This window comes from Sminthopsis crassicaudata, chromosome 2, assembly GCF_048593235.1.
Source record: "Sminthopsis crassicaudata isolate SCR6 chromosome 2, ASM4859323v1, whole genome shotgun sequence".
Taxonomy (NCBI): Eukaryota; Metazoa; Chordata; class Mammalia; order Dasyuromorphia; family Dasyuridae; genus Sminthopsis; species Sminthopsis crassicaudata.
Window position 1 is genome coordinate 241,904,518 of NC_133618.1, and position 72,089 is coordinate 241,976,606.

Consider the following 72,089-nt stretch of genomic DNA (forward strand, 5'->3'; position numbering starts at 1 on the left):
CAAATCCACCCTCAAAACACTAGCTGGATGACCCTGGGCAAGAACTTAATCTTGTTTGCCTCAGTTTCCTCATCTGTAAAATAAAATGAAGAAGGAAATGGCAAATCACTCTAATATTTTTACCAAGAAAGCCCCCAGTGGTTCAGGCATTATTGAATAACAACAAAGGGTGGAAGAAGACTTTATGGGCTTTTTGGGAGGTTTTTTACAGACTTACTTACCCATAAATTCTGAATGAAATTAGCTCACTAAGTCAATGCAAGAGTGGAAAATGCTGGATTCTGTGGGCAGATAAAAAGAATGAAAAGTGTCCTACCCTTCTATCAGAAGAGGTGAGGGATATAATGAAGGAAAATACAGCCTGAGTAAAACCAGACTCTTTTTGGTAGTGCTAGACTTCATAAGTGGCTTTTATTTTGTCTTATAAATGAGGAAATTTTGGCTCTGAAAGCTTGAGCCATTTGCCCTAGGATATGGAGAAGTTGAATTGCAGAAACTAGAAATTTTAATCCTACTTTCTTTGGACTGGTTTGTAGCATCTCTTCTATATCTGAAGGGGGACTGGGAAAAGTTGTTTATAAGTTATTGGGTGGAAATAGTGCTTGCTGGAATATTGGTTTGGACACATTGTAACAGCCTCTCTTTTGAAAATTTGCTTTGCTAACCTAATCTAAGATACATTTATTCAATTTCAAAGTATTCAAAATCTTATTCTCCCTCAAAATTGGAAACAAAGTTTAGTAGTATATTTAGCTGAATTTGGATGGAAATTAGCAGCAAATTTGACTTAAACATTATTGCAAGGACAAATGACACAAAGACAGAAAAAGAAAATAGTGTCTGCTTTCAAAGAGTTTATAGAAGACAAGTCAAAGTGATGATGGGACAAAGAAGTAGTGGGAGTGAGAATAGCTGATATCTTTTTAAACCTTGTCATATAAAAGTGCCTGACATTCTGAGTGATGGGCTCTCCTAGTTACTGTCAGTCTCCTGTGGGTATCTGGAGATCTTCAAAGGGACAAGAAGTTGAAGTACTTTCCTAATGCAATTCCTGTTGATTTGTTTTGCTTATAAATTCTATAGTAACTTTAGGTCTTTGGTTCTGGAAAAGAAGGAAAAAGATGAGTGAGCCAAAAAGAAAATAAAACAGCCTACATTTGTGTTTTACATGTCACAATTATGATGTCATCAACATTTTCCAAATGTGAGGAAGCTTACAGAGGTTAAGCAATTAATCATCTAGAAATCACATAGCTAATAAGTATCTGAAACAGAATTTGAACACAGGTTTTCCTAAGGCCAATTCCAAAACTCTGTTCTTAATACCTGCCAGCCTCTCACATTTTAAAAGAAACTTTTCCACAATGTATTTAAGAGTTTGAGATTGAACAGAGTTGGGGGGTGGTAATTGCCTGTACATGAATGACCTCAATTTATTAAAATAAAACTAAGATGAAAGGAAATGGCCACAGCTTTAAACACAGGTAGGAAGGTAGCAGGAGAGCTGGGATATATGCTTTTGAAAATCTAGACCCAATATTAAATTAGTTGGGGGTTATTCTCCAATTCAAATAACACCATGTACATTTCAGTAACAAACCAAACCTGCTTCCACCACTCTCTGCAAAGGAGGCTAGAGAGTTCTTCACCTTCTGGTAATTACTTAAGAGTCTGTGTGAGTAACAGCATTAATCATTTTAGTTGTAATACTGTCAAAACGGGTTTTGATAAAGATCTGCCTTCTCTAGCCTGGTAGACACAATGAGTAGAGAAAAATATTCCCTGTGAAGTTTAAACTCCCATGGAAGGTTCTTGGTACTCCACACAGACACTGTTGTTTGCAAAGGCATTGCAAAGTCCAGAGCGCATTTTTTTTCTTGGTTAATAGGGGGTTTGCCTGACTCACAACAGAGTTAGAGGATCACCTTAAATGGTGAATTAGAATCAGAATTAGAATTGGAATCTGAATCAGAGGGCTTCATGCAGACTTTATACCCAAAGAGCATTGAAATTCCACTGAATTTGGAAATTCATTGAACTCCCATTAATTCATCCTTGATACTTCATTTTATCTCCACCTGGCCCCCATCCTCCCCTGACTCCTCCCCTCCCCAACACTGAGTGTATTTTTGAAGTCTGTTGATTTGTCTTATTAACATCTTTCAAATTGCTTTTTCATTCCTGATACTGCTACCATCCTGGTACAGACTTTCATAATCTCAGACCTGAACTATTTCAGCAGTCACCTAGACAGTCTCTATGCCACAAGTCTCTCCCCACTAAAGTTCATATTCCAATTGGTTCCCAGTTAAAGTGAAGATCTGATCACCTTACCTTTCCTCAGTAAACTTTAGAGGCTCCTTATCACTTCAAAGATGAAATATAAAATCCTCTATTTGGCATTCAAAATCCTTCATAACCTACCACCCCCACCCTTTCCAGTATTCTTACTCCTCATAACTCTGATTCAGTGGCCCAGGTCTTGAGCCTCATTCACTGCACAAGATAATCCATCACTTCTGCCCCAAAGAACCTGTGGCAAATGCAAAAGATGGAGCTGAACAGGAGAGACAAAAGTCTTCTGATATCCTAGTGAACAAGATGTGAGCTAAATGAAAATCATGTTAGGGTTACTTAGATACTTCAATTCAAAGAAAAATTATTAACTGATAATAGACACTTTCTCTGGCTTTCTCCCATACCTAGAATGCTCTCTCTCTCTCCTCTTCTCTGCCCCTATTCCTTCTAGTTCCAAATAAAATTCCACCTGCTACAAGAAGTCTTTCCTGGTCCCTCTTAATTCTAATTCATCCGCTCTGTTGACTATGTCCAATTTGTGTGTGGTGTGTGTGTGTAATTTGTTTGTAATAGTTGTATGTTCATATGTGTGCATGTGTGGTTTGTAACTGCTGTCTCATTAGATCTTTGAACACTTTCAGAGAAGAGAATTAGCTCTTCCCATTTTGGGGGGGGGTATCCCAGTGTTTTGCTTAGCTTACCTGACATACAATAGATGTTAAATAAATGCTTACTAACTGACTTTTTATCTGGATTTGGCGTTGAGAACAGGTGGACTTGGGACTCAGAAGTGACCCTCCTCAACCCCCTTATTTACTATGTTACCTTAGGCAAGTTGAGTCATCTAAGTTTAATTTCCTTAATTAGGGGAAAAACAAAAACAAAAAACTTCTATATCTGAAGCAGCCTGATGTAGTGGCTAATGGACAGAATTTTGTATCAGAAAGGCTTAGATTCAAATTCAATCTCAAACACTGGACCCTAAGCCATTCAATCTCCGAACTTAATTTTCCTAGTCTATAAAATGCAAGCAGTAATAATTGTAATAATAACATCTATCTTATCCAATAGTAAGGACCAAATAATGTAATGTAAGTTGTAAGATAATATGGGTAAAGATTTTTGCAAAAGTAAAATGCCAGCTATAAGTAATGGTTACATAATAATGGTTTGAGAAGAAAAGTACTTTGTAAAAAGTTATAGAACATCCTTTTTTTCCTGTTATTTATATGTAGAAATATTCATTTGAATTGGTATTTTAAGTACAGAATAACAAAGAAGTTAAATTGTAAAAAGTGCTCTAAAGTAGAAGTTGTCATCATTATCTAAACTTGATAAAGATAAAATAGAATTATTTTTAAAATATATGTACTGAGCTTCTGATGCTTCAGTCTCCTTTTAAGGGTAATCAATTTCATTTACCCTTGGAAAGTTTTAAAGAGACTTCTCTTGCTCTGTGTCTCAACTAGGAAACTATCTCCTCCGCCAGAAAAGGAAAATTCTATTATGATGCACAGGCTGGGGTGTGTGTATATGAATTAAATGGGTTTTACTAGAAGACCTTAACATCTGCATTTTCTAACTGCTTGGGGGAGAAGAGTTGGGTTGCAGGTGTAACCTTTAATGCTGCATAATTGTTTACTTTTGTCTTTCTTTTAAAAGAAAAGCTATTTTAGTAAGTCCTGGGGCACACTTTCTCAATGGGGTCACCAGTTTCCGTCCCAGTAAAAAGATTTCTTGTGATCATCTTTAAAGTTCCTTACTGTAATAATCTAATATTTTAAATTTGGAGAGATCAAGATCTTTTGGCTTCCCAGGGTATGGAGGAAAGGAAATTATAACAGTAAGCCATTATCCGCCAGAAATTATTAAAGATTTATCCTAAAGGATCCTGGACCCATATCAGTGTAGAGTATGCAAAGAAATGAAAAAAATATATAAAAAGCTAACAAAATAAATAAATGAATAAAAGCTAACCAAGAAAAAAATTACTGCAGATTGAAAAAATTTAGTACCTACTGTAAATCTAGCAAGATGTCCCCTAGTAGTGATACTTCCCCAATACCTTTTTCTAGGAGCAGCTATAAACTCTGTTGGACTTAAAGCCTTTCACAACATGGTCCTTTTCTTGCCTTTCCAGTCTTCTTACACTGTATTCCTGTTAATGTGTTCTGATGTTCTTCACATGACATTTCATCTTTGGATTCCATATAATTGTACTGCCTATACCCCATTTCTGGAGTGCTCTTCCCTCCTCCCCTCTGACTCCTATCTTTCTTGGTTTCCTCAAGACATTCCTCGAATACTGTATACAGTAACAGCAACATTTTGCAATGATCATCTTTGATAGACTTAGCTCTTCTCAGCAATATAGTCATCTTAAGACCATTCCAAAACATTGACTATGGAAAATACTACACTTATCTAGAGACTAGTCAGATTGTTTGCTATCTTAGAAAGAGGGGAGAAGGAGAAAAATTAAAATCAAAAACTTGTAAAATTTGAAAGCATATATATAATTGGAAAAAAATAAAATACTATTAATTGAGGAAAAAAGACTAAACTCACATCCAATCCTCTCCAGAACTCTCCCCTCCTTCTCTCTATAATTACCTTTCATTCATACTGTATGTATATTGTATATTCTAGACTTTAGCTTGTAGTTTCCTCCATTAAAGAGCATTTTGTACTTTGCATACCTAATACTTAGCCTAGTACTTGGAAAATAGAAAATGCTTTAATAAATGTTTGCTGATTGAGGTTGCAGACACCAAGTTTAAATGCCTATTCAACACTGAATAAGAATTAAAAAATAATAATGCCCTATATTGATAGATGCTTGATATTTTCCAAAGCACTTTCAAGCTTATTATACCTCATTTGGTATCTCACAATAAATACCTCACTACAACCTCTGTTGTGATAGGTAGGATAGATATAATTATCCAAGACTGACAGATGAGAAAACTAAACTGAAGCAACTTTAAGAATCACATAGTGAATTGGGCTTATATCCCAAAGAAATACTAAAAAAGGGAAAGGGACCTGTATATGCCAAAATGTTTGTGGCAGCACTTTTTGTAGTAGCCAGAAACTGGAAAATGAATGGATGTCCATCAATTGGATAATGGTTGGGTAAATTATGGTATATGAATGTTATGGAATATTATTCTTCTGTAAGAAATGACCAGCAGGAGGAATACAGAGAGGTTTGGAGAGACTTACATGAACTGATGCTGAGTGAAATGAGCAGGACCAGGAGATCATTATATACTTCAACAATATGTGTATATATATATTCAATAATATATGTATACTTTATGAAGATGTATTCTGATTGAAGTGGATATCTTCAACATAGGGAAAATCTAATTCAGTTCCAATTAATCAATGATGGACAGAATCAACTACACCCAGAGAAGGAACACTGGGAATTGAGTGTAAACTGTTTGCACTATTGTCTTTCTACCCAGGTTACTTTTACCTTCTGAATCCAATTCTTACTGTGCAACAAGAAATTCGGTTTTACACACATATATATATATATATACTGTCTAGGATATACTGTAACACATTTAACATGTATGGGATTGCCTGTCATCTAGGGCAGGGGGTAGAGGGAGGGAGAGGAAATTTTGGAAATGAAGTGAGTACAAGGGATAATGTTGTAAAAAAATTACCCATGCATATGTACTGTCAAAAAAATTATAATTATAAAATTAATAATTAAAGAATCACATAGTGAGTTAGAAAGAAAACTAGGCAGATAAATCGTCCCAATCTAGTGTTCTCTTTTTGCCATATCATGATCCCTCAGTGGCTCTCTTCATGTTCTATAGATATTGGCTAGATAGAGGCAAGCAAATCAGTAAAACCTGAGCTCCCTCAAGACAATTCAAATCTGTTACCTGTGACATATGCTGGCTGAGTTACTCTGGGCAAGTCACAATCTCAATGCCACAGGCAAATGTCTATGACTCTAAATTAATTGAAGAGCATGTATGGACCTGCATTGGAATTTCCTTTGGGTATTCCCTAATGCCACCAAAATCATCTGTTCAATGGATAAATTCACAAAAACAATATTGTTACCTAAGCACACATAGGAGAGATGGAATGATGAGAAGATTGTCTATCATGAGTGGGAAGGAGCCATAGAACATCATGTACTCTAATTTAGAGAGGATTTGTTTTCTATAGAAGAAGATATATGGAGAGTAATTTGAGTTCACACAGACTAAATAATAATAGTAATTACTACTTATTATTATTAAAGATTTGAACTCAGGATCTCTGATTCCAAATCCTGCCTTTTTTTTTTTTTTCCTTCCATTGCACCATTACGTAGAGATGGAGTGATATGTTTCAAAAAGGGCATTATTCTTTGTTCTCTATATATTGCCGAAGTTAAAAGATTAGGGATTTAGTATAGTTGGGTAAAGGCTTGGTTTTAATACTCACCTCTGATTTCTATTACCTCTATGTTTAGCAGAGAAAAGGAAAATAGATGAAGAGTAGAAACTGCCACAGATGGTAGGGTTCAAATGAAGGTTTTTGATTTTAGAGATTTTTTTTTTTTTTTTTTTTTTTAGTTTTTTTTTAAGTATGAAAGAGTCATGAGCATTGAAGAAGGAAGTAGCCTATCTTATGAATTGAACTCTAGATAAATTTTGTATATCACCATTTACCCAAGGAGATGAAGATGCTAAGTAATATTGGTATATGGAAAAATCTGGATGCATTCACAAAGCCTGACTGGATCAGAGAATCTCTAGTTTTCTTACATGCTTCTAGTATGATCACTAACTGGATTTAGGACTAATCCATGTCTATGGTACCCATGGGAAAGGATTTGTTCCTTTTAAAAATTTTCCATTTAGAAGTCTTGTTTGAAGTGACTTTGGTGTCTAGAGGGGTCCTCTCAAGGCTTTTTGGCCCTTCTGTCCTCCTGGTCTCCATTTGCCAAGGATACATTATTTCCCCATTTTGTCCCATTTCCCCTGGTAGGCAGATTCTGCATCTAAGGCTGCTGAGTCTTCAGAATGATATTCAGAATTTGAAAGGAACATGGCAGATCAGGGGAAGTTCACTTTCTTTAGTTATCATCTGGTAAACTAATTATTTTTGGTTTCCTGTGCAGGTCATCACAGTATTGTGTAGCTCTCATTTCTCTAAAGCTTCATGACTTACTTAGTGGTTTTCTTACCAAAAAATGAGAGTTATGGGGGACAACCAAATGGAAACAAAGACCTTTGGCTGTATATTCAACTAAGTTTTTAAAAAAAATTCCTAAGGGCAAGTTGAACCCCCAAGGGATAGAACTAGATGAGCTGATCTATTATAATCAATATATGCTCTGAACCTCACTTTAGCCATTTAGAAATAGGCAGTGGCAGCTTGCTGTTGTATAGTGCAGGGCTTTACTTTTGATCCATAGACTACTTTTATATTTCAAGGGGTCCATAAAATGGATGAGAAAAAAAAAAATCATCTTTCTTTTTACTAACTTCTAATTGAAATTTAGCATTTCTTCTAGTTATAAATTTAAAAAATATATTTTTACTATAGACTGTTACCAGCTAAAGGGATTCTTGACCCACAAACTCCTAGTAGGGCAGAATGAGAGGTGTGATGTCCTGAGTTCAGATCTTGGCTCTGATACTTACTGGTTGTGACTTTAGGTAAGTCAGAATCTCTTAGGCCTTCATCTCATCACAGGTGAAGAAATTTTGCACTTTACCAACAGTAAGTTGCCACTGCCTATTTCTAAATGGCTAACAGGGCATAGATTGATTATGATAGATCAAGCCCTTGGGTAGGATAGATAGGGACAGGAATGACAGTTTGCCCTTAGCAAATTTTTTTTCTTCTCTAAAGTATAAATTAAATACAATATATGTATACATGTCCAAACAGTTATTTTGCTATACAAAAAGAATTGGATTTTGAAATAGTGCACAATTAGCCAGTGAAGGAATTTTTAAAAATTCAGGTGGACTAAAATAGAGGGATTGGGAATTCTATGTAGTGGTTGATAGTCATCTCCCAGAGTTCTTTCGCTGGGTGTGGCTGGTTCAGTTCATTACTACTCTATTGGAACTGATTTGGTTCGTTTCATTGTTGAAGAGGGCCACGTCCATCAAAATTGATCATCTTATAGTATTGTTATTGATCATTGTTAATGATCTCCTGGTCCTGTTCATTTTACTCAGCTTCAGTTCATGTAAGTCTCTCCAGGCCTTTCTGAAATCATTCTGCTGGTCATTCTTACAGAACAATAATATTCCATAATATTCATATACCACAGTTTATTCAGCTATTCTCCAGTTGATGGGCATCCACTCAGTTTCCAGTTTCTGGCCACTACAAAGAGGGCTGCCACAAAACATTCTTCCACATTCAGGTCCATTTCCCTTTAAAATCTCTTTGGTTTATAAGCCCAGTGGTAACAATCTTTGCAAATTTTTTGTAACTTAATTGAAAAAGTATGAGAGCTGCACAATATTGTGATAACATGAATGGAATAGCCTTTTTTCTGACCTTCAAGAACAGAGATACACAGGGTTGTATCTATGTCTAGTTGTATTGTAATGCCAGAGAAACTGAGGCAAGATACAGATTAGAGAGTATTTAATAATTTATTTTAAAGGGAGAGATTTATTGGGACCATATGGATCCATGATCCCAGGGCTGAATGAGACTCCAAGAATCCAGTAGACAACATGAGTTCTCAATGACATATATACCTGTGACTCAAACTTGGGGTAGGGGTGGAGTCAGGGTGCTGAGTGCAGGACCGGGACTCTGACAGGGTGGAGTAAGCCACCGGAGATGGGGGGAAGGCATCTTGATAAGACAGAATTTGACATTCCGATAGCTTGGGATGGGGAGAGGCATTCTGATATTCTAAAACATAAGATCTTTTATCCTTATCAAATATTCTGACTAAGAGGAAAAGGAGTTTTTGCAGGACTGAGCTTTGAGCTGATAATTACAAGCTGAAGCAGAACAATTAGAGAAACTTAAGTCCGGACTGGGTCAAGATAATTTAGGGAAATTGAGTCAGGACAATAAAAGAGAACTGTGACATAACAGTATTTGGCTTCCTTCCTAACTTTGAAGGAAAATGTTCCCAAATGTTCAAACAGAGCCCTGGATGACTTACAGATGAAGAAAATGTTCTTGAAATCCTAACAGCAAGAACTACACTTGGATGGTACTAATGTGGACTTTCAAATGAAAGAATATATACATACATGTAATATTTAATTACATGTGCATGGATGAAAGGGTAATGACAGATATATTACAAATCTTTAGACAACTTGGGAAAAGCTTGTGCTAGCAACTTTGTGCTATTGAAAATCCAACTGACCTGAAGGTCATCTTATCCAGGAATATTGCCCAGCATGATGTTTTTGAAAGTTGCTGTTGTCATCATCCAGTAACTGTATTTAGTTAAATGCACGCAGCTTTGGGGGATGTTGGCCCCCTGGTGGTTGCTTGTCTTAGGTTTGATCAGAAACCTTTGACAAAACCAGAACCTGCCAGCCATTGCATTGAGTAATAATAACATGGGCTCTCCACTTTGACATGTAGATATTGCCATTCCATAGGACAAATTAGGCAGTTTGTGCACTAGGTCCAATGTGGGCGAATGTTAGTCCATTGGGTCTTATCTTACATGAACAGCAGTGGTAAATCACAACTTAATCGTAAATTCTGCAGAGATTTAGAGGAGATGGACTAGAAATAAAAGTAATCAGCTGAAAAGACAAAAAGAGTAATTTCAGAGTTTATAGACTATCCCAGCTCCAGAATTCATTGCTATTCAACCTGAGATTTTTTTTTTCCCTCCCTGAGGCCAGGGTTAAGTGACTTGCCCAGGGTCACACAGCTAGGAAGTGTTAAGTGTCTGAGACCAGATTTGTACTCGGGTCCTCCTGAATTCAAGACTGGTGCTCTATCCACTGCGCCACCTAGCTGCCCCCCAACCTGAGATTTTAGATGTTCTGAAAAAGTTCTGTGCCATCTGTGCCCATTCAGCAATTTCCTACCAAAGAGTGGAGCCTTCAGCTTGCTACCGAAAACTGGTCTGTAGCTTCTGCTCAAGCTTCTAGATAAGGTAGGAATTCTTACAAAGTGGATCTTTTAAGTTTTTAGCCCCAGATGATTTTACTAGAGATAGAATACAGTGAAGGAAAATAAACACCAGTTTTTTAGAGAAAATAAAAATGAAGTGGGTTGTGCTAATAATCTCCCAAACTTTAAAGTTTTGTTTCAGAGATCCTATGTTCCCTTTCTTGGGCTAGGGAGGGGTTGAAAGAAGAGATATTTACAATCTTGTGAAAGTTTTACCTTATACAATTCCCTATGCAACAAACCCTCCGTAAATTGGGAGAATAGATTAAAAGACCTATTTGATTTAGCTAAAATTATGCAATGGGAACCCCACCCCCATTTCTTTATTTTCCTGTGCTCTCTATTTGATTTATCAATATATAAGTGGTTAAATCACATGTATTTATAAGTAAAATGAGAAAAGTTTTGAAAAAATAATCCTATCTTTTAATAGGCCTGAATTGCATAATAACATTTAAGAAATAGTCACCATCTCTCAATGATAAGGAAGAAAGGCTGTTTTTGGAGAAAGCTTGAGCCTTTGGCATGAAAATGTAACTTGTTTTAGCCAAGCTTGCATTTATAAAACCTAGACATTCTGAAGAGGAAAAAAAAAAAAGATATTAGCTAATTTCTTATGGGATTTAGGGCTGAAAAGGATTTAAGAGATTACTTTGCCCAATCCCCATTTTATGTATCAGGAAACTGAGGCTTAGAGAACTGAATTGAAGTGGCCTTCCTCAAACTGTGGATTAATAGCAGAGCCAAGACAACCCTCCCTCCCCCACCTCAATTTTCTGGCTTCCAAATCCATTGTTTTACTCCATTTCAGCTGCCTCCCTCATTATGCTTCATAGGTGTTAGCTTAGTTTAGGAAATTACTATTCTTCTTTAGACTATTGTAAAATCTCTTAAAATATCTCTTTCTTTCTGGTTTTCACAGTTGCCAAAATTCTACAATAAATTACTAGATTATATTTGTATCAGTGCATTTCCTTGGACTTCTTTTTGTTTGTTTTGTTTTTCACAAAGGATTCATTTAATGGATGCTTTTTAGTTGGAAATTTAATTCAATAAACCTAAATTAAGCATTGTCTATTCTGGAAGGCACGGGGTTAGGGATACAAAGAAAAAATGCTTAAAATAATGACCCTTGCCTAGCTGTGTGACCCTGAGCAAGTCACTTAACCCCAATTGCCTCAGCAAAAAAAAAAAAAAAAAAAAAATATATATATATATATATATATATATATATATATATATATAATATAATATATATATATATAATTTTTCCAAATATGTGTAAAAATAATTTTCAACATATTTTCACATTGTTAAGTTGTACAAGAAAAATCGGACTAAAAGGGAGAAAACTACGTAAAAGAAAAAGCAAACAAACAAAAAATAGCGTCTTTAATCCATACTCAGTCTGCCTGCAGGTAGCATTTTCCATTCCAAGTCTATTGGAATTGTCTAGAATCACCATATTACTGAGAAGAGCTAAATCCATCACAGCTGATCATCACATAATTTTGCCGATCCTCTATACAATGTTCTGCTCACTTCACTCAGTACCAGTTCATATAAGTGAAAGGAGAGATTATTAACAATTGGGGGGATGGAGTGAAGTTTATTAGTTAGAAACAATTTGTGGAAAAAACATAGAGGTAGAATAGAATGTTGAATTCTGAGAGTAGCTGATAGGTTTGTTTGGTTAGAATTTAGTATAATATGAAATAAAGTTGGAGAGGTAGATTAAAGACAGATTGCAGAGAGCTTTAAATACCAGATTTGAGGAGTGTATATTTTATCCCAGAGAATATCTGGGAGCTTCTGAAGATTTTGGAGCAGAAAAGTGACCTAATCACAAAGTCTTGGGGAGATTATTTTGACAGCTGCGTGGAAGATGAATTAGAGAGGGGAGAGCATATTGGAAGTAAGATCATTTCAGAGTATTATAATAGTCCAGGCAAGAATTGTTGTTGAAAATCGTAAGAGATTTAGATGTACTGTAAGATAAGAGTTGGCACCTGATTTTTATGTAAGGGTGAAGGGGGAGGGAAAATGTATTAAGAATGAGAGGAAGGTTATAGATGTGGGTGATTGAATGGATAATTGTATCCTTCACAGAAAGAGGGACATTTGAAGGAGGGGCACTTTTGGGGAGGAAAAGAAATTTAACTTTAAACATGTTGAGTTTGTGATACGGAAGAGATAGAATAGGTATGTGCTCATCACATTATGATCTTACCAAATTCCATACATTTGACAAAGTCCTAAAGAAAAGAAATTCTTTTGGGAACTTATGTACAAGTATTTATATATGTATTACATATCCCACATTTCCTAAAATACTCTCTGTTCTAGAGTTATATCATACAACAAAATTTTAAAGACAAAAAGGAGCTAAAGCCTAGAATATGACTACTCTTTATAGTCCACCTCTACAAAAAATGGAGAAAAAACAGATCTCTTTTAGGATCTAGCCTGTTAAGACTTCTTAGCATTAATTTATTGTATTTTGTTATTTTTGTTTACATTTTTAAAAAATGTTTGTGTTTTTGCATCTTCTACATTTCTCAATATATCTTTCCTTCACTCCCTCCCAGTACACTATTTCTTATTATAGTGAATTAGAAGAGAAAGAAATGTTCAGCAAAATGAGCCAAGAATTTGGAAAAAGTTTGCTGTTATGTGCAGTGTTCCATGCTTAGTTCATCCATAGTCAAAATCTTCTCTTCAGAGAAGTAAAGGGGAGGGGGAGATGTCTTCCCATAACTCTTATCTGGGACCTAGCTTGGTTATTTTAATTTCAAAGCATTCGGTTTAATTGTTTGGTTCTTTTGGTGTTTACATTATTGTAGTCTTTGTGTATATTTTTTTCAAAAGAAGGAAACTTTGCTGAATATGAAGTTATGCTTAATGAAGGCCTTTGTTGCTCATTCATTCATTCATTTGTTAAAACAAGTAGCCTCAAGGTTTTTTCTCTTTTAATAAGAGCCTTTAATTTGCTTGGGCAAAAAAACTAACCTTTCCTTTTTTTTTTTTTTTTTTTTTTTCATTTTTGACCATCATTTTCATTTTATTAGTTTCAATGTAAGTGAAGCTTAGGCCAATAAGATTTTGGATAGGGCTGAAGCTTCTATTCAAATTTTTTTTTTTAATGAAGATAATCACATTGTTCACTCTTCTGTGTGTAAAAAGTCTTTAGTTAGGACTGGCCTTGGAGGAGGTTTGGTCTTTACCTCTTTAGTGTGCTCTTCTGAGCTGAAGAATGAGCTCTTTGCTTTCTGAGTTGTTCCCTCCTGTCTAATTTGGTGGTGATTGCTGCTTGCCTGTGTTCCTCCTAGTGTTCGGCCGTTGCCATGTGAACCCCTTTCTTGTCCAGGCCAGGAAACTCCACTGAACTGAGTTCTTACATGCAGGGTGCAGGCATTTGGCACTGAGCTCAGGAAAGCTCAGACTGGTATGGGATGAGAAGGAAATGCCAGGATAAGGAAAGAAGGAAGAGGAATGTTCTTAGGAGGGCAAAGAAATAGGAAGAACAGTCCAAATAAAAGTTAGGTCTTCTGGGGATCCCTGTGATGTCTTCAAAAGCTTTAAGTTGCTGAAAACCATGTGAGCATAAATTTTCATGCTAAGGGTAGTTGGCACCCTCATTTACTAGAAAGAACACTGCATTTTCAAACAAAAGGGTCTGGGCCTCAGGTCTGGCATCCCTTTGTTCACCTTACAGGTGCAAATTAGAATTCACCTTTAGAAAACTCCCACTTGTCTACATCACTCTCAGAAGATTCTAAGAATCCCTAGACTATGAGGTCCCTTCCAGCTCTTAGGATCCATGATTCTATGACCTCCAGAAGCCCTTCCAAATCTAAATGGACATCTTATGATCAGTGTTTGAGTACTCTGGGGCCCATTCCATTTTGTTCCTCAGGCAGCAGGGCTAAATGATTATAGCTATTTCAATTGATGGGAGAGGTGATGGTATCATTTCTCTCCCTGTCTGCAGCCTTTCTAAGAGGAGTCTGGTGCCTTCTCAGTACCGTTTCCACTGATATTCTCAAAGTAAATACATGTGATTGCCCAGTAGGCTCACACTCTGCCCAACCCTTTTCAAAACTCTTTCCAGGGGCTCTGTGCAGCCTTTCAAATTTAGTAGGGCCTGGAGACATGTTAGGTGTCGGAATCCAGATCAAAGGGAGATAAAAGAAGACTGTGAATTCGCTGAAAAGTTACAGAACTGGCTCTGAAAAATAAATAAATAAAATAAAAGCCACTTCTGAAAGAGTGGGTGTTAATAGAAAGGCTAGAAATGACCATAACTAAACTTAATTACATTTTTGGAGGAAGTCTTAAAGTGAAAAAAAATGTATATATTGCATTATGATGCACTATATAGTACACACATACATACATAAAGCACACAATCAAAAAAATTTGTGCAAGTCTATTTTTGACCAAGTGGGTTGGGTTTGGAGGTAGAATGTCCTATAAAAATAAAAAAACTAAAAACAGACTGAAAGCAGCTGCATTCACTAGATGAATAGGGTGGAGAATCCCGTTTCCTAGTTTTCCCAGCCCCTCTGGGGTAGGAAGTTGGTAGAAGAGTGGGAAAAGGTCAGGATTTCCTCTCCTGGGCCTTGGGGCAGGGAGAGCTGTGAGAGAGGTGTGCCGTGTGGGCACCATCTCCTATTTGAAGCTTCCTTCTGGTTTCTTTTCCCTCCAGGAACACCTGAAGGTACTTTTGAGGCTAGTTTGTACGTAGGTGCTGGCTGTGTTGCTCATCTACCTCTACTGTAGGTATTTCTGCCTGCCTACCCACCCAACCTGGTTCATCTCAACTAGCAATCATTTTCCAGACAGTCTTCCTGCCTGAGAAAAGAATAAAAGAAGAAGTTGGGCCCCCATTTGCCTTGGACTCGCTGAGGAGGTCAGAGTTTTCAGATAAATGCTTAGGTCATTCTCCAATGGTGCATTCTGATCAAAGATATCTAGATCTTAGAGGGAAGATCTCCTTGGAGGGCTGTGACAGATAGGAAGTTCCTTGGGGGCTGCCAAAAAAAGTAGTTTAAACGAGGCTTCACCTTGGATGGTTTAAGCTGTGTGCATAATAGTATCTGTGAGAATGTATGTATATGTGTGTCTGTGTGCTTGTATGAAAAATTCACCCCCTTAAAGGCATCTAAGTAGTACAGTGGAAAAAGCAATTGGCCTGAGGTTAGGAAAAAATGAGTTTAAATTCTGCTTTAGACACTTACCAGCTGTGTCACTCTGAACAAGTCTCTTAACCTCTGACTTAGTTTCTTTAGATGTAAGAAAAACATACTAGCACCTATCTTTCAGGATGGTTGAGATAAAAATGAAATATTTTTAAGCACAGTGCCTGTGTTATATAAATGCAATTATTATTAAGTATATTTTTGTTGTTTTGCGTGGATACATAAACACACAAACTATAGGAAGATAAGTGTGAGATGTTTTATATATGTATATATGCAGAGATTCTCTGAAGAATATGCATATGAATAAACGAATGCCTATGAGTAGTGCTTGCTTTTCCACAGCACTGTAGTTTGTTCCAGGTGTTTGCTTACCTAAATGTATCTGACAATGTTTTTATTCACTTATGTGAATGTATATAGGGATAAAGAAATAGGGACTTGACGTATTATTTCATTTGTACAGAAAAATCTCTCAAAGTTGCAAAGGATCTTAGAAATCAACTAGTTGAACCTCTTTATTTTGCAAATAAGCAGACAGGCTGAAATAAGTTGTGACTTGTCCAAGGTCACATAGCTCGTTTTGAATAAAGAGTCCATTAATGTACTTAGCTGCTGGGCACACAATCATCCTGTAACACAAGAATTTGGAATAAGAGTTTCCTAACTCCTCTGGGTGGTTCTTCACCCCTACATCAAACTGTCCCTTTCATGAGAGCCTATATAATTATGTATATATGAATGGGTGGATAAATATGACAACACAGACACTTGAGACAATATGCAATGGTTTTCACATATCAATGGGCATTTAAAATTTTTCAAATCGCTCTCCCTTATAATACGGAGGAAATAATCCAAGTCTTATTACTATATTCACATTTTAGTGATAAAGAAACTTGAGAACTATAGAGATAAAAAGGTCTTAACTATAGATTACTAAATCTTTTGTCTGATTAGTTCTGATTTTAACTGTGTCAACTCCAGTAAATTACATACTATACGAATATACATGTAATCATGTAATTGTTGCTGTCCGGTGGTTGCAATCCGATCTGACACTGACCTGGTTTGGGGTTTTCTTGGCAAAGATAGCATAGTGGTTTGCCATTTCCTTCTCCAGCTCATTTTGCAGATGAGGAAACTGAGGCAAACAGAGGGACTTGCCCAGGATCACACAGCTTTCGATAATTTAAGACCATGTTTGAACAGATCTTCCTGACTCCAGTCTCAGAACTTTATCTACTGTGCCATTTATGGCTGTCCCAAAATCATGCAAATACATACTTGAGCAAATGTGTTGTGCATAGATATTTTTCGTGATCTTATTGGATCTTTACATTCTCAAGTAAGATGTATGCATACTTCTGCATGTGGACAGGCCTGAATGCACTGAAGGAGCATACCCTGTCGAGGTAAAGATGAATCTAAGTTGAATATCTTAGATGAATTTGTCCTAGATGGGTGCAGGTGGGTCAGTGGGTGGGGTGTGTTGGGTGTGCATGCTGTTATTCTTGGGGATGGTGGGAGATAGCGGTTGGGGGTGGGGAAAAGGCGCTTTCACGCATGCGCACCTGGCGGGCGGCCCTGGCTCCCAGGTGTGGGGTTCTGGCAGTGGCAGGTCGACCAGTTAAAGCGGCAGCTGCTGCAGGAGTTCGACTCCCCACTGGGAGGCTGAATGGCTCTGCTGGGGAGACTCGATTGGCAAGTATGTGTCTTTAACTGCTCACAGGGAGCGGCGCCGAGCGCTCAAGCGCCGGAGGGCCTAGGCTGGGGCAGCGGCCCGGGTTTCTACCCTTATTCGTTTGGGATAGAAAGATTGGGAAGGAAAGGAGTAGTAGATAGCAAAACGATCTAGATTCTAGACCAGGATAGGCTGACTTCCCAATGGGGAGAAGAGGACTGGGGAACAAGGGTGGGCCTGGAGCCTTCTAACACCAGTTATCTTGGATGTCTCTGTCCCAAAGTTTGTCCCTGAACTATGAACACCTAGCCTGCGACGAATCGGTGGCCGATGTGATGAAAGTGGTGGGAGTCTGGGACCAGATCTTTTCACCCTTCCCTGGGGTCTCTGTGGGGTAAGGGGCGGCCGAACGAGGCAAGGAGAGGGGGGTCGTCGTTTGGCTGCACTTTTTGGCAGACAACAGCCAATTGTCTGGTGGGGAAAGGCAGACTCCCAGGAGTCTGTGGGTCCGGCTGTCCCGCCGCAGGGATAGGAGTGCTCGGGACTCAACCCGTTCGCCCCCTCGGGGCTCAGCGGGCCGGGGCTAGAACTCACACCTGTTTGAAGGAAGTTTTCCCTCGAGCGCTTTGCTGTTTTTGTCTTCCCACCTGCTTCTTGGTCCTTTTCTTCCAGACCCCTCCACCTGCCCAAATGGTGGTGAGAGAGATTTCTTGCTCCTGGAAGGAGCCGGTGGTTCTCTCTGTTCAGGGTGTTCTGCGTGTGGGTCAGGGATCTGGTTAGATAGGAAGGAAACTCTGCCCAAATCCAGGGGTGTGGCCGTTGCCTGGGCTCTCGGTGCCGCCGCCCGATTCCCCCGGAGGGGCTCCAGCCGACGCCTCGCACCGGACTGGGACCCGCGGTATTCAATCTCTCTGGTCCGTGCCCGCCTTGGGTGCGAAAACCGTAAGGCGAGGGTTGTGTCGGGATAAGAGGCGAGCGCTTTCAGGAGTTCTGCAGCCGACCGAGCCCGACTGCTGAGGCACCTCTTTGCCGATTTTATTTCGAGGAAATGAATCCTAGGACTTCTCCGAAGAAAACGTCCGTAGATCGGAGAAGCGCCATTTCATAAGTTATTAGGGCCGATAAACTGCAGAAGGTATAGATAGGCTCTTGTAAGCCTCCTACCGCCAGGGAGCAGCTGTCTCCGGCAGGGGAACGAAGCGTCGGCCAGCACTGCATCATTCCAAGCTTTGCTGTAAACCTGGCACGGAGACACTTTTTAGACTTGTAGGAAAGTATAAATCGCAAAAGTTAGGCATTTCCTAGCAAATACTAGGTATCAACGCATCAAATATTGACCAATTTATTGCTGCTTAACTAAGGAAGGGAGGAAAGCAAAGATAGTGAATCCCTTCCTTGGGAGTTATTGGAAATAACTTCGATCCAAAAAGCCCCTATTTAGCACACGCTGTGTACAGGGCACTGCTAGTCCCTCGCTAGTCTAATTCAAAATACGATTTGGAATGAGGAAAGATAGCTATAAAGTGCCTGGGACGGAGTCTAGGATATGGGTTTGAGTGAAGGATGTGTAGATATTGTGGTCCTCAATCCGACTGGGCAGTTTATTGTCCAAGCGTTTAGAACAGAGACATAGCAGTTAAAATCTCCACCTCTCCCTGTACCAAGCAAAGTGGATGCTTAGTACACAGTAGGCACACAATTGCTTTAAATGAGTTTTTAAAGGGGAAAGATCATAGCGCGCTTTCTCCTCAAATAATTGAATACCTCACAAAATGTTTCCCTTCCTTGGACCCCAAAGTGATCTCCCAAACCGCTTTATCTCTTCTCCCAGTCTAAAGGGATTTTTAAAATGAGATTTTAGTGAAATCTGTGTGCTTAATCAAGACCAGAATTTTCTGTAGGAACCATCTTCGATATTTTTGACTCCCTTTTAAAAAACTTAGTAAGTTCTCAGGGAGTGGAGAAAGGAACGACACAAGGAGCAATGTAAAAATTTGGGAATCTTCTGTTTCTACAAACTAGTCGGTTCCTAACCACTGGTCCCCGTCACCAATACCCTTCCCCCCCACGTGTCTGGAATTCTGAGTAGCATTTGCGGGAGGGGGGGGGAGAGACATTTTTCAAAGGGATTTATTTTTTAAGATAAAAATTATACTGTGAAAAAATAACTTCCTCTACGGTAGACTCTGCCAAAAGTAGAAAAAGTTAGGTAGGATTTACGGGTAGGGGTTCTCAGGGGCGTTTATGATGGAATGACTTCTAAGGTGGAGAGAAGGGCCTCTGCACCCTCCCTTTCCAGCCCCTGGTCAAGAATGGGGGTGTGTTTGTGGAGGCGGAGTAACTGCATTAAAGGGGTGGTCTTGCTACCAGGGAAAGGGGAGGGAAAGCCTACCTTTCATCATTACCAGCCCTCACTCAGATTGAGGCCTTCTACTGTTCCAAGGTTGCTCCCTACTCTTACGGCGTGTTTTGTAAGGGATTTCCCACTAAGGACCCTAGTGAGATTTTAGGGTGCATGTGTGGGGAGAAGCTGTCATTTCTAAATTGTAATCAGGAAACTCTCAGTCGTCCCAACTAAACCAGTGAATTCGAATTGATCTTATCCCACGCTGGAACCCAGCATTTGAAAGAACTTGTGATGGAGAAAGGCCAGTTATCTTGTGCTTTTCAAATTCATTGAGAGAAAAACTGTAAAAAACCAAATCTTTTAAAGTTTAGTTTCTACTCGGAAAGAACGTGATTAAATGAAAATAGAAGTGATCGAATAGAATTGCTTTTGTAATTATGTTACGGATTGATTCCATGCAATTATACCCCGCATTGTAGCCTGTAATCCCAGAATGGCTTAAAATATTCGATATATCATTCTCTTCCGGGAAGTATTTTAATAGCTTAGAAAAATCGTCTAGGACATAGTTAAATCATACCTTAAAAGTCTTCCTATTGCAATGAAAATCAATAATTAAGACATGAAATGTTGCATATTGGGGTATTCGACTTCCTCGATTGCAGTAATTTCCATCAGAATGAGTATTTTAATTAATCTATTTCCCTCCCCCAAACTACGTGGAAGAGTAGGAAAAGTTGCTAATTTGACATTTGCTAAAGTTCCCAATTCTTTCTTTATATTCTTTCCCTTTTTTCTTATTTTGTGGGGCCACATTTCAATCGATTATTCAAACTTCGTTTTTTGGCTATTCTCAGAGAGGGTAGGAGGGAAGTTTTTTCTGCAGAAGCTCTCCAATACAAGCGCTCTGTAGGGGCCGCAGAAACTAAAGCTAACATGTCACCAGCACTTTTGGGACCTGGAAAATACAAAAATAATGTGGTAATCCTTGCATTGGAGCTGAAAGAAATAATATCTTTAAAAGCTGTATAAACGTGAATTGCTATTAGTTGGCAGTGATGTGGTGTATGAAAGCATCTGCTGCCGTTACCAGGCGAGTTTGGCCCCCTTCAAAATGTCTGGGCTGTCTAACTATGCTTGTCTCGATTGTGTTTTTCGGCCACTTCACTCTTTAGCAAGCTGCCCTGCTTTTTATTCCCGAGTTTCTTCAGGAAAACGACCCCACCCAGATTATCAATAAAGCATGCTTGGGTAAAAGCTGGGAATGCTAGGAAAGGCGCGTTTTAGCGTTTGCTTCTCTCCTCACAAGGCAGTTTTGCGCACTCCGCAGCGCCGGTTCCATTCTTCCCTTCCCACCCTTCCATCCCCGTTCTGTGCGTGGGTCTTGGCTCTACGCCAGGCCCCAGCGCCGAGCGCCAGAGAAAGGGAGCGAGGGAGGAGTTCTGGGTGGGGCCCGCTCGGCCGGGCCCCTGTGACTGGCTACTTAGGCTAAGTGTCTCCCGAAAGTTGGGCCTTCAGTGCAGTCCCGGGGGAGGAGTTATGTTAATTTCCTTCCCATTAAGGCTGGCTGGGTGCGGGGGAAGTGCTGGAATAGGCAGAGATCCTTGACCATTCCAGAGAGAGAAAGATCGGTACCTCCCCGAAGCAGCTTCCGATGCAGTCCATCTGAAAGGGACGGAGAGCCCAGCCCAGTTAGTCTGGGGGGCGGGGAACCTGCGACCGTGACCCCAACTTTGGATTTACCACCCGGGGGGTGGGGGGATCCTGGATCTTGGCGATTATTTTGGGGTACTCCGGACGCCATGTTGTGGAAATTAGCCGACAATGTCAAGTACGAAGAGGACTGCGAGGTGAGAAAGGCGCAGTCAGGGCGGGGATGGGGGAACCCGGCGCCCGCGGGCGCCTTGTAAGTTAGGGAAACAAGGCTCCCGCAGTTCGAGCCCCGCACGCCAGGACGAGTGAATGGGCTACCTGAGCGGTAGGAATAGGAGCAGGAAATTAAGGGTTCCTTGAGGATGAAGAGCCACTATTCGGAGCGCTCCATGAATTGCAGGGGATGGTGCACTAATGGCAAATAATGCGTACAGGCGCTCGTGGCTTTTAACCCGTTTGTTTGAACGCGTCCCCGGGCATTCTTGGTTTTTAAACCCATCACCCTCCAGGGATCAAGGAAGAAAAGTGACAGTAAAAATTCTCTTAGATTTATATGGAGTGTGTGTGTGGGGGTGGAGAATCTTTCCTTTTTTTCGTTGCAATTCTCTACTTTAATGTAAGTCGTGGTAAGGAAAAATCGGCCCAGTGAGACCTTCCTGTCACTTCTAAGGGGTCTCCGCTCACTTTCACCCCAGAGTTCGGGAAAAATAAAAACTTGGGCTTTAAAAGGTGGGGGGGGGGGCGGGGAGGACAGATGAGGCCGTAAGCGTCCTAAAGTGAAAAAGCCTGTTTGACAGGTTGAACTAGGAGCTTCGCAGAGTGGGAGGGAGAGGGAGGGAGCCGGCGAGCGGGAAGAGGAAGACGACGCTAGCGCTAGGCGAGGTCTGCACGGCGTAGAGCTCGGGGGAGAGAGCCCTACACCGAACCGCACGTCCTGGTAGTCTGTATGGGACTGGCAGCGGGGATCGGGGACCGAGAGTTGGGACAGAGTAACTGGACTTTCTGCAGGACTTGTTTCCCTCCGCTAGGGGGAGGATGCCTTCTCTCCAGGCTCCTCCTATGATCTGCGATCCGTCCCCAAAGGTATGGGGGTGGCGGGGGAACGGGACAAGTAAGGGTCCTAGCGAGAATTAATCCGGTAACTACGTTTCGGGCTGGGAATAATGGGAGTGGATAGTGACCGTACGAAAAAGGGGCGAGATGCCGCAGCGCCATCCCCCTAAGCCCCGGCCCAAAAACTTGATGCTTACTCTTCCGCCGTCTGTGAAACCAGCCTCTTGAGGCGGCCAGAGGCTTGCCGTCCCAGGTGCTCCGGAATCCCAATTTCTCGCTTGTTTGGCCTTCGGGACACGATTCACTGGCCAAATATCGAGGCGCGAAAAGTTCACGACCTTGTCCGCGGGCTAGGTTAAGTGCCAGGAAAATTAAACATATCTCTGTATATTCGTTTGCGAAGGTTTATTCTTACTGACTTTTTCTCTTACAGCGGTCCGCAGCGCTCCATTCTGCCACAATGCGACGGTCGTGGGTGTCATCCCCCGCCCCGGCCGCGTCGGAGCGATCTGGAGCGTTTCTTTCGCATGGGTTTGAATAGGCACTTAACCTCAGCCCTTACCCTTTCTCCCACCCTAACGTCCCTACACTTAATTTCGTCACGACGGCGTGTAAGTGTCCCGGGGGGGAGGAAATGCGCCTTCCCGCCTCGGTTCGCGTCGCCGCCCGCCACCACGCGCTGCCTGCTCTCCTTGCGGTACTGAGTGAGTTACATGTGGTCGCGGAAGAACATGGAGAACCGCGTGGTGGGTCTTGCACCTTAGGAGCTTTCTGCGAGCCAGGGAAAGAGAAGTGTTTTGGGGTTCTTTTGGGGGGACTTTTTACTTGTTCGTTTAATTTGTAGCTAGGCGTCGGGACTGGCTTCGTCTCCTGCCCGGGTAAGGAAAGTTCAGAGCCGGGAGGAGAAGTCACGCGCCGCAAGTTAGGGGAGGGTTGAAAATCGGCGATTAAGAGGTTCTTACTGTTATTTAAAATTTTCCTTTTGCTAATGCTCCCCATACGGAAACTCCCGAGGTCTTTTTCTTGAACAGCCTCCAAACACTCCCTTTGCCCCCTTTTTAGGGAATGTGTTGGGCGTTCAAGTATCCAAGTGTCTCACGCGCTGGTTTTAATTGCCTTGTGAATGAGGAGGCCATATAGATTGCTGAGTGAATGGGGTGGGGCCTCTTTGCTGCGACCCCAATTGAGGACAAGAGGGGGAGGGGTAAATTAGGTAGAAGAGTTTCGAGAGGGGATGAAGATGGGGAGAGAATCGTGCTAACTTTATTTTTCGCACAAGCGGGGTCGACTTATCCTCCAATCACTCTCAATTTTCTTCCAGGACAGGCACGATGGGAACAGCAACGGGAACCCTCGCCTCCCCCACCTCCCAGCGGTCAGCCAGCACCTCTACAGTCCCGCAGCCCCACCGCTTTCACATTCTGGGGCGTCCGACTTTCAGCCTCCTTACTTCCCACCGCCCTACCAACCATTGCCCTATTCTCAATCTGCCGACCCGTACTCCCATCTGGGCGACCCGTTCTCCATCAACTCCCTGCACCAGCCCGCGCCGGCGGCCAGCCAGCAACAGGCCTGGCCCAGCCGGCAAAACCAGGAGCCAGCTGGCTTGAGCCACCACACGAGGCCGGGCCTGGTCCCCCACCTCTCCGGGCTGGATGCCGGTGGCCCAGGGACAAGGAGGGAGACCTACAGACGTTCTGAGCTGATTCTGCAGCCCCACAGCCACAGCCTAGATGCAGCACTGGTGGAAAACCTGGGCTTACATGACATGGCCCATCAAATGGAAGATGTCCAGGTGAGTCTTGTAGTCTGGGACATTGTATGAGGGAAAGTTGGAAAGCAGGTTTGGATTTTAGACAGAACCAGGATTACCATTACTGTCCTTTCTAAAGTCTCTCACGTATGTTCTATTTACTTTGCTAAATAGACTGTCTCCTCTTTCCCCTAGAATGTGGAAGACCAGCACTTGCTGCTGCATGATCAGACAGTCATCAGGAAAGGTGCGTTAATTATAATTCGTCTCCCCTACCTTTCTTTTAGCTTATCCCTTCAAACATAGGAAGGGTAAAAAAAAAGTCTTTTGAGTCTTACTGATTTCTATCTCCATTCTGATCAGGCATTCTAACATTTTGTTGAAAATAGACCAATGTGTTCAAGTGCAGAAGCCCCAAAAAGTAGAAATGATTTTTCCTTTAGACAGATTGTTGTAGTGGAATAAGGCCTATAAGTTGATGAAATGTCAACTTTTCCTACTTGATGAACAAGTGTTTTAAACCCAGAATGCAATAGCGGGGAAGACTGCTTCTTCCCCATGCTGCATCTGGAAGGAACTAGAGAGGAATGTTGATGGAACACTACTTAAGAAAATTGGCTGTGGGTGGTTTGTTACAATAATGTGGTGGAAATTCGGTTGCTTCCTAAACTCTGCCTAGGTGCTACCATTGGTCTGGTTAACCTATTGAGATAAAGCAGAGTAATATATGTACAATTGTACTGTTTCTTTGCTTCAGAAACTTAACTGTCCAGATGCTAAAAGTTGCTGCTTATTTTAGGTATACATGAATTGCCATTTCAGTTTTAAGAATGGCAGCCACTTTCATTTCACTTTGACTAAGACTTTATTTGGACTTGAAAGTAGAAATAAAATGTCATGTTACTTGCATGGTTAAAATTTTAAACCTGAAGGGTGAAAGTCTTAAAAATTTACAAGTTTCTGTGGCAATTAAATTTTTTATTTCAGTTACCTAGCATGGACACAGTACTTTTAAAAACCAATTTGAAAAGTGTTAAAATTAATTTGAAGAGAAGTAACAAGCAGTTATAAAATATTTAGTCTATTATGAAGGTGACTACCAGATCCTGGGTATTGCTGAAGAATTTGTACTAACAATAGATAAAATTGGAGTTCTCTGCTTCCATAGTTACTTAAAGCTATTCAAAGACATACTCGGTCCTTAAAAGGGAATTTTCCAGTCATCTGTCTTGCATTTTATTGTTAAATGCATTTATTAAGCACCTGCCCCAGATAATAACATTGAGCTTAGGGGTTACAATTAAGGTTCAGAATAGTGAAAATATTCTGGTTGACAAAAGTCACCTAGCAAGTTGGTAGTAGGAATTTTTGAGACATCTTGGCTTTGACTAGAACTTCCTTTCTCCTCTCCTCTCCACACATTGTTTAGTAACCCAGTAGTGACATAAATAAAATGAAGGTAATAGAATCAAATTATCTGTCATCATCATTACAATGTTCTAGGAATTAGATGTGAAGACAGTATATTTTGCTGTATTAACATCTTTTGGAATTGTTTTGGTAATTGCTGTTGCTCTTCACAGGTCCTATTTCAATGACCAAAAGCAACTCCTTGGGTCTCCCCTGTCAGAAGGATGGGATGCTAGGAGCAGTGGTTAATCATAATGAAGTATTTTGCTCTGTACCTGGAAGACTTTCTCTCCTCAGCTCCACATCAAAATATAAAGTGACTGTAGCAGAGGTCCAACGAAGACTTTCCTCTCCTGAATGCTTAAATGCCTCACTATTGGGTGGTGTGTTGAGAAGGTGAGGGGAAACCATATTTGGATAGTATTCATCCTGGACATCCAACTGTGGTAGGGTGTTGTTGTATAAAAGGTCTGGGAAAGTATTTTTAACATTTATGTAACTTTAGATCTAACACTGAATTCTAATAGACCCAGAGAGTTTTAAACATACATTTCCTTTTTGAAAAGTGTTAAATGTAGAAGAAAGTGCTAAAATGGGTCTAACAGCAAGTTATTATTTAGTTAAAATCTGACTCCCATGCTGTATAAGAACCAGCCCATAGGTGTTCTCATGGCTATTGTCTAAATAGTCGATTTCCATCAATTTTTTTCTTTCTGAATTGCCAGACTTAGCTGTGTTCCCTTCTATTTTTGTGTCCTATAATTGCTATCTTTAACAGATATCCATGTTGATTTCTGCTAAAATTTTGGTTTTATAATATATGAAAGTGACACAGCTGCAGGAACAAGGTCATCTGAAAGCAGAGCCAAATTGTTTTTAGTACTCTATAGGTCAAATAAATTTTGATTTCTCATTTTGCTTTATCACTTGAGCCCTCAATGCTGGTCATACTTATCATTCATAGAGCCAAATCCAAGAATGGGGGCCGTTCTTTGCGAGAAAAGTTGGATAAAATCGGTTTAAATCTTCCAGCTGGAAGAAGAAAAGCTGCTAATGTGACATTATTAACTTCCTTGGTAGAAGGTCAGTATTATTGCATTACTGGTTTTATTTTTCAAATGCCTGATAAGTTTTCTCATAGTGTAAGGTAAGGGTCAGGTGGAGAAAAACAGAAGCATCTTTGGGAAATGGTGTGTGTTTTAACTCCTAATTTGTAAGGTATATAAAGTTACTAGCTGGTAATCTTCCTAAAGCAATTACAATGAATATTTAAAATAGGCTACATTCTAATTACTTTGCCCTCATATATTAGTATGCCGATTATTTAAAAAGTAATGTTTGTCCGGCTGGCCATTGAAACTCCAGTGACTGTTTTCTCCTCACATGACAACTAAGTACTTCGTTGAGATGGTAGGCATAGTTTTTTAAAAAGGCATTTTGAAGGTTGTGTTTTATTTGTTCCTTACCGAGAATATTGTAGGTCCTGTATGGTCCTCTAGATTGGGGGATGAATTCAAAGGTATGGAGAAAGGGGGAAGAGGGAATTTCTAATTGTATGAGGGAAGTATCTAGGAACATTTAGATAGCATTTTTAAAAATTGTAAACCTTTCACCATGGGAGTCCTAAAAGTTCCCTTTCCAGCATTGACCCCCTTTACCTCAGATCTGAAAACCAATCCCCAGTGTTTCTGAGCCTGTAGCACTTGTTTTCTGGCATATGGAGCTGGGAACAGGGCTTGGGCCTCTCTCAGTGGAAGACCCCTGGAAAGTGTCCAAGAACACAAACAAATACAACTTTTTAAAAAGAAAAACCTCAACTCAAGCATATTATATTCAGGAGAAAATGGACTTGAACACTGAGAGGATTGTAGTATAAAGATTGAACAAACAGTCCCATCGGCCTGATCATCAGGGTAGTTCATTCAGTCTCCCCTTCTGGCCTTAGTCAGTGAAGGGGGGGGGAGTAAGGATTTAGGGAGTGAGATACATTCTATACAGGACTTTTGTCTGGTACATATAGATCTAATTGTGGTAAAGGATCATTCTGGTTACCCTCTCCAGTACTATGAGATGCTAGCAAGAATTGGTTGTGGGTTCAGTTGTTTTTAATCTAGCTTGAAGGTTTTGTCCAGGTTCTTCTGGTGGTGTGTTCCTTCTAACTACAGTTTTTAGCATATATATGATCTTTCTGATTAAAGTGAAGAGACAGATACTTTTTGGTCCTTATTTCCTGCAATTTTATTCTCCCTATTCTCTCTCCTCCTCCCCAATCAAATTTTTTCCCCCTCTTCATAAGGGGGAAAACTAAAAGACTATATATTAATGGCATAAAATAGGATTGGCTAGACTGGTCTCTAGTAATGAAAGGAGCAACATGTGTAGTTCGTATTTTAACCATCTCCAGCTGAAGTCTAATCTCTGGGATTATTAAAATTGGATCATTTTGAAAACTTTGCAGTAAAAATGCATGCTAAAGTGAGATTTGAAAAAAAAAAAGGTGTAATATGCTTGTAATCTTTTTTTCCAGCTAGATATTCTGATTTTTCTATTTTTCTTATAAAAACTTGGGATTTTTTTTCTCCTTGTCAGTATGAGAATCTACCAACCTTTTACTAATAAATATGACATGCTTGCAGCTTGTTTTGAAAGTTGTTTAGGGTCACCTTGATTATAAGTGACATGCCTTGTGCATCAATACATGTCAAAGGTGGAACTGAATCTTTTCCTAACTTCCAAAGTTTCCAAAGGCCGAATTTAATTACTTAGTTCAAAGTCATCTGACTTAAGCCAAGAATACTCTGATTAATTTAATTAATTTTATAAAGTAAAAAACTTTTATAAAATAAAAATAATTAAAATTAACTAGGTCTTGCTGACAAGTCTCATCGATTTGAGTTTAGGTTATACAACTGAACATTGTTATTCCTATGGCCCAATGTGAAGACAACGCAGGAGAAAATGCTTAATTTGTCTTTTGAATCTTTTGAGTTTTTAAATTTCTGGATATTTATTTGATGTTTATTTGTTTTTGGTTTTTTGCATTTTCTTGATGGGAATTTTTACATAAAAATTTTTTTTGGGGGGGGGTCTTTACTAGCAGTTGTTAATTTGCTTTGCATTTGGACTTGGGTTTGATTGGAATTATTCCACTATTGTAGGTGAAGCTGTGCATCTGGCCCGAGATTTTGGTTATGTCTGTGAAACTGAGTTTCCGTCTAAAGCAGTAGCTGATTATTTAACCAGACCACATTTAGGACGGAATGAAATCGGTACCAGAAAGAATATGCTGCTTGCTGCTAAGTGAGTATTGTGGCAAGTTAGTTGTAACCAGCTAAACCTTTTGAGTTTTTTAAGTATATTGAAGCAAAAAAGTTGGTTTTTAAAAGCAAAAGAAATGAGATGGTACATGTTACATGAGATGAAACATTGCCTTTTGTGATTATGAATAGAATGTTTTGAACTGGGAGACGGACTGTCATGGCTCTCCTTTCCAAAAGGCATCTTTATTACAAAATTTATTTTTGGGGAAAAAAATCCTCATATTTGTGTTTCCTCAGATTTGTTTGATATGTGACTTGACTTGCCAAATTAAAGAATTATTGTACACCTTTTGTCTGGGTAACAGATTTCAGATGTTGTAATGATTAGGCTCAATGTATATGTGACATGTGGCTAAATGAGATGCTTCCAGTTCAGCTGCTGCTTATCCATTGCAAATCAGTTACTGCAGCTGAAGAGGTTCTCACCCAAACTAGCACTAAATTGATTTTAAAATTATGGTAAATGAAGCAGAACTAGTAGGAATTCACAAGGCAGAAGAACATATTGGCAAAAAGCAAAATTGAGTAACAACCAAAACATTGATTCCATGAAAATAGCTAACCTTTGAAAGATGAAATAGCTTTGAAGTGAGGAGGGAAGCTTGGCAGAGACCCCAGGTAGTTGGTGTTTGCCATAGAGAATTTGCAAATTTATTTGAGAACATAAAACAGATCTTCTCATCTCATGCCTCCCTCCTCACTGCCCCCCCCCCCAAAAAAAAAAAAACAAACCAAAAACCTTTTTGGATGACATTGTCCATTTAAGTGTTTTTCATGGTCCCTTGACATTCACCTATTCATGAAGATTTCTGTTCTGTCTCTTAGACAAATCTGTAAGGAATTCACAGATCTTCTCACTCAGGACCGGACTCCTCTTGGAAATGCTAGACCCAGCCCAGTTCTGGATCCTGCTATTCAAGGCTGCCTGACTCATTTCAGTCTAATAACTCATGGCTTTGGGAGTGCAGCCATATGTGCAGCCATGACATCTGTCCAGAACTACCTAAATGAAGCATTAAAAATAGCAGACAAAACCTACATGAACACTGGCGACCAAAGCCCTGCTGAGTCCAACAAAACTATCGAGAAAATGGATAAGCACCGCAAATAGAAAGGGGGAGGGCGAGTACAGCGTGGGGAAAAGTTCAAAAGGACTTAAACTATTCTCCATAATATAGACTGTGGGACCGTCTTCTTGCCTAGGGGACAATGTAGAAAAATTTGTAATTTTATTAAACAACATCTTATTCAGGATCTTCATGATTTACACACCCTCCCATTCTGGAGTCTTTTATTTCTAAAGCTGCAATATCTCCAAAGTTTGTGGACAAGTTATCAGAAAGAAGACTACAAGCTTGGTACTTGTTGGGTACTTGCTCCTTAAACCTTTTTATCCCTTCTTCTTTCCCCTTTCTCTAAAAGTGGTGCTAAAAATGTTTTTGTTTTTTTTTTTTTTTTTTTTTTTTTTTTTTTTTTTTTTTGAACCTCTAAAATTCCCAATGCTAATAGCCAAGGGTATAGAGTATTTTGGATGTTATTAATTAAGAATTATTCCTTTAAGTCAAAATTTTCATTGATTCTTCTAAGCTAACAATAACCATTTGCAGTATTAGATTATGGTGTTTAAATCTATCTTCAATGTTTATTATGTAAAAGGTTATCTAGCTTCTTAGATCACAAGTCTTTTTACCCTATGAAGGAAAAAAAATCTATTTGACCTTGTTACTGGATGACATTTAACACACTTCCAAAGGAGATAATTCAGATTTTACAAAACTTTAGTCCAAGTTGGTGTTGTTAGGTGTTTTTTATGTTTTTAAAAGAATTTTGAATTAGTACTACAAACTGAAATGTCTTGAAAAAAACTTTTCTCTCAAGGTGTATCAGCTTTATTTGCATATTTATATCGTTTTTTTTTTTTTTTTTTTTTTTTTTTAAGCAAAAACTTGAAAATACTAGGCACATAACATTTTATTAACTTTTTTTCCTTTTTTTTTTCCTTTTGCCTTAAAAGGCAAAGAAAAATACTACCAGGGAGCGCTCTATGTATTAATAGAAAGAGTGTGTTGAATGTACATATTTATTTATGTGTAATTTAATGGGATTTGTAAATACTGGTGAACTTAATTTTTAAATGGGGTTCAAATTTTAATTTTGGTAACTTTTAAAAGGGAATGGGGGTGAGCTAAACACGTCTTTTAGGTTTAAGCACAACAAGTACATATGCTATACAGGGTATTTAAAATGTTTTGAACTACGGGAGAAAATTCTAATTCACAATTCTTGCCATTGAAGTTATCTAATGAAAACTTGTTTGTTCACAAGGCAATAATTGTAATAACTCCCCGATAACTTGCTCCTGCAAGTGAGTGAGGGTTCATCGTGTGCAAGTGACAGGTTTTAAATAATCACCTATTTGTAAATGTTCCCAATATAATTCTGTCGTGTATATGATAACTATAATAAAACTATTCTCAATAGAAGCAAAGCAGTGGATGTTTGGTTGAATGGAAGTTTGTTTTATTTTTTAAATTCACAACTGAAGAAATTATGGCAGTTTGTATATTCTAATTGTGAGTCTAGTTAACATGATGGACCAAAAAATATCAAGAGAATCTGTGTTTTTCATTAAGGCAATCTTCTGAGTCATCTCATTTTCAGGAGAGTCCTTAGGGACAAGGACCATAGACTTTTCCCTGGCAGGGATGGGGTTTGCATAATGCAAGCAGCCTAATATAAGATATTAATGTTTTCAATTAACTTTAATTATGTATCTCCAGTAAAAAAAAATTGATATCATATTCAAGGTATCTTAATCATCTCTGCTGGCTATGCAGACTAATGAATGGGGGGGCACTTTTATGTAGTTTTCTTCAGGGAAAAGGAAAGACTGGCAAGGAAGAGTGTTTGCAAAGATCTTGGACACATACCGCTAATATTTGATTTCAAGTTTTAAGTACCCTGGCATATCTTCCAGGAAATGATATGTTTATAGTTTGACTAGCTTGGCTTTGTTTTTGAAAGGAAACACAGAGTGTAGGCCTTTCTATATTGGATAAAACCATTGATCCATCAACTCCCTGTTCTTAAATCCTTAATTCAGTCCTTTTGTTACTGTTGCTTAAAGCTGGTTTTTACTTTTAGTCTGTTTTGTGCCTTGACAATGATTAGATTTGGGCTGCTGTATGTAGGCTGAATTCATCTGGTTGGTCTCTTCTGTAAGATGACAGTTGATTTGCTAAAGCAACCATTCTAAAGAAAAGTGAACAATTTGATAGTGGGATAGGTCAGTTTGATAGTTTTTCCTCATGTAGAGTCCTTTCTTTGGAACATGACAATTTTGGGAAAGATTCTGTTCTCAAATCTTGCTGGCTTGCAAGAGCTGTGCCTAATTGCAATTTAGGCTATGTACTGGAAATGCCCCAAAAATAATAGAGGAAAGAAAAAAATGCAGATAGGGATGACTCAACAGAGACTTAGAGAAGTTTCTTAAAGCCTGGAGTGTGCTGGTTGTTTCTCATTCAGATTGTGAGCTTCCTAGACAGTGAACCATCAAGTTTAGTGGCGTCTAGCTAGTATATTTATTTCTGGCAACAATGGATTGACTTTGTTTTCTTGAAATGCCATTGACCTAGTGTCAAGGGAAATATTAATTTTCCAGAAGAGCCATGAATATAGCTCCATAATTAAACAAAACCTAATTCTCCCACTTCATAAAATTAAAATTATCCCTCTTCCTATATGAGATACTGTTTTTGAAAGCAACTTACCTCTGCTTATTTGCTCATTTGAATCAATCCAGGCCTCCTCCAGCCTCTTATCAGACTAGTAATGTGCATTCTTTAGACAATCTTTATCTTTTGTTCAAAGCCCCTCACAAGCTCAGAAATTAAGGGGACCCTTTCTTGGACAAGCAACATGTTTAAATCAGGAACTCACATTAAGCTGTTATTGATTAGCTATTAAAATGTGAACTTTCAATGGGTATAATTGGCTTTGAAAGTAATTGCCCCCTGGGAGAGGAAATTATTTCTTTTTATTCCTTGTTACTTGGAAGCAAAACCAATCAATTGTCTGATTGTCTGGTGACATTGACTTTATGTGACAATGTTTAGGTGACCTATCCACTAGTCACTGGGCTACTTGAAGCCAGTTTAGATACTTTTTTTTTTTCTTTGAGGCTGGGGATAAGTGACTTGCCCAGGGTCACACAGCTAGGAAGTATTAAGTATCTGAGACCAGATTTGAACTCTGGTCCTCCTGAATTCAAGGCTGGTGCTCTAGCCACTGCACCACCTACCTGCTTCCCAGTTTAGATATTTAAAATCTTAGCTCTCAGAAAACAATACTTCTAACCTCCCTGGAAGATCTCTATCAGAACAAAGTGTTATATAAGAAAACACTTCATCTTTGTCTTGTATTTGGGAGAGGGGTGTGGAGCACCTGTTCCACGTGCTAAATTGGAATCCCTCACCAGGTAGATTTATCCCATGACTTGGGAAGCAGCAGGTCCTTGGTGATTGGATGTTGCTTCAGAGTGTCTAATTCTCAAGAACTGCTTTGGGTGCTTGCTTTTAGGCAGGACTTTTTTTTTTTTTTTTCCTAGTAGGTTGGCCAACTTTATGAGTAAGCACCAGTGGTTTGAGAAGGAAATGGCGCAAGGTTTTATACAAGTGATGGGGGGGAGGGGGAACAGTTTGGTCATAGATGAGGTCCTTCCAATGCCTTGAATGTGAGTATTGACCCTTATCTACTCTTTTTGTTGGCTGCCTCTGATTTTTCATTTTGATGATTGCCATGTGGAAGATAAGTGAGCTTTGTTTTCACAGTTCAGATTTTGGGATGAAAGGTTTTATCTCGATAGGAATAAATTTTTTTTCTTTGAAAAATTTACTTATATCAGTCTGTAATCCCTGTAACCAATAACTTGTAGTTTCTCTTTTTTTAGGTCCTGCCCCAATATTCCAGGTCTCTTCCAGTGAGTGGCTTCTATCTGATCTATAAGCCAGCCCCACTGGCAGGCCTGCTTTCCATGTGACATTTCCAGTGATTCAGCAGAACCGGAACCCTTCCTTATTTTGCCAATCCAAGCTTTCATTATGCCCACATTCTACAAAGCATATAAAGAAACTTGTGAGCTTTTGTCCGCAAGTAACATGGAACATGATCTTCGGCAGAAACAACTTGACCTTATAATTTTTTTTTTTTTTTAAATTTGTTATGTTAGAGCCCATATTTCCATGGAGTACTCAATTATTTTTTGGCAACATGATAAACACTTCTATTTTCCTGCTTCTAATGGATAACATCTTGATGGGGGAGATGAATGGGAGAGTGGAAATTGAGGGCAGGCAAAACACATAATAACAGCCTTTGGACAGGTTTCTAATATAGAATTGTTGAATGTTCAAATTTTAGCACAGTGTTATAATCTGAATGCTTTCATGGCAACCTACAATGTTGAATGAGACCTCTTTGCTAGGTGAGAATCCATAAAACACATTGTTCCTTCTATATAGGTATTTTATTAAAGATATTTTACCTGAACTGAAGCTAAAGTTAGCTTTGAGAACTTCCCTGGTGAATGAGTGTATTTTTTATCTTTCAGTTATGTTACCACAGTGCCAAAACTGTAGGGCCTAAGCACAGGCTAACCTTTGCCCATACCTTTGAAGATTTTTACCCTGAGAACACCAAGGGTATTCATGAAATCAATGATTCTTGTGGATTTATGAACCAAAGTTTTAATCTCAAATTTGATTGGGGCCTTAACCACCTCCTATGCCATGTTTCTCTTCCATATGATGTACCCTCCAGAATTACAGTCTGATGGCTCAATGAGAGTTCCCTGAAGACAATTCTAGTTTTGCTTTTGTAGTACTGGGTCTTCAAAATGTTTGGAGCCCAAAATGGACCATAGTGATCTCCTAGTCCAAATCTTGTAAGTGGAAAAACTTAGTTCCCTGAATAGCTTAAGTGATTTTTCTGGGGTCAGGCAAGTAATTAATAAACATTAAGTACCTACTATGTTCCAGGCTCTGTGCTGCAAAAAGAGGCAAAAGATTGCTCTCAAACTCATGGTCTGATGGGAAAGATCAAAAAGTGCATAAGTCACACGTCTAGGACAAATAAACATTAAAAGAGGAAATGCACTGAACTTCAGATGGCTTGGGAAAGACTTCCTATAGAAGATGGAATTTTAGATGGGACTAAAAGGACACCAGGGAAGAATCAAGACTGCAGAAATAAGGAAAGAGGGGAACATTTGGAGTGTAGGGAACAGCCAGGAAAATGCCCAGGGCTGAGAGATGTCATTGTTGGAACATCCAGGAGACTAGTGTCTTTGGATCAATGCTCCAGTGGGAGTTTTGTATGGAAGGGATTATGTGGGAGTACACGAAGTTCCAGAAGACTAGAAAGGTAAGAGGTTCTGGAGGTCTTTGAAGAGCAAACCAAGTTTTTGTGTTTGATCTTGGAAAGACTACAGGAAGCTAATGGAGATAATGAAGTTGGGGGGGATGGACAATGGAGTAGAGGAAGGAGAGGCTGGCAACTGTCAGATCTTTCTTTACAAACTAAGTCATTTGGCAAAGCTAAGACTAATTCAAGTTTCTTGATCTTCAGTGCAAGTTTTTCTGCTTCGCTATTGATGAATTGTTAATTGGTGAAGTGTATCTGAGGAAAAAGGGCATCTTTCAGGATAAAGGAACAATTCAGTCCACTATGGAAGGTAAAGTGTAAACTTTAAAAGGAACTGCTTCACTACTGCTGCTTAGTGGGAATTGGGGGCGGGTGGAGAGGATGGAATACCTACTCCACACAGTTGAGCATGTATTTACAGGATAAGGACTTGAAGGTGAGTCAGGGAGGTGAGGTAGGGTGGTTGGATGCTGACTCCAGAGCTATGTGTCTTCAGGGAACACCCTCCCTCTCAGTCCCAGCCCTCACTGACTAGGAGGTGTGTATTTAGAAGACCCATCCTGATTATCCTTCCCTCTTCCCCACCCTTTCCCCTTCCTTTTACTTTCCCCAAATCAGTACTTGTTCCTTACCCTTCCCTCTCCAAATTCAATCCTAGGCCTCTAGGAAATGGAGAAACAAAGGAAGATAAAGGGGTTTAAAGTTGGTTAGATAGTATTTGAAGCCCTTCATTTTTATAGCCTATTAAATTTAACTTGCAGAAATAAGATGACTCATTTAAGACCACTTAGACAAGAAGTAGCAGAAACAGGAGGAAGACTGGTGCTCAGGACCAGTTTTGTCTACTTATGTTTCTAAGTAAATTTTGTCTGCTTCCTCAGGAAAGGAAGGAAGGATCCCATCACTTAAGCCTCTTAAGAGGAAGTTGCATCACCACTAATTGGGATTCCTATTCATGAGTTGGATTAGATGAACTGACTATCCCCTCAAGCCTGATAGCCTAAACTTCTCCCTTTTCTGAAGACAAACTAAAAAATAACATGCTTTATGGTAATTACTAGAAAGCTGGCCTAGCTCTGATGTTCAAATTGCACCATTTAACTTGTCTTATTCTCCTTAATGCTAGTGCCTTTCCTATTCTGATCACCTGCAAATTATCCTATTTATAACTTGTCTGTAAGTAGTTACTTGTATGTTGTCTTCCACATTAAATTGTTCACTTCTCCAAATAGGGACTATCTATCTACATTTCTTTGCCTTCAAAGAACTTAGCATGTAGTAGATTCTTAACTATATTTATTGACTGACATTGATATTATGTAATCCAAATGTAGAGAGTTCAGGTTCTTACTTTCACTTAGCCCTGACATCTCACTGATACAGGTTTATATCAGACACATTGTGGATTCAGCCACAGACCACCCAAATATTGTGATAAAGCAAAATACTGCAGTAAAGTGACTGACACAAACTTTGGTTTCCAAATGTATGTAAAAGTTATACATTTTACTGAAGTCCAGTAGTATTGTCTAAAAAAATGCATTCCTTCAGTAAAAATACTTTATTATCATCTGAACCTTCAAAAAGACATTACCTTTTTTTCACTGGTACAGCTGGTGGTCCCTCAATGTTGATGGCAGCTGGCAGATGAGGGTCGGGTTTACTGAAAGATGGGAATGGTGTGATAATTTCTTAAAATAAGACAACAATGAAATTTTCAACGTCTAATGACTTAATTTGAACACTGAAGAGGCCATTACAGGGTTATTAGCCTAATTTCAATCTTAATACATCTGGAGGAATAGGGAGACCTGAAGAGAGATGGCACTGCAAGTGAGTGGAGCAATCAGGACACATTTATGAATTAAATTCTCAATCTTATGAAGGTGCAGTTCATGGTGCCCCAAAACAATTACTATTGTAGCTCAAAGGATCACATCACCAGAACAGATATTATAATATAGAGAAACTTGAAATATTGTGGAAATGATCAAAAGTTTACATAGACCAATGTGAGCATATGCTTTAATAAAAATGGTATTGACTTGCTGGACTCAGGGTTGCCACAAACTTCAAATTTGTATAAACACAATATCTGCAAAGTGCAATAAAATGAAATGTGCCTGCATTAGAAAGTTCCTGAATAATTATTTCCACTCTGAAAGTTCTATGAGTCTTGCCAAATTCAGATAGAAATAGAGACCACTAAAACCATATGAGAGGATCCTGATGGGTCACCTATGGATTAAGGAAACTATATGTAACATTATGTTCTACTGTATTTTTATTTATTTGGTTAAATTATTCTTAATTGCACTTAATCTGGTTTAATCCTATGTAGGAAATGCTGCAACCTTCAGCCTTTGGGTTTAATATTTCTGTTCTTCAGGTACAAATCCTCTAGTCTACTCCTTCCCCTACCAAGTTAATGAATGTTCATAGTTTAGGATGTCCCAAAAGTCTTGTCAGTTTAGACAAGTTTGAAATGCCATATATAAGTTCAAGAAGCATGTATGCATACATAATTGAATACTTGAAGGGTTTGTGATTTCATTAATATGGATATTCCTCTGTATTCTAATGGAAGTGGATATCTTTGATAAAGAGAAGATCTAATTCAGTTCCAATAGATCAAGATGGACAGAATCAGCCACACACAGAAAAGGAACATTGAGAAATGAGTGTAAACTGTTTGCACTTTTGTTTTTCTTCCCAGGTTATTTTTTACCTTCTAAATCCAATCCTCCCTGTGCAACAAGAGAACTAACTGTTCGATTCTGCACACATATACCGTACCTAGGATATACTATAACATAATTAACATGTATAAGACTGCTTGCCATCTAGGGGAGAGGGTGAAGGAAGGGAAGGGAAAAGTCAGAATAGAAGTGCGTGCAAGTGATAATGTTGTAAAAAATTTACCCAAGCATATGTTCTGTTAACAAAAAGTTATTAAAAATAAAATAAAAGGAACCTCGAAAATTGTTGCTATGTCTAAGAAAAAAAATATGGCTATTCCTCCCACTGATAGACCTTTTTAAGCTTTAGGAGATAGTTTTTGGTTGCTGGAACACTCCAAATTTATCCTTCTGTTCATTCTAGTCAAATAGACTGGTCTTTAGACAAACCTACAAGCCAATCAACATACCCAAGTTGTTGTTGAGTCCTTTCAGACTGTCTGACCTCATTTGAGATTTTCTTGGCAAAGATAGTGGAATGTTTTGCCATTTCCTTTTAGAGACCATTTTACAGATGAGGAAACTGAGGCAAACAGTTTGTAGTGACTTGCCCAGGATGACACAGCTAGTAAGTACCTGAGGCCAGATTTAAACTCAAGTCCTGATCTCAATGCTAGCCAGCCATCATCCTATCCACTGTGCCATGGCACTGCCGCAACAACCCATACTTGAAACTTAAATTATACTATAATCCCTGTTCTTCTGTGGTGCCCTTGGAAAGCCTAGGGTCACCTCCACATGAGGTCTTAGAATACAATTTGGTAAAGGACATGAACATGGCATATCTGAGCCTCACAAAAGGGGGCACCCTAACCCATAGCTCTTTTAACTATGCCATTCCCCTTTTTGATATCTTCAGGGATTTAAGAAGCTGTGGATTTAAGAAGAACCCTGAGGTTATGTAATAACTCTGAATAACTAGTCATTTATTAAACCAAATTATAATAGCCTCAAAGTTTAATTCTTTGGGATGTTGGTGTTGCAGAACTAAATGTACCATGTACAAGTTTTTTTTTTTTTTTTTTTTTTTACTTAAAAGATTATAAAGGAGGAAAGGGAGAAAAGCATTCCAAATAGATAGTTTGTCCTCCCTCACAATACCCCTTTGCCCTTGTGGGTCCCACTGTTTCTTCCATCCTCCAGTGGGTTGATTAGGACTTAGAAGTCTCTCTTGTCCAAAGGCCAAATTTTGCCCTCAAATATGTATGCTTGATGTTAATTGATGTCATGGGTACATTAGATACGGTGCTTAATTAGGTCATGCTGCAAATGGACTCTCAAGTTTCAAGTTGCCTTTGGGTCACACTCACTGTCTCCTTGACTCCGTGGTTCCTCCTCCTTATGCCCAGCTGAGGCAGGACTTTTTCCTGATTCTGGGCTGATTAGCAAAATCTTTCTGTTTTGATTTTTCCAAACAGCATTAAATATTCACTAAATTGAATTTCTATATCTACTATGTACAAAATGCTTTTCTAACTTAGATTGTTCTTTTTGGCAGACTTGGAGTGAAGATTTTTTTTTTAAGTATAAGTTCCTTGAAGGCAGGGATTCATTCTTAATCTTATATTTATTTAAAATATTTTATTTTTATGTTACCTTCATTTCCAAATATATCTCTCCCCTCTCTTCCTATTGAACGATTGTTTGTAATAAAGAATAAAGAAAAAGGAAAAACAAGTGCAAAACCAATCAATATATCAATCTAAGGTGAGAATACAGTATTGCATAACCATCATCCTACACCTCTACAAAGAAGCAGAGGGAGAAACTCTTGGTATAAATTCTCTGGAGCCAAATCATTATTGCATAACAATCTAGGTTTGTTGCTGTTATTGTAATAGTACTTGCTGTTATTTCTGTTGATGTTGTTGATATTACTTTTCTTTACTCTTTATCTGTTTATATAATTCTTGAAGAGAATTACTTTTAATTTTGTATTGTTTCCCAGTATAGCACTGTTTCATCTTGGTGAGAATAGGAATGCCTTTTGGGCTATATTAATTTTACCTAAGTCATTGGTCATGTCACTTTGCAAAGAATAATTTAAGATCCTCCTAAACTGTGCCATCTATCGAAATTTTCCAATAGGATCTCAGGAGAGATGAATGTTCTTTACTAAATAAAGTTCAATTTTCTTTTTCTAGCTTTTAGTGCCCCCCATCAACTGGCTCCTCTCAACTAATGTAGCCTCTATTTTCTCCTTTGTCAGATGAGAATAATGCTTTCTCTGCTACATCATTATCTCTTCTGTCTCCACAATGCCATCATACTTTAGAATCAGGATCATATCAGTCTCAAATTGATATCTAAGATCATAAGATTTTGGAGCAGAAAAGCAATCACCTACTCCAATATTCTCATAAGAGCTCCTAATCTAATGTGGAAACAACCTATAAACCGGTAAATACAAACAAGCTATGTACAGGATAAATGGGAAATAGTTAATGAGGGAAAACTTTTAATTAAGAGTTTAGAAGGTGGAATTTTTGTTGGGATTTAGAACAAGGCAAAAAGCCTGCTGATAGATATGAGGGGAGTGTTTTAAGGATGAGGAATAGCTAGAGAAAATGAACATAGCCAAGAGATGGAGAGGTTTGTTTTGTTTTGTTTTTGTTTTTTAGGCAGTTAGGTTTAAGTGACTTGTTCAAGGTCACACAAGTGTCTTTGGCTGAATTGGAACCTAATTAGAATTAGGTTCTCCTGACTTCAAACCTAGGGTGCTCTATCCATTGTGCCATCTAAAGGATTAGTGTTTTGTTCTTAACAGCCAGGAGGCCAGTGTACCAGATCAAAGTGTGAGGGTGGGGTGTGGACACAAACAGGGAGAAAACTGAAAAGGTAGGTTATGTTGAATGCCAGAGAGGATTTTATATTAGATCCTGGAGGTGATAAGATATTGTTGGAATTTGGAACTATGCTCAAAGAGCTACTAAACTGCATATCCTTTGATCCAGCAGTGTCTCTACTAGGTCTATATCCCAAAGAAATGATAAAAAAAGGAAAAGGATATACATTTGCAATTTTTTTTTCCAAAGAGTTTGTAGCAACTCTTTTTTGAAGTGGCAAGGAATTGGAAATTGTATGGATGCCCCTCACTTGGAGAATGGCTGAAAAAGTTATGGTACATGAATGTACTAGAATATTATTGTTTTATAAGAAATGATGAGCAGGCTGATTTCAGAAAATCCTGGACTTACATAAACTTATACAAACTGAATTGAACAGAACCAGGTGAACATTGTACATAACATCAAGATTATATGATGATCAACTCTAATGGATACGACTCTTTTCAACAATGAGGTGATTCAGGCCAATTCCAATAGACTTGTGATGGAGAGAACCATCTGCACCCAGAGGGAGGACTGTAGGGGCTGAGTGTGGATCACAATATAGTATTTTCACCTTTTTTTGTTATTGTTTGTGGGGTTTTTTTTCCTTTCTCACTTTTTTCCTTTTTGATCTGATGGTTGTCTTAAGAGCTCTAAGCATATAAGCCCTTTGATCTCAGAGACTAGATGAGTGAGTTGGGAGTCTCAGAGTGTGAAAAGAGATCCAAAGGACTGCAACAATTGTGGAAATATGTTACAGAAGAATTGTACATGTTTAACTTATATTGGATTACTTGCTGCCTAGGAGAAGGAGATGGTGGGAAGGGAGTGAGAAAAATTTGTAACACAAGGTTTTACAAGAGTGAATGTTAAAAACTATCTTTGCATTTATTTTGAAAATAAAAATCTATTATTAAAAAGAAGCTGCTGGAGTTTAAAGGGGCAACAAATATCCATATATGAAGGCTTCTTCCATTTGTTAACAAATCCTTTCATTCCTGGAGTTGTTCCATTGTGAAAAAAGATGCCCTTTTCCCTCAATAACATTTAATAATTACTCCTTACTTAAAATAAGGGTGTTGGAATTGATCTTTTAAGAACACTAACTTGTATTTCTATATCATTTTTCAGTTTACAAAATAACTTTCCTCAAAATCATCCCTGAGATGCATAGTACAATAATGGGCACCATAAAGCCTAGAGAATTTTCCTGAGGAGGAGCAGCACAGCACAACATTGAATAGCAGAGAATAGCATAGCGTAGCCGATAGAGTACTAGAGTTGAATCCAGGCAGACCTAGCTTTGGGTCCTGACTGTGACACCAGTTGTGTGACAATGTACAAGCTGCTTAGTCTCTCTTAGTTTCAGTTTCCTCATCTGTAAAATGAGGACAAGAATACCTTTAGGACCTTTCTCCTAGGGTTGTAGAGATGCTCAAATGAGATGATCATATGTGGAATGCTTTTTAAACTTTCTAAAACACTTTATGAATGTCAGTCTTTATTAAATCCACCATAACTTGGCAGGGATGAGGTCAGACCTTCTGACTCCAAGTTCAATTTTTTTCTAACTACTAATCTTTCTGAATACTTCATGATTCAGGAATTCCTTCTGATGGGGCTAACGATGGTGTCTCCCTTCCTTTTTATTCCTTATCTACTGGGCTCCAAAGCTTTCTTCTTGCCTCCCTGGTACTAATGGCTGAAGTGGATGGTGAGAGGTCACAGACTGAGGCACATAGAGTCAGTAGGGTTGTATAGTAGGAGATCTGGCAGAGAGGGAACTGAGATCCACTCTTAGTATTACAAGGGAGAAATTTGAGCTTTTGAGGAGAAAGTGCCTTAGTCACACAGATTGTAAAGTAGCAGCTGAAATTCAAAGCATGCTCTTCCATTGCTAGATTGAAGACTCTTTCTACTCCATGACAGCTGTCTTTCAGTCACCCCATCTGCACTTTCCTTAGAGGAATGCTCCACCATTCCTTCCTGCTTCCTCTCAAGCTCCTGACTCTCTGTCTTCTTCCTTTCCTCCCTGGGGGTTCCATGAATAAGACACTCCAAACCTCAGTTCTAGGCAGCTTCCTCATTCCTGGAATCCTTTCTCTCTCTCTCCAGTCCAACTACTAACTTCCCTGGCTTCTTTTAAGTTCCAACTAAAATTCCATCTCACAAGAAGTCTTTCCCAAGCCCTTAATCCCAGTGCCTTCCTTTGGTTAATTATTTCCTATTTATCCTGTACATAGCTTGCTTTGTATATATTTATTTTTATGTTGTTCCTCCTATTAGATTATAAATTCCATAAGGGTAGGAACTTCCTTTTGCTTCTATTTGCATCCCCAATACTGAGCATAGTGCCTAGCAGAAATAGTAGTGCTTAATAAATGTTTACTGAATTAAATTTTCCCTTTCCATCCTTTCTCCCTTTCTTTCCTTTCTCCCTCTCTTTTCTGAAATCTGACAAGCTCTGCATCCTAGTTGATGTGGCTGGAAGCCATTGTCTTACATAAAACCCTTAAAACTTACATAATCTTTTACAAGACCAAAATTGATGCAGTTTGGTACATACTTCTAGAATGACTTTGATTTAAAACCTGGGCTTTTCTCAAAAGCATTTATGATTTAACATTTTTTGATGGTGCTTAGTTTTCTTGGGATGAGCATGGAAGAAGAACAATCTTTTTTTTTTTTTTTTTTTTTTTTTTTAATGACTACTAAGGCCAAGAATCAAGGGATTTAGAACTGGAAGTATCTTTCAAAGGTCTTCTAGTTCAGCCTTTCCATTTTATGGAAGTGAAATCAGAGAGCTGTTTCACTTGTCACCTTTGCTAGATCATCCACTCCCTGTCTAGACTACTGCCTTAAGCCTGACTCTGTCCTAGGGCCTCTATTCTTCTTATAGGATCATTGAGTCTAATCATCTAATATTAAAGATAAGGAAACAAGCTTTCTGATTCCAAGACCATCATTCTTTTTAACACCATATTGTTCCTCTGCAATCCTTTGATAAACTCATTCTCATTGGATCACTTATTATGATTAAGATGAGATTTATAGATTTGGAAATCATCAGTATATCATCTCTGCCAAAGTCTAGTCCTTCATTATCGGTTGTCTGCTGACTGTCTTTAAGGGGACGTATCCTTGATATCTTAAAGTCAACATATCTAAAACACAACTCACCATGTTTATCTTTCAGACCCAACTTTCCTTCAAACCTCTATATTTTAACTAAGGATTTAAACTATTCCTAATTCTTCCTTTTCTCCTATACCATCTGTTTCATCAGTTACCAAATCTTGTCAATAATATCTTTCACATTTACCCTCTTTTCTCCATTCATAAGACACTATTCTATCTCAGGTCCCCTTCCCCAACTCTTTCCACCCTCATTGCATCTCCATCTTTTTCCTATGTTATCACAATAACCTCACTATTTTCCAGTCTCTCTGTTCTCTTATCCATTGTTTCCAGGGCATAGATCTGATTATGCCATTTCTCTGCCTTAAAAATCTTGGCCCGTGTTGCCTCTAGGATAAATAGAAAATTTTCTATCTGGCATTTAAAACTTGACATTCTGGCTTTTAACTGTCTTTCAGTCTTGTTTCATGCCCTCCTCTTCATATTCTTAAGTTCCAGCTAAAGAGACTATTTCCTAATTTAACAGACTACTTTGGACCTCTGAACCTTTGTACAGGCTACTCACTCTCATCCCCATGTTTGGAATGCAACTTTAGTTTCCTTCAGTTCTCAACTCAGAGGTAACTTTTATGTGAAGTCTTTCCTGGTCCTTCACCCTTCCCCTCCATTTTTAATGTTGTTTTTTTCCTGTTCACATTATGTTGTATTTACTTATCTATGTCAAATCCTCCCAATGAAATGGAAGCCCTTGAGGACAGGTCTTTGAGTTTTCTTTTTTTTTTTTTTGGTCTTTGTATCCCTAGCAAATGTTTGACACATAGTAGGGTACCTAATAAGTGTTTCTTGGATTCCCTTGAGTTGCCCAAAGTCACACAAGCAGCAAATTGCACAAGTGGGGCTGTGCTGTTTTGAGTTTAAATTATAAAATGATCAACCAAAAAGGGTACTGAGATTTAAATAGCTTTAGTACAGAATTCAAAGGATGGATTTCTTTTAAGATGTTATTTAGTGATGAAGAGGATGATAAAGACCAAATGTCTCTGTCATTTTTTATATCCTTCATCTACTTTTCTTTAGTAGGCAGGAAAGAAGTGTTCTGGGGAAGTGGTTTCAGTTCAATGACCACAAAGAATTAAGCATAAACTTAGCCTCAGGGAAACACTCTGATTCCTTCCGGACTGTGAATGGACCTTCTAGCATTGTCCAGCACAGGAGCTGGTCCTGTGGGTGAGGGGTGGGAAGAGGATGCAAAATCCCCACTTATAAGGGTTTCAATTACTGGGAATTGTCATGAAAATAGCCTGGTCCTGAGATTCTAAGCCTAGTAGAGACACATTAAAAAAAAAAGAGAGAGAACAAAAGGCTAAGGAGAAAACTCAAAAGAAACCACAGGTGAAGGGTGAGGGAAATCTGCCATTATATATTTCTGTGGAGCTTTTCTCATAACCTTACTGTGAGATAAGTAGTACATATATTATTATCTCTGTTCTAAACTGAAGAAACCGAGGATGAGCAAAACAAATATCTTACCCATGATTATATAGTAAAATACTGTTAGAACTAACTAGATTTGGATTTAGGTATACTGATCTTAGATTCAACACTCTTTCCTCACCACCATATTGCCCCCTGTCATCTGGCTAATGATAGACTATATCATGGCTTCCCATTCCTGAACTTGCACAATTCTTCACCTACTCTTTTAATCACCTCCACCCCAATTTTTCTTCTCTTTTTGATCAATTTAAATTGTACCCATTCTCCTTTTCAAGGCCCACTCAAGTCCCCATCTTGGTGAAACCTTCCTTGGCTGCTTTGGCCCATATAAGTCTCTCACTTTATATACTCTAACAGTATATATGGGGAGATGAGATGAACACATGGGAAATAGAGAACAATTAAGTGCTATACCATTAAGACTTGGGAGCAGAGACTATCCTAAATAAGCATTTCTGTTTAACACAGGGCAAGACACATAGCAGGTACTCAATAGATGTTTTTAGATGGATATCTTGATTTCTATTCTGCTCCCATTATATAGAAAATTGAAGGAAGGAGGGAAGCACAAAACATGTCAGTGTGAGAAAATAGATGGGGGGAAAAAAACTGCAGGTGAAGGGTGAGCTTTGTTGAACCCTAGTGATAAAGTCAGGGTAGCAATTCCTATTTTGAAATACACATGTGACATGGCTATAATGACTATTCTCTTTGTGAAAAGGGACATTTATTTAGGAGAAGAAGTTATAGACAAAAATGAAGAGGTAAAAGAGACACCAGGAGTGGTAAATATGAAATATGATTTGGGAGAGCAATAAGGTTACCAAGGGAAAAATTTTGGAAGAATCCATTAAAGGAATATATCATGAGACTTGAGTATGTCCTTGACTGGCAGATTGAATCATAGAGGACTTTAGCAGATTAACCATTAGCCATAGTAAGGAGAAAGACATCATTAAAGGGAAGATGCTAATGAGGAGAGGCTTAGTCCTGAAAAAGATTTAGCAAAGATTTTCATCAGCACATCTTTTATAGGGGAAAAATAACCTTGATGCTTTCTTAGGGGGAGAAAGGGAAGTACCAGAGAAGAATTTAGCAGCTCAGAGGGAGGGATCAAAGAGGAGCCAGGTAGAATTCATCTAGCTAATCAGTCCCAGATCTATCTAAAGATACCAATCAATATCTCAAAGGCTGTCTAAAGAAGCTTAGAAGTTGGAGGGATGGACAATGGAGGCTAATAAAGAGTTCTGATAATAGCCAGATAGACTTCTTCCTGATAAGGGAAAAGAATAAGCTCATTTCAAAATCCACATCACTAGGACTGAGAACATCAGATGTCTAACGCTATTTTTCCAGATGAGAAAAGTCCATCCCAAAGAAATGACTTGTTCAAAGTTTCATCTCAAAGGATTGACTTGTCTAAAGTCTCATTGCCTACTATATATCCAGTAACAAAAACAGCATTTGAACTTATATCTATTGTTTTCAGAACTATTGGTTGCTTATTCCACTAAACCATGGTCATTAATCTGATATTCATCTTGGCAGTTAAAGGGAGAATTAAGAGAGCTTAATGTTTTCAGAAACTTGCTACTTGTAATTGAGAACAGTTGAGAGAGGTCATTGTCCAGTCATATAGGTAATGAGAATGGAATAAGAACATAGTTTCTTAGCTAGATGGTGAGTACCATCTAAATAAACTTCTGCATTAGGAGTTGAGAAATATGGAGTCTTCCTCTTATTGAAATGAATAATTCCTCTCTCTGGGTCTCAGTTTCTCCAGCTATAAAATGAGATAGCCAGCAAGGTCCCCTCTAATTCATGTATTCATATTTTATTGGTCCTTTTAGCTTTAAATAGGGAAGCTAGGTGATACAGTGGATAGAGTGACTGGCCTGGAATCAAGAAGATCTGAATTCAAATAAGGTTTCAGATGCTTACTAGTTGTCAAGTCACTTAACTCTGTTTACCTCAGTTTCCTCACTTGTAAATCTGGCAAACCACTCCAGTATCTTTGCCAGGAAGATCCCAAATGGGGTCATGAAGTATCAGATATGACTGAAATGACTAAACAACAAAGACTTTAAACATTCTATGGAGGAAGTTCAATATCTAGCTCTGACATTCTTATTCTAGGATACTTTCTGTCTCTAATATTTAATATTATAACATTTCTTTTAGCTCTAGTGTTGTTTTAAAGGTAAATTCTAATCAAGCTAGCAAGCATTTATTAAGCACTTATAATGCCAGGTGCTGTCCAAAGAAAGGCAAAGGACAGGCTTTCTTTAGGAGCTCATAGTCTATTAGGAAAAAAAAAAATATATATATATATATATATATATATATATATATATATATATATACATACATATACACACACACACAGAGGATAAATTAGAGATAAACTTCTGAAAGGAGGTACCAGTAGTCAGAAGATCAGGAAAAGTTTCTATTAAAAGGTGGTGTTTAAGGGGTGATTTGAAGAAAGGCTTGGAAGCCAGAAGGTGAAGATGGGTGGGAAAGAATTCCAGTCTGGAGGGTTGGAGAGGAGGGGGGAAGGGGGAAGCCAGTAAAACTGCTTTCATATCAGAGGTGGAGTGGTTTCTGGGAAGGACAGCAAAAAGACCAGTGGCATTGGATCCAGATTATGAAAGACTTTAAAAAATCAAACAGAGGTTTTATATTTGATACTGGAATTGACAAGGAGCCACTGGAGTTTTTTGAATAAGAGGGTGGTCAGATTTATGCTTTAGGAGCATCAATGTGACAACTAAGAAGAGGATGAACTGGAATGGGGAGAGACGTAGATCAGATGAGGGCTTACAGCACAGGCAGTGGCAGGGTCAGAAGAGAAATGGGACATTTTTGAGAAATGTTACAATGGTAGAGAGAATTGCGCATCTGTCCTTCCTTCAAAGCTCTGGCATTCTTTGTTCTATATCCTTGGGTCTCTCCTAGCTCTAATATTGATATTCCAAATTCCCTAACAATCCCATTCTTTTTTTTTTTTTTTTTTTAAAGCTTTTTGTTTTCAAAACATGTGCACAGATAATTTTTCAACCCTTGCATAGCCTTGTGCTCCAAATTTTCCCCTCCTTTCTCTCATCCCCTGCCCTAGATGGCAAACAATCTAACATATGTTATATATGTTAAAATAAATGTTAAATCCAATATATGTACACATATTTAAACAATTATCTTTCTGCATAAGAAAAATCAGATTAAAAAGGAAAGAAAATGAATAAGAAAACAAAATGCAAGCAAACAATAACAAAAAGAGTGAGAATGCTATGTTGTGATCCACACTCAGTTCCCACAGTCCTCTTTCTGGTTATAGATGGCTTCCTTCATCACAAGATCATTGAAACTGGCCTGAATCATCTCATTGATGGAAAGTCACATCCATCAGAATTGACGTTGTATAATATTGATGTTGCCGTGTACAATGACATTCTGGTTCTGATCATTTCACTTAGCAAACACTCCCTTTCTATATTATTTTTGTAGTAAGGTCCTCTCCTAGCTAAAATTATATGGTGCATTCTATTTCTAGCAACCATTTTGGTTCTAACATTTTATATTCTTAGGCCCTTCTAACGCTTATATTCTTTGGTTTTATTAGGTTTATAAATGTACATAGAATAATTCAAGAAATTGTAAAAGCCCCTACAATGAATGAGGGAGAAAAGATATGGAAATTTTGTAAGCATCTTGTAGGCAGGATCAAAAATCTAGTTCCCCTTTGAGCTGCAGAGCATAGTGGGACTAATATTACTCTTTACAACACGATAGGCAAGTAAGTTTGTTGTGTTAGCTGGGTTAGTTAGGGCAGGCCAGGGTGTGAAGACTGAGCCTGAACTAGTCCAGATCTGATAAATTGGTAGAACACAATTTGATGTGCTATTCAGATTTATCTTTTGCAAATGCTAAGGAGGGGAAGGCCCTGGAAAGCCAAGTCTGGAGGGTGTGTCTTGGAAAATCCACCCATTTTCTGGCAATGTTACTGAGACAGAAAGTAATTCCTGTCCTTGAATTTTGGCCTTATATGTAAGAGAGGATAAAAGGAAAGAGGAGGGGGGGGAAGGCTCTGCAAAGTGCTGAAACATGTCTTTTATTATTTTAAAAATCATATGTTATTTTTATCTCAGTTACACATAAAGATCATTTTAATATTCATTTTGAAACATGTTTTTAAAAATATTAAGAACAGAAAAAGAATGCTTATATTTGAAACTTCAAGTTTCTATTACGTGTGACTTATTTTTCTTTTTAAGGATTTAATAAATTAAATCTGTAACTTTCAGATCTGACCTGCTTGTCTGTGTTTCTTTCTTGTCATCCTTCTGTTCTTTTTAGTGAATTTGAAAAAAAAAAATTCTTTTTTCTTGTCTTTTCCCTCCAAACCAAACCTTTTCCCCAAATTCAATAAGATAAAGAAAACTTTTTGACAGATATATGTAGTCAAGAAAAAAAATTCCCTTCTTAGTGAAGTACAGAAATGTCTTTTATTATTCAATTGATTACTTCGTTGGCAAGAACTAGATAGCACAGATCATCATCAGCTCTCTGGAATTGATGTTGATGAGTCATTGTTCTTCAGTCTTTCAAAGTTATTTTCCTTTACAATGGGCAATTGGCAAAAAAAAAAAAACAAAAAACATACTCAATTCTTACCTCCCTTACTGCACTCTGTGTTGCCTAGAAGCTGTGTAAGAAGGAACCCTTACACCGAGTTCCTGACCTATTAATCCTGAGCACCTTTGCACAAAATTGTGTTTTCTTTGGTTTTATAGGACTGCTATTTAAATAACAATATTTGTAATTCCTCTTCCCAATTAAATTATTAACTCCTTGAAAGCAGTCTGAAATTGTATTTTTCTGTATCCTCTGTATCCCTAGATCACAACAAGCATTTATTAAGTACTTAGTATGTGCCTGGCATTGTACTAAGTACTAGAGATATGAATACAAAAAAAAAAAAAATAAAAAAATAAAAATAGAAACATAGCCCCTGCTCTCAAATAAAAGTAAAAATAAAAAGGGACTGAAAAGTGAGAGGGGGAAAGTATTCCCTAAGGGTATAATGTCAAAGTCTTAAAAGTCCTGGTAAGTGGGGAGGGGAATGAAGGATGAAGTTCCTAAGTGGGAAACAACCTGGCACTGATGCAGTAGAAATGTGGTATTTGTCTCTCAAGTCCGAAAAGCAAAGCAAGAGGGGAAAGTTGGTGCATTGTATATAATTACAGAGAGGGAGCCCAGTATGAGAACATCTACAGGCTCCTAAAGGGCATTTTCTACTTCTAGGGTCCCCTCTAACTCTAAAAATCTAAGATTTCTTCCTGTCTTACATTCTGTGATTTTAAGATTGCATGTCTATAATGTAAGGAATATACTTTCAAGAAATTATACTTGGACCAGTGAGAGAGAAGAGAGAAACTGGAAAAATTTGAGTGAAACAACATGACAAATATGAAAATATGTAAAATGATTGTATATCCTATTGTATATGATATAACCTATATCACATTGCTTGTAGTCTTGGGGAGAGGGAAGGTATAAAAAAGAGAGAAGGAAAGAAAATTTGGAACTCAATATCTTACAAAAATCATATTGAAAGCTAAAAATTTTTTTTAAATTAAATGATAAAAAGGAAGAGACCAGTTCTCTAGGGAGACTGGCCAGATTTTTCTCTCTGACAGCTCCATTTCTTTCTTTCTTTTTTTTTTTTTATAATTTTTTTTTTCACAGTATATATGCATGAGTAATTTTTTTTAAATAATATTATCCCTTGTATTCATTTTTCCAAATTATCCCCTCCCTCCCGGTCCCTCCCCTTGATGACAGGCAATCCCATACATTTCTTGTTGCACATTAAGTATTAGATTCCGAAGGTACAAGTAACCTGGGCAGACAGACAGTAGTGCTAACAATTTACATTCACTTCCCAGTGTTCCTTCTCTGGATATAGCTGTTTCTGTCCATCATTGATCAACTCGAAGTGAGTTGGATCTTCTTTATGTTGAAGATTTCCACTTCCATCAGAATACATCCTCATACAGTATTGTTGTTGAAGTGTATAGTGATCTTCCGGTTCTGCTCATTTCACTCAGCATCAGTTGATGTAAGTCTCTCCAGGCCTCTCTGTATTCCTCCTGTTGGTCATTTCTTACAGAGCAATAATATTCCATAACCTTCATATACCACAATTTACCCAACCATTCTCCAATTGATGGGCATCCATTCAACTTCCAGTTTCTAGCTACAACAAAAAGAGCTGACAGCTCCATTTCTAAAGACCACAAATTAGAGTTGAAGCACATTAATAATACTTCCTGAATGCTTACTGCCTTCTCCCAGCCTCAGTTTTCTGCTCTTTAAAATGTTCATAATCATATTTTCATTAACTTCCTTATGCTGTTGCTATGAAGAAAGTGCTTTATTAATTGTGAAGCACTGGAATAAAGGGGGCTATGTTCTCTGATATGACCTGATCTTTCGAAGAGCACTGCCTGAGGTTGTTTTTATACCTTCTCATGGCCCCTAGTCCTCTCTGCTTGGAATATAAGAAGTTGTGGTAGGAGTAATATTTACCAGGATCTCTGCCATGTAGGTTAGGAAGGGCTAATTTTTTCCTCTCCAAGTTAAGTAAGCCATTCCCCAAGACTTGTTTGGCTCAGGGCTGGAAGGCTTGGTCAGCTGGTGACCCAGCTTTTGGGTCACTTAGGGTATAAGAGAGACTACTATAGAGTCAGTGTCCCTCAGCCTGGATACTCAACCTAAATCATGATTTGTAGCTGAATCCTCCTATATGCCTTATCTTCCCCATTAAAATATTAACTCCTTGAGACCAGCAACTATCTCCAGTTTTCTATTCTGTCCTCAATGCTTTTGCACATATAGCTTTATTTTTAAAAAATCATTCATCCATCCATTCATTTATTGGCAGATGTCTCCCTGCTTCGGGAGTTACTACATCCTTGCAGATTAGACACGTGTCTTTCGTGGAGGCAAAGGGGGTTTGTGTCTGTCAGAACCAGTGCTTCATCCTTGCTGAGTATCTTTTCCATGTTATGACTGAATAGTAATTTTCCTATGGTCAACTATTAGTTTATAAACATCTCATTTCTTTCCAGTCTCAAAATTAAACTATCACACTAGCCTGAGTGAAGCCTGAGCTACAAATAGATGCTTAATCAGCGCTTGTTGAATTGAATTGGAATGAACAAAGGCAGAGAAAAATCTGATGTTGAAACAAAACAGTTTTAAGAAGCATCATGAAATTCTTCCTGTGTTGGATATCTTATCCATGGAAGTGACCCTAAGTTCTTTTTGAAAATTTTTATTTAAAAAATCCATCTTAGCCAAAACCAAACAAAATGAGAATTTCCTCATGCAAAGTAATAGAAAAGAGGATTGTGCACAAAACAGTGACTTTCTGTGACCTCTCTCTCAGGATGTGGGTAACATGCTTTGTCATGGGGTGGGCTATAGGATTGCCAAAAGTAAAAGGAAAACTAATAAGATTGCCAAAGGAAGGGGGAACCAGCCAAGATTGGAAACAGAGCAGGTCAAAGCTCCTGTGTCAGTCTGAGCAGGATTGTGCCTAAATACAATCCCTGTATTTGCAATGTAGGTGAGACTGAGAGACCCAGTCTTTAAAAAGAAAAGTTCCTTCTAATTCTAATTCCCATAAGAATCTTAAGGAGCTCTGAGACTTTAATCCCATCATTACAGTGAGATTCTTAGTACAGTAGATAACACAGCCCTGCAGGGGCAACAGTATTGAAGCTTAATTGGACTTTCTCTGATTTTCTTCCCTACATTCAATGGATCAGGCATTAGATTTAAGGTGTCATCTCTTAGGAATGTACTATCCCTAGTATAGGAAGATGACACCCCTGACTCACTCTTGGTTGGACGAGCCTGAGTCGTTTTTCCAGTCATGGAGATGAATCTAAACTGATCCATCCACACAACCTGGCTCAGTTCTTCCTTGTGACAGAGGGCACCCATCTCTGTGAAGGTTGCTGGGAATTAAGGTGCCATCTGTGGCTACACAATAGGAGGGAAATAACTGGAAAATTGATGGGGAGCAGAAAGATGAGGTGAAAAATAAGCCCACAATGCTGATCTCAGAAGTACTGGGGTCCACAGAATGCCTTCTACCACTAAGATCTGGATTCTGCAAATCTGAGTTTCAATTTTGGGATGAACTGAATTCTCCTCAAATGCATCACTATATCAGATTTCCATATTTCTGATGAAGGCATCACTATTCCACTATTGTTTTCCTTTCCACTATACCATGCTTTCCCAAACTTCTTAAGTCTAAATTTAGCAGTTTTCTTGTGGAAGTATATTGGGGGGGGGAGTAATCATTAGAATGGAAATGATAATAACCCCTTACATTTGCTAAATCTGATGTTCTTTTCTCAATCCTCATCTTTTTTCGACTTCTGTTATATCATTGAGAACCTTCTCCTTCTATCTCCTCTATAGGTTTTCATGTCACTCTTTCTTAGTTTTCCTCCTTATTATACTTTTTCAGTCACTTTTGCTGATTCATCAACTATATCATGCCCTTCAGCTCTAAGTATTCTCCTGGATTCTGTCACAAACTTTTTTCCTTCATTCTGTCTGTTTCTCTCTATCCTTTTCTCTCTCTTCAACTTCTGCAGTTCCGATGGGTTTAATTTTCATTTCTAAGCTGAAGACTCCCAGATCTATGTATCCATGGTCTCCTCCCTTCAATCTTTCATCACCAATTATCTATTTGACATTTCAAATTGAATGTGCTAGGGAAATCCCAAATCTAGGATGCCCCAAACTGAACTCATTATTTTTCTTTAAATCTTCCCCACATTCCTCCATTCTCTTGACTCATAACCTACACACCATCCTCAGTTCATCTTTCTCAACCCAAATAACCAATAAGTTGCCAAATCTTGCTCTTTGTACTACAACATCTCTCTTATCTCCACTCACATAGCTACCATCCTAATCCAAACCCTCATCCCTTCTTTCCTAAGTTATTATAATAGCCTCTTAACAGTGTCTCCTACTTCACTCCAAACTACATAGTGTAGCCAGTCTTTCCTTAAATGCAGATCTGACCAATCAACTCCAGTGATTTTCAATTTTTGAAATTTGATATCTGGCCCTAATATATATTTCCAACCAGATTGGACATTATTCCTTATCCTCACTTTGTGGACCAGCTACACTGGTCTTCTCTCTTCAAATGAAGTCAACAAGTATTAAGTATCCTCCAATGTTAAGCACTGAAGATACAAAGAAAGGTATGCTCTTAATGAGCTCACTTTCTAAATGGGGAGATTATATGTATATGCAAGATATATACAGAGAATTGGAAAGAAATCTCAGAGACAAAAACATTGAGGGGAATTGAGAAAGGATTCTTGCAGAAAGTGGAATTTGAGCTGAGACTTGTAAGAATCAGGAGAATCAGGAGATGGGTAAAGAGCATTCCAGGCATGAGAAACAGTCAATGAAAAGGCATGAAGTCAACAAGTAATACCATCATCAGGGTCATACCCCAAGGAGATCAAAGCAAGCAGAAAAGGACTCATGCCTGCAAAAATGTGTGGAACAAAGAATCAGAAACTGAGGGGATGCCTGTCAATTGGAAAATATGTAACAAATTGTGGCATATGAATGTGATGGGATACTTTTAAGCTATAAGAAATCATGAAGGGGATGGTTTCAGAAAAACCTAGGAAGATCTATACAAATGGATGCAAAGTAATATGAATAGAATTACGAGAATAGTTTACTTGATAGTAGTAATATTGTTAAGATACTTTCAGAAAGTCTTGTGACTTTTATTTATACAATGACCAGTCATAATTTCAAAGGACTCAATGTAATGTTCTGTCTTTTTTCTCTTTTCCTCCCTCCCCTCTTTCCCCTTGTGGCAATTTGATATAAGTTATATATGTGCAATTATGTAAACCATATTATTAATAAACCATATATTAATCACAGTTGTAAAAGAAGAAACAAATCAAAAGAAAAAAACCATAAAAAATGAAGTGGGAAAAATTATGCTTTAATCTGCATTCAGAGACCATAATATGGATATGGATAGCATTTTGTACTTGTCTGGGTCCTTTGTACTTGAATGGGATCAATGTGTTGCTGAGAAGAGCTAACTCAATCATAGTTGGTCATCATATAATGTTACTGATATTGTGCACAAAGTTATCTAGTTTTGCAATAGTTTGCTCAATTCTTTACAGGTTTTTTTGAAATCTCCCTACTCATAATTTCTTATTGCATAATATTATTTAATTTCCTTCATATATCACAACTTGTGCAGTTATTTCTCAATTGATGACCAATCCCTCAATTCTTTTATGTTTAATTATTATTATTATTTTTTAATAGTTTTTACTTACCAGATATATGCATGGGTAATTTTACAGCATTGACAATTGCCAAACCTTTTGTTCTAATTTTTCCCCTCCTTCTCTGCCCTCCCTCCCCCAAGACGGCAGGTTGACCAATACATGTTAAATATGTTAAAGTATAAATTAAATACAATATATGTATACATGTCCAAACAGTTGTGTTGCTGTACAAAAAGAATCGGACTTTGAAATAGTGTACAATTAGCCTGTGAAAAAAATTAAAAATGCAGGTGGACAAAAATAGAGGGACTGGGAATTCTCTGTAGTGGTTCATAGTCATCTCCCAGAGTTGTTTCACTGGGAGTAGCTGGTTCAGTTCATTACTGCTCTATTGGAACTGATTTGTTTCATCTCATTGTTGAAGAGGGCCACATCCATCAGAATTGATCATCATATAGTATTGTTGTTGAAGTATATAATGATCCCTGGTCCTGCTCATTTCACTCAGCATCAGTTCATGTAAGTCTCTCCAGGCCTTTCTGAAATCATCCTGTTGGTCATTTCTTATAGAATAATAATATTCCATAATATTCATATACCACAATTTATTCAGCCATTCTCCAATTGATGGGCATCCATTCATTTTCCAGTTTCTGGCCACTACAAAGAGGGCTGCCACAAACATTCTTGAACATACAGGTCCCTTGACCTTCTTTAAAATCTCTTTGGGATATAAGCCCAGTAGTAGCACTGCTGGATCAAAGGGTATGCACAGTTTGATAACTTTTTGAGCATAGTTCCAAATTGCTCTCCAGAATGGCTGGATGTATTCACAATTCCACCAACAATGTATCAGTGTCCCTGTTTTCCCACATCCCCTCCAACATTGTGCATTATCTTTTCCTGTCATTCTAGCCAATCTGACAGGTGTGTAGTGGTATCTCAGAGTCATCTTAATTTGCATTTCTCTGATTAATAATGACTTGGAGCATCTTTTCATATGGCTAGAAATAGTTTCAATTTCTTCATCTGAGAATTGTCTGTTCATATCCTTTGACCATTTATCAATTGGAGAATGGCTTGTCAATCCCTCAATTTTTAATATTTTGCTATAGCAAAAAGGGGCTGCTATAAATATTTTTTTTTTAATGTGAAAGTCCTTTTCTCTTTTTAAAAATTTCTTTGGGATAAAGACCTAGTAATGATGTTAATGGATCAAAAGGTATGCACAGGTATAACCTCTGGGCATACTTCCAAATTGCTTTCCAAAATTGGATCAGTTCACAACTCCACCAACAATTCATTGGTGTTCCATTTTTCCAAACCTCTCCAACATGTCATTTTCCTTTCTTGTCATATTAGTCAATCTGATAGATGACATCCCAGAGTTGTTTTAATTTGCATTTCTCTAATCAAAAGTGATGTAGAGTATGTCTTCATGGGATTGTAGATAGCTTTGATTTCTTCCTCTGAAAATTGCTTATTCATCTCCTTCGAACTTTTATCAATTGGAGAATGGTTTACGTTCTTATAAATCTGAATCAGTTTTCTATATATCTGAGAAACAAGAATCACAGACACTTATTGTATAAATCCTTCCTTCCTTCCTTTTTTCTTCCTTCCTCCCTCCCTCCCTTCTTTTCCTTCAGTTCTTTCCCTCTCTTTTCTCTCCCTTTCTTTCTTCCCCTTTTCTTTCTCTCTCTCTTCACATCTCTTTCTTTCTGAAACATGACTATTGAAAAAATTTCTTTTTTAAAATTACTTTTCATATTTATAATAAGTTTTAATTTTTCTTGACTTTTCATTGAGTAGGAAGGTGGGAGAAAGGAGAGAATAAAAAGTCTGTGCTTTAAAAATTACATGGAGTAGGAATATTGGGTGACTTGTATAAGGAAGGGTGGGGAGATCAGTGTGACTGGATCTTAGCATTGATGAAGGCAAATAAAGAGTAAGAAACCTAAAAAATGTAGAAAGAGGTCAGGTTATAAAAAGCTTAAAAGACAGAGTTTTAATATTTGATCCTGGATATAATAGGGAATCCCTGGAGTTTATTGAATATGTGGCAAGGAGGTGACATAATTAGACTGTGGCAAGTGAGAGGAAGGTGGGCTAGAAGGGAAAGAGACTTGGGGTAGGAGGACCATCCAGGAAGATATTCCTATAGTTTAGACATAGTCTCCCCATGTGCACAGGGTTCAGAACACTAGCCCTTGAGTCAGGGGGACTTGAGTTCAAATCTGACATTAAACACTTATTAGCTGTGTCATCCTAGGCAAGTCACTTTACCTGTTTGCCTCAGTTCCCTCATCTATAAGAGCCAGAGAAGAAAATAGCAAACTACTCTAGTATCTTTGCAAGGAAAATCCTAAATGGAGGCATAGAGAGCTGGACAAGACTAAAAACTACTTAACAATAAAAGGCCCGAGAGGATGATAGCCTGATAAGGAGGTTCCATTGCTTATCTTTTTTGCCTTTGCACATGTTTTCCTGTATGCCTGTAAATCACTTCCTCTATACCTCAATCTCATAGAAACCCTCTCTTTCTTAAAGACTCAGAGGTCAGGCACCATCTTCTGCAGCCTTTCTGATTCCCTACATTTGCTAGTATCCTTTCTCCCAAACTACCTTGGAGTTAATTACTTTGGACATATTTATGTTAATTCAGTTTATATTTATGCCATATATATGTATATGTATATATATATGTATATATATATATATATATATATATATATATATGTATATATATATATATATATATATATATATATATATATATATATATATATATATATATATATATATATATATACATATATTAGGCTTTAAGATAGAGATGTATAAGTAGGGGTTATTTTCACTTTTGAATTATATCCCTAGCACCTAGACCAGTACCTAGCATATAGCAGATGCTAATAAATGTTTATGGATTGATTAGGTTTTTATGGTTTCCAAAGTGTTCTTCATACCAATGATCTCATTTAAGTGCTTTCTATACTCTAGATAAAGGTGGTACTCTAGATAAAGATGGCACCAATTAAAACAACTGCTGGATTTTTGGTGGGAAAAAGGGGATGATGACATTTCTTTTCTTTTTTTTTTTTTTAATTAAAGCTTTTTATTTTCAAAACATATGCATGAATAATTTCTCAACATTAATCTTTGCAAAACCTTGTGTTCTAATTTTTCTCCCCTTTCCCCTCACCCCTTCCCCTAGATGGCAAGTAATCCAATATATGTTTAACATGTTTAAAATATATGTTAAATCCAATATATGTATACATATTTATACAATTATCTTGCTGCACAAGAAAAATCAGATCAAGAAGGAAAAAAATGAGAAAGAAAACAAAATGAAAGCAATGATGACAAAAAGAGTGAAAATACTATGTTGTGATCTACACTCAGTTCCCACAGTCTTCTCTCTGGGTGCAGATGGGTCTGCTCATCACAATGTCATTGGAATTGCCTCAATCATTCGTTGTTGAAAAGAACCATGTCAATGGTGACATTTCTATTGATTTATCCAGTTAAATGGCAATCATATCCCATAGGCTCTTAGGAATCTTGTCCTTTCAGGGATCTAAAGTTTTTTTTTTTTTTTTTTTTTTAAACTTCTTGTAGGTTAGTCCAAGGACTACTAGTTGGAGTGTGACATTTTATGACCTCTTCCAAGCTTTATCTCATATTTTCCTGAAGCCTTATCATTTTCATCTTTAGGGCACAGCTGCCTTCACATGCAGTGTAGGAATCTGTAAAGCAACAGGGAGGGACCCAGTTTCCTTCTGAGCTCAGCCAATGCTTCTTAGAAAGGCGTAGGCAGAACTCTTTCACAACTCAAGGTTAAGCACCTGTGTCTCCTTCTCCTCCCCCCCCCTTCACTTTTGCTCAATCTTCTTTTCTCCCCTACTTTGCCCTTTTCTCACTCTATTTTCTTATTGTTGTTGTTGGCTTTTGGTTTTATATCACTTTTGCTTCCAAATATGCTCTCCCCACCCACTATCCTCTTCTCTCCACATTGAGCCTTTTTTTTCTGAATGATTAAAAAAGGGGGAGAAGGGGAAAGAGTTCAGTAAAACCCACCAATACATGAACTGCATCATGTGCTACAGTCAACATCCCACCCCTATAGTCTTTCACTTCTCTGATGAAGGAGTTGAACGATGGATTTTTACAAATCTTCTGGGAAGCAAGTTTGTAGATATCTATGCTCTAGGAGAGGGAGCTTCATGGGAAGGAAAGAACACTGAATTTAGCATCAGAGAATTTGATATCAAAGAAAGGCTCTGCTATTTATTTTGTCTGTGCTATTCGCTGTCATTCTTTCTTGCTCCCAGTTTCTTCTGTAAAAGGAAGGGGTGGACCTCTAAGGTTCCATCATGTTTGTACTCTGGCTATTTGGTCTTTTCTTTCCATTCTGTGTCTTTCATTCTCTTCTCTCAAGAATGCTTGGGCTGAGCCTTTTGCTATCTTTCAAATCAGATTGCTATCTCTCCAGTTACAGGAGATCAGAGTCTCTTTTGTTTATAATGATGCACAATAGTCTCCTCTAAAATGCTCCCCAAGGACAAATGAAGACACTTGAATTGGGAGCTTCACAAATATGTGTGTGTGAGTGATATTTGCATATAGAGACAGATGTAGAGACTATAGATATGTATCTCTATGCAATATATACAAAGGTTTCTGAGAAGTTGTATATAAAGAGAATACTATTTGAAATGATTCTAGGAGCCTGTTATTTAAAGGTTTTCTTTTACAAAGAAGAGAGTCCTTTTGGAAAGTCAAGGAATAGTTCTTGACTCATTTACTGTGATTTTTTTTTCCCCAGTAGCTTTGCTTAAAGTGGAGACAACATGGAATAGTAAATAGAGGGTTGGCCCTGAAGCCAGAGAAAAAAGGCTTTCGCTCCTGCCTCTAATGTATTCTATTGGTGTGAGTTATAGCAAGTCACTTAATCTCTCCCTGCTCTATGCAAGATTACAAAATACAGAGAGGGTGCCAGCCTACATTGACAGGGTGAACTTTCTCAGCAGGGAGTTATCTATCAATGAAATTACAGATTTAGTCCCTTTCCTAATTTTGTAGGATAGCTCTTAACCTTTCTTCCTCAGTAAAGGTGTTACTTGATTTTTCTTTTAATTTCCGTAAACTACCATCCCTATATGACATACTAAAGACATTTCTGAGATAGTGAGGAGGAGTTCAAACAGACACAAACTAGAGAGATAGGGAACAGCAAAGATAAGTGCTAGTAGGGATTATGACCTAAACATAGTTTGGAAGTTAGACATATTCTCTCTCTCTCTCTCTCTCTCTTTCTCTCTCTCTCTCTGTCTCTCTCTCTGTGTCTCTCTCTCTGTCTCTCTCTCTCTCTGTCTCTCTCTCTCTCTCTCTCTCTCTCTCTCTCTCTCTCTCTCTCTCTCTCTCTCTCTCTCTCTCTCTCTCCTAGTAAGATAATCTATTTTTTTCTATTCTGAATTTAGCAATCACCAAATAAGAAAATAAGATGAGAATTTTCATATACAAAGCAGAATACAAAAATAGGTTTGATTATACATGTGGCTATGCATTTGTACCACATAACTTAGAAATAGAAAATAAATTCAACATGCTAGAAGTTGTCCTGTATATCTGTTACCTACTGATCTTAGTTCTGTTCTCATCTGTAATTTTAAAAAATCTTCAATGACCTTTTTTGCTTCTTTTTTGTTTTCATTTTGGTAACCCTAGCCATACATTACCCCCAGACTTTTCCCTGCCCCAATTGAAAGAAAAGAAAATAAGCTCTTGCTTCAAATCGTCATAGTTAGATAAAATAAATCTTCACATTGGCTGTATCCAAAAGTGTGTTTTACTCTACATCCTGAGTCCAGGAGTCTCTGACAGGAGATGGATTGCATATATCATCCTCCATCCTCTTAAATCATAGTTAATCATTGTGTTGATCAGCAATCTGAAGTCTTTATTAGACATGATTCTTTTTTTTTTTTTAATATTTATTTATTTTTAAATAATAATAGCTTTTATTTTTAAAAATACATGTAAAGATAGTTTTTAACATTCATCCTTGCAAAACCTTGTGTTCCATATTTTTCTCCCTCCCTTCCCACTTCCCCCTCCCCTAGACAACAAGTAACCCAATATAGTTTAAAAATGTGCAATTCTTCTAAACATATTTCCATATTTATCATCTTTTTATGATTCTTTAACAATGCTGTTTTTATTGTATTAATTGTTCTCATTTCTTATAACACACAAAACATTCTATTCAATTCATATATCATCTATTGATTATTTTAGTGATTTCCTAATTAAGGGGAAATGATTTTTGTACCATGTGTTCTTTACCTCTTCCTTTGGTCACTTTGGCTATAAAACCTAAGTGATGATATATTTAAACTTATAAACTTATCTCAACTTATATTCATACTAATGAGTCATGTCCTTAAGCAAGGCTATGATTCCCCTCAGGGTTCTATGGGTTCCCCTAAGAGCTAGAGTGTTTAACTATGAGGAGCCCTCATTTTATTGTTTTTTCCAATGTTAATAACCAGAGAAAATTACCTAATTTCACTAACCAATTAACATCAACTAATTTTTATTTTGGCTGCAAGGCAATAGGGGTTAAGTGATTGCCCAGAGTTAGAAAGCTAGGAAGTGTTAAGTATCTGAGGCTAGATTTTAAACTCAGGTCCTCCTGACTCTATGGCTGCTGCTCTATCCACTGCACCATTTACCTGCTTTCATCAACTAGTTTTTATAAAAGGATGTTACTTTGACTTGGACTCTGGCTCTCAGAACTTTTATGACTTTTCATTCTGATTTTTTGAAGTTCCCAGAGATCTTTTCAGGAGGGCTTTGAGTCATTAAAATTATTTTTCATAATAATACTGACTTTTGTTCATTAAAATACTAGTTTTCTAGCTAAACATTTGTATGAGGCCACAATTTTTTCATATCAAAATAATATACTGTAATGAATTGAATGGAAAAGATATGAAAATCCAGTATTTATCTTCTATTAAGCCAAACATTAAAGAAATGTGCAAAAATATATGACAATGCCACTTTTTTCTTTTTTTTCTTTATTAAAGCTTTTTATTTTTCAAAACACATGTGTGGACAATTCTTCAACATTAGCCCTCGAAAAACTTTGTGCTCCAATTCTTCCCCTCCTTCCAGCCCCTCCTTTAGATGGCAAGCAGTCAAATATATATTAACATGGTAGAAATATATGTTAAATCCAATATATGCATACATATTTATACAATTATCTTACCACACAAGAAAAATCAAATCAAACCAGAAAAAAAAGAGAAGCAAAATAAAATTCAATCAAACAACAACAAAAAGAATGAAAATGCTATGTTGTAAATCATACTCAGTTCCCATAGTCCTCTCTGGGTGTAGATGGCTCTCTTCCTCACTAAACAATTCAATGCCACTCTTTTCACAATTTTTAGGGAAAATACAGCTTTTTTCATTTAGACCATTATTTGTGTTAAAATATAATGAGTTTATTATTTTTATTTTAAAATAAATGTTTTAAAAATTATATTTAATTTTAAATATATGTTGAGAGATATAAACACACAAACAAAAGTTTTTAGTTTCTCAATATTTTTAAGAGCATTTAAGAAACCCTGAGACCAAAAATTTTGAGAATCACTGATATAATCCAACAGATACTCATGTTTGCAGATGACATTATTAGTTGTATGAAGCCCTAGAACACTGCAAAGTAGCTTGGAAGAGAGCTCAAAGTATTTAAAAGAGTTTGGTCTGGCCATATACAAAAAGAACATATGGGTGAAGAATGCCTATGGTCTAGATTATGTTATATATATTGGATAGATAGACTTTAGAGACCTGGAACATGTTATAAAAAGACAAAAGAATTGGCCCAGAATTAAATTGGAAGAAGAGAACAGGCTACTTTAGTTATCCCAAATTACTCCTAGAAATAAAGACCTATTTTTCCTTTTTTCCCCCAATTGATTTGTATTGATTTTTTTTTTTTTTTTTGCTTTCTTATTTCTCAAAGTATCTCTCCCCACCTTTCCCCTTCCCTCCTCCCAGGGAATCTATCCTTAAAATCAATGAATTTTTAAAAAGGGACCAAAAAACGTAGGTCAACAAAACTAACCAGTACATCAAAAAACTCTGATATTATCTTTAGTGTCCCAAACCTCCAGTCCTCCACCCTGCAGAGAAAGGAGGTGCCTTCTTATATCTCTTCTCTAAGGAAGATTGGTCATTATAATTTCAAAGCATTCAGTTTCAATTTTTTTGCTGTCTTCCATTTACATTGTTATAGTTATTTAGTTCATTGTTTTCTTGGTTCTGCTAACTTCACCTGGTAACAGTTCCTACTATCCATTCTACTGTCATTTCTTGTGGTGCAGCACAAAGCCCATCCTTTTAATACAAACATTCTGTGGTTGCTGTGGTTTGACTGCAAGATGCAGAACATAGACATCTTTGAAGAACTGAAAATGTTCAATGAAGAAATACTTGGCAGTGGTAAGCTTGCTACAACACAACCTACGGAAATCTTTGAAGAAAAATCAGAATAAAATCACTAGTATTCTTGATATATATTAGGAGACATCAAGGAAGGGCTTGGTATATTGAGTAGAACTTCTGGGTCTCACTTATGGAAGGACATGGACAAGGACTCCATAGGATTCACATGTGTGTGTGTATATCTGTATGTATATGTATGTATATGTGAAATGGATATTACAGATCTATTGGGAGTATGTGCATGTTTTAATACAAGCTTGTTGCTTATTTGAAGTAGGTACTAAAAAGGTTGCTGACTGCTTCCCGTCATACCCTGTGCTGCTCCCTCCCTTCCTTCCTCCCTCCCTCCCTCCCTCCCTCCCTCCCTCCCTCCCTCCCTCCCTTCCTTCCTTCCTTCCTTCCTTCCTTCCTTCCTTCCTTCCTTCCTTCCTTCCTTCCTTCCTTCCTTCCTTCCTTCCTTCCTTCTTTCCTTCCTTCCTTCCTTCCTTCTTTCCTTTCTTCCTTTCTTCCTTCCTTCCTTCCTTCTTTTCTTCCTTTCTTCCTTCCTTCCTTCCTTCCTTCCTTCCTTCCTTCCTTCCTTGCTTCCTCCTTCCTTCCTTCCTTCCTTCCTTCCTTCTTCCTTCCTTCCTTCCTTCCTTCCTTCCTTCCTTCCTTCCTTCCTTCCTTCCTTCCTTCCTTCCTTCCTTCCTTCCTTCCTTCCTTCCTTCCTTCCTTCCTTCCTTCTTTCCTTCTTTCCTTCCTTCCTTCCTTTTTTCTTCCTCTTTCCTTCCTTCCTTCTTTCCTTTCTTCTCTTTCCTTCTTTCTCTCTTCCCTTTCTTCTCTTTCCTTCCCTCCTTCCTTCCCTCTTTGTTTCTTTCCTTCCTTTGTTCCTTCAAATGTGTCAAATAATATGTATCAAAGAAGGATTTTTATAGGATTGAAGACAGTGTGCAAATCCAGAGCTTTGGTGATGGAAAATGGGTTACATAGATTTTAATACTTGATGATTTCAACATAATGGTAGATATAAAGGATGACAGCAAAAAAAATTTTTGTTTGTTTTTTGCTGTTGTCCCTTAACAAAAAAGTTAAAACAACAACAAATTATTTGTTTCCTAGATTACACAGTAACCTTATACATAAATGCTCTATAATGAATATTTTCTTTAAGAAAAGAATAAGGTGTTAGACAATCAGAATACCAAATATACCACAAAAATCACTACCTCATTTCCTCCCCATTGCACCACTCTGAGATATCTACAACTTCATTATACCCTAGGAAACTCATTGTTGGGAAAACATCATCCTATAAGATCTTGGCAGTTTTGGTACTCCACCTGATTATTACCCTCTGATTGGAGGATGGAGCAATGAACTCCAAACCTATTTATTTAAGGAAAGAGCTCAGTATCATTCCTTTTTGCATGTTGTCTTTCTCTATTAGAAAGGGACAATTTTTGTTTTTTCATATTTGTATTCCCTAACACTTAACAGAGAACTTGGCATGTAATAAGTGTTTAACAAATGTCTACTGACATTTACAAAAGATTATATCTTAACAGACAAGGAGAAAAAGCTTGGTTACAAATATGGAAATTATTTCTGAATAATTTCATTAATTATTTATTATAATTTCATAATATAATTATTTATTATAATTTTATATATAATTTCATTAATTATTAATTATTTACATAATTTCATTAATTAATTATTTCATATTTGTGAAGAGGCATAAAATCATAATTTAAAGCTGGAAGGAACTTTAATGCCTTTCTTTCTTTCTTCTTCTTCTTCTTCTTCTTCTTCTTCTTCTTCTTCTTCTTCTTCTTCTTCTTCTTCTTCTTCTTCTTCTTCTTCTTCTTCTTTCTTTTTTTTCCTGAGGCAATTGGGGTAAAGTGACTTGCCCAGAGTGACACAGCTAGGAAATATTAAATATCTGAGGCCAAATTTGAACTCAGGTCCTCCTGAATTGAGGGCTGGTGCTCTATTCATTGCACCACTAGTTGCCCCTTTAATGCCTTTCTAGTAAATCACTTCACTTTACAGATGTGAAAACTGAGATTTAGGGAGCTTAAATGACTTGTTCAAAATAGTAATAGGGGAGGAATTTGAACCTAGGTGTTCCGACTCCAGCTGTTCTTGTTGTTTAATCATTTCTAGTCAAATCCAACTTTTGGTGACTACCTTTAAGGTTTTTTTGGCAAAAAATATTGGAGTGCTTTCCCATTTCCTTCTCCAGCTCTGCCAAGGGTCACATAGATAATAAGTATCTGAAGACACATTTGAACTCAAGAAAAGAAGTTTTCCAGACTCCAAAATTGGCCCTATGTCCACTGTATCACCCAACTGCCCTACAATATAGTACAACCACACAACAGTGCAACAACAATTTTGGCTCATTCCATTGTACTATGCAACAAATCTTCACCTTGTTAAAACTCAAGATCAATCCCAAATTAGAAAAAGTAATACAAATTAGAAGTTAGGTCATGCAATTAAAATTGGTCCTATTGATGGTGAAAAATTGAAGTATTACCATTTCCTATAGCAATTTAATTGATATAAAGCAATTATCCCAATGAGGAAATCAAAGGCAATTAGAATCCATCTTTACCAACAACAAAAGTAGCAAAGAGGAGAAATAGTAGACAAAGTGAACATTAGCTTAGAATACAAGCCAACTTTCAAAATCTTATGGAAGGGAATGGTGGAATATTGGGTATAATATTCCTTCATAAAAAAGCAATGAAAAGAAAAATTGCAGAAAATTTAATGCAGGAAGCCTAACATAAAGTACAATAAAGTCAGGTTATCCCAGTTGAAAGTAACTGCAAAGAGACAACAAAAGAGAAATAAAAAAAAAAAGATCTGTCAAGAGTTTCATCTTTTTTGCTGTCCTCTCACTATGCCTCTACTTTTCTTTTTAATCCTTTTCTCACCAGAAACTTGGATTCTGGGTTAGCTTCTCTTATCTCTGATGGGTGATTTATTTTATGAGAGCTGTAATTCTAGGTCACTTACTGGCCATCTCTTCATTGTGATCTTCATCTTCTCCATTCAAGCATTATTTTATGAATTATCTTTCCCCATTAGAATTTATATTCTTTGAGGTCAAGGGGAGTGTCTTACTACTTGAAGATAATACATTTTTAAAATGCTTATTAAGTTCCTGCTATTACCCTAATTTTAAGGATAGAAATAAAGGCAAATACAGCCTGTTCTGTCTAAATACACTTTTAAGGTCAATGAAGGATCGATTCTTTAGATATTTTAAATAAGGGAAGATGCCAAATGCTTAGAAAAAAGCTTGCATCTTGTTAAAAAGCAATTGGAGCATATAAAGACCACTTATTTTCTCATGTTCATAAAATCTTTGTGAAAATATTCTATGCAAATATTGTTAGTCCATTATTTAACAAGCATTCATTGAACAACTTACTATATGCCAGGAACTGTGCTAAGCACTGAGGATCTAAAGAAAAGGAAAAAAATATGGCCCCTTGCCTTAAGTAGGAGTTCATATTCTAATGAGAAAAAATTCAACATACAAATAATTATGTACAATAAGATAAGAATAAAACAGGAAAAAACATTCTAGACAAAGACAGTTGTCTCTGTTATAGTTATCTTTTTGTTTTCATATCACCTTCATTTCTCAATGCCCCTCCCCTAACTTTACTCAGAGAGCTATTTCTTATGATATATAGATATAGATTTCATATGATATATAGATATATAAGTCCTTCTATCCTTCTTAAAGTAAGTGATAATATGCTTTGATACCTGAATGAGGTAAAAAGAAGCCTCATTCAATGGTTCAATCATAGATTTTGGACTTAATGAAAAAAGTCCTTAGGACTGGAGAAGAGGTATCCTGGCAAATGTTTAACAACTAGCTCTCCTAAAAATTGTGATCATTATGCATTTTGAAGTTTAATCTGTATCATTAACAGTTTCTTCATCATTAGACAATTAACAAAATAAAAACCCATACTCTGATATGTAGCATTTGATGATTTCTGGAGTATAAATATTTATAGTAAACATTTAACAGTCAGCTCCAGTGAACCAATATGAGCTTACTCGAGCATAGCACTGATGAAATGACATTGCCTAGAAATTGTGTTCATATTTGTTGAGGAAATTTGGTATGTTTTGGGAGTCATCCCAAAAATATTAAAACTGGAGTTATTCCAGAGATTGAGTTGACTGTGATGTGCCAATAAAACTCCTATGGAGGAAGCATTTAGAAAGAATGAAAGTCTTTGGTTTTAGCTTTGGGCTATGTTTCTCTATCTCCTCACCCATACTAGAGGAGGACCTTTTAAACTTCAAAGGGTCCAGAAAATTTTGGATTTCCTATCTTTCTATGAACATCCTACTGGGATTCAGGGGTCAGCTGATGGCATGGTCTGGATTTGAATACAAGAAAAGACAAGGTGAAGTTTCACAGCTCCATAAGGAACTCCACACTACGCTTATGGGGAAATACTTAAACTTTCACAAAGGGAAGAAAAGGACTCCCAGTAACTAAGGGCTAGATTGCTCTCTAAACTCTAAAGAGTGCCCCTGAACTCTTTATGTACTGGTGGGAGAGTATTTCAGAGACCTCTTTTGAAGAAGAAAATTGTGCAAATTATTTTTATTGTACATTAAAAAGACATTATTAAATGTCTCTTTTGAAAGCCAACTTAATGCTGATTAAATTAATTTTCAACTAATAATATTGGGGGGAACATACTGTAATGGGGGTTCATGGTAATAATGTAAGAAAGGCTAGTCCCTAACATTTTTGGGTACCTCTAGAGCCCTGACATAGCCATGTTTTCAATTTGTCAATGGAAGTAGGAATTGGGATAATAACTCCAAAGTATGCTCTATACAAATAATTTTTTTTTAAAAGAGAGAGAAAAAGCAGTTAAGTAAAAAGAACCAATAATTCAACCAAGTCTAACATTATGTTCAATGTTCCATATTCATAATTCTTCCACCTATAGAGGGAGTCCCAAAAATCTTGGGATTATTTTAAACTTTAAGAATGACATTTTCTCATATCTCCTTTTCCAGATCAGAATTGAAGATGATAATTACATAGTATTCAGGGTTATTTGTTAATTTTTGTTCTGTTGATATTATTGTTTATATGAACCTGCCTACTTCACTTTCCATTGGTTCATATAGGTCTTCCCATACTTCTTTGGATTTTTCATATTTATTGTTTCTTACAGCACAATCACATTTAGTGACATTCATGTGTCACAATTTGTTTAACTAGATTCTTCATTAGATGGACATCTATTTAGTTTCCATTTCCAGATGCTACAAAAAAGGTAATCTTATTTTAAATAAAGTTCTGCTGGTGTTTCTTGCTTATTTTTATCAGTCATTTCCTTATATCCCTCTTTTTCCTTTCCTCCCATCTCCCCCACAAATGCATCTTGGATCTTCCTTTATGACAAAGAAAAATAGTTAAGTAAAATGGATGTATATTATTTCAGTTCCTGACAAGAAAAAATTCCAACTGATTGATTTATATCTGTAGTCTCCTATTTTTCTTTTCTTTTCTTTTTTATTTGAAGCTTTTCATTTTCAAAACATATGCAAGGATAATTTTTCAGCATTGACCCTTACAAAACCTTGTATTCCAATTTTTCTCCCCCTTCCTCCCATCCCCTCCCCTAGATGGCAAATAATCCAATACATATTAAACATAGTCTCCTATTTTTCTAACAAAAAGAGGACACTAAGTGATCATTTGGATCAAAATTGATTAGCATAATAAATATTTCTGATTGCCTTTCAATGTTGCTTTCATTTACATTATTGTAGTCAATGGGTATATGTATTTTCTCAGGTTCTACTAATCTCTCTTTGCATCAATTCCCAAATTTCTATGAATATCAGTTATTCATCATTTCTTGTTATATGATATTCCATTTTATTTACATGTCACAATTTACTTGGCCAATACTCAATTCATGGGCTTTCCCTTTGAGTCCAGTTTTTTTTTTTTTTTTTTTTTTTTTTTTTGTTGCAACAAAAAGTGCTGCTATCAATACTTTGCAGTCCACAGGACCTTTTTCATCTTTGGTCTCCTTAGGATGTATGCCCACTAATGGAGATGGTATTAATGGTTTACCATTAATTTATTACTATTAAACAAATTTATCATTAAGTTAAGAAACTTACCCAAAAATCCCCAGTTCATTAAATAGGTCCCTCTTCTGATCTTTTCATTCTAGTCATACACAAAGCATGACGAATTCATAGGAAGAAATGATTAAAACTAGAGGGATGACCCACATGGGTTAGACCACATATAAGTAAGCATTTAAGTATATTTAGGATTCATATGATCTAACAACATTTGTGAGATCTAGGCAACATAAAATAAATGGGCCCTTTATGGGCCTCGGTTTCCTATTTTAAAATTAGGGGCAAATAATTTGGTCATACTTGCTCTATTGATAAGTGGTAAGGTCAGAGGACCTAGGTTCAAATCCAATGCTCTTTCTATAATATGAGTAGCCTTATTGAATTTAATTAATTGTATACAACTTATTCCAATCAAAAATCCCACATCAACTAATGTGGACTGGTTACATTTGAATTCAAGTCAAGGGAAAAGTTGCTGACCAAATGGCAGGAAGGGCAATATCTTTATGATTAAGAGGGACATTTTCCTTGTAATATGTAAAGGGTTTTATGAGGTTCTTGTGGTTTTCAGCTTTTTTAAGGGACATTCAGAAAGAAAGTTCAATGACTTTTTAAAAAACAAATATTTCTGGCTAAGTTAAGGGGTTTTGCTAATCTCTGCCAATGACATGTTGGGATTTTACCACTAATGTATTCCCAGTGCAACAGGAGGGCCCAGCTTGGAATGATAGGGAATGTACTATTTTTCCCCCCTACCAATAGAAATTCAGGCTGATCCCATTTATGCTTTCTACTGAAGCTTCCATTACCTGATCAAGTGTGGGCTCCCCAAAGGACATAATCACATTGGGTTTAGAACACAATTGTGGGCTTATTGGCTTTGTGATTTGTGGTTAGCTTGTTGGATGATGTGTATTTACTGATGAAAGGAAATTACTTAAGAGAGCCAGGCATTTACATTAATTGTGCCTTTCAGGATAGAGGCCTAAGAGAATGAAAAAGCCCCTAATTATGTGTCTGCCTCCCAATTAGACTGAAATACTGAGTTTATAAAACAAAAATAGAACATGACCAGATTTCTACTGCCACTTGGCTCTTAGTTTCCATAATGTATAAAACATAAATTGCTTTCCAGTATTTTATAACTGTGTTTGATACTTTTTAGGTTCCCTAGTATCTCTGAAGTTTTGCAGGGGAGAGTTTACAAAGTGATTTTTAAAACCATCTAAAGATCTGATAAAATAATAGCCCTTTGTAAAGTGCCCTTACCTCCCAATCCCACATGATCTCTGTTGATTTTTAGTGGAAAGAGCACTGAGGTGTGGAAGAAGAGTTAAACTTGGTTTCTAGATCCACTACTGTATTCCCATAAGCAATTTCCTTGCTCTCTCTAGACCTCAGTTTCCTCATTTGTAAAATTTTAAAATCTGTGATCCTATGACTCAGTAATTTCTAAATCCCTTCTGGTTTGAGATCTATAATCCTGTAGAGTAATAGTATTCTCCATTTTACAGATGAACAAATTGAGGCTTAGAGACTTGTTTTTTTCTCTAGGAAATATAAG

General features: G+C 37.5%; 1 protein-coding gene across 3 annotated transcripts; it reads left to right on the top strand.

Moving 5' to 3' along the window:
- The first annotated feature begins 17,218 nt into the window (after positions 1 to 17,218).
- On the top strand, positions 17,219 to 31,341 carry TFAP2C (transcription factor AP-2 gamma). Of its 3 annotated transcripts, none has more exons than XM_074288667.1 (7): positions 17,219 to 17,349; positions 23,700 to 24,173; positions 24,327 to 24,378; positions 25,715 to 25,937; positions 26,506 to 26,624; positions 28,700 to 28,841; positions 29,687 to 31,341. In XM_074288667.1, exons 1-7 carry the CDS (start codon positions 17,320 to 17,322, stop codon positions 29,970 to 29,972), a joined length of 1,326 nt encoding a protein of 441 aa, XP_074144768.1. In that variant the 5' UTR covers positions 17,219 to 17,319; the 3' UTR covers positions 29,973 to 31,341. The 3 variants fall into 3 exon arrangements, with proteins under 3 accessions (XP_074144768.1, XP_074144769.1, XP_074144767.1); XM_074288668.1 differs by lacking the exon at positions 17,219 to 17,349 and adding an exon at positions 21,247 to 21,522; XM_074288666.1 differs by lacking the exon at positions 17,219 to 17,349 and adding an exon at positions 22,196 to 22,408.
- Positions 31,342 to 72,089: the final 40,748 nt, after the last annotated feature.

Coding starts and splice junctions, on each gene's coding strand:
- TFAP2C (XM_074288668.1), top strand. CDS start 21,475: ATGTTGTGGAAATTAGCCGACAATGTCAAGTACGAAGAGGACTGCGAG. Junction 24,174..24,326: donor ATCAAATGGAAGATGTCCAG/GTGAGTCTTGTA, acceptor TCTTTCCCCTAG/AATGTGGAAGACCAGCACTT. Junction 24,379..25,714: donor TCAGACAGTCATCAGGAAAG/GTGCGTTAATTA, acceptor TGCTCTTCACAG/GTCCTATTTCAATGACCAAA.